General features: G+C 47.8%; 7 protein-coding genes, 2 non-coding genes and 2 pseudogenes across 9 annotated transcripts; 3 read left to right on the plus strand and 8 right to left on the minus strand.

The window, feature by feature from the left end:
• Positions 1-4,939: 4,939 nt before the first annotated feature.
• LOC112879962 lies at positions 4,940-6,125 on the minus strand. Its single transcript, XM_025944409.1, has 2 exons — positions 5,790-6,125; positions 4,940-5,679 (listed from the first exon to the last, which is right to left on the minus strand). The coding sequence occupies exons 1-2, from the start codon at positions 5,793-5,795 to the stop codon at positions 5,218-5,220; spliced, it is 468 nt and encodes a 155-aa protein (XP_025800194.1). The 5' UTR covers positions 5,796-6,125; the 3' UTR covers positions 4,940-5,217.
• Positions 6,126-6,856: 731 nt separating this feature from the next.
• LOC112879973 lies at positions 6,857-8,191 on the minus strand. Its single transcript, XM_025944419.1, has 3 exons — positions 8,060-8,191; positions 7,726-7,939; positions 6,857-7,624 (listed from the first exon to the last, which is right to left on the minus strand). Exons 2-3 carry the CDS (start codon positions 7,729-7,731, stop codon positions 7,217-7,219), a joined length of 414 nt encoding a protein of 137 aa, XP_025800204.1. The 5' UTR covers positions 7,732-7,939; positions 8,060-8,191; the 3' UTR covers positions 6,857-7,216.
• Positions 8,192-8,670: 479 nt separating this feature from the next.
• Positions 8,671-9,536, minus strand: LOC112873085 (heavy metal-associated isoprenylated plant protein 47-like). Its single transcript, XM_025936114.1, has 2 exons — positions 9,366-9,536; positions 8,671-9,238 (listed from the first exon to the last, which is right to left on the minus strand). The coding sequence occupies exons 1-2, from the start codon at positions 9,369-9,371 to the stop codon at positions 8,870-8,872; spliced, it is 375 nt and encodes a 124-aa protein (XP_025791899.1). The 5' UTR covers positions 9,372-9,536; the 3' UTR covers positions 8,671-8,869.
• Positions 9,537-11,086: 1,550 nt separating this feature from the next.
• Positions 11,087-11,977, minus strand: LOC112900512 (heavy metal-associated isoprenylated plant protein 47-like). Its single transcript, XM_025969371.1, has 2 exons — positions 11,766-11,977; positions 11,087-11,656 (listed from the first exon to the last, which is right to left on the minus strand). The coding sequence occupies exons 1-2, from the start codon at positions 11,772-11,774 to the stop codon at positions 11,261-11,263; spliced, it is 405 nt and encodes a 134-aa protein (XP_025825156.1). The 5' UTR covers positions 11,775-11,977; the 3' UTR covers positions 11,087-11,260.
• A 2,449-nt stretch (positions 11,978-14,426) lies between these two features.
• TRNAI-AAU lies at positions 14,427-14,500 on the plus strand. The gene has a single exon. It is a non-coding gene; the product is annotated as a tRNA-Ile (tRNA).
• A 517-nt stretch (positions 14,501-15,017) lies between these two features.
• On the minus strand, positions 15,018-16,023 carry LOC112876570 (late embryogenesis abundant protein D-34-like). The gene is made up of 2 exons (XM_025940709.1): positions 15,720-16,023; positions 15,018-15,624 (listed from the first exon to the last, which is right to left on the minus strand). Exons 1-2 carry the CDS (start codon positions 15,912-15,914, stop codon positions 15,139-15,141), a joined length of 681 nt encoding a protein of 226 aa, XP_025796494.1. The 5' UTR covers positions 15,915-16,023; the 3' UTR covers positions 15,018-15,138.
• Positions 16,024-18,783: 2,760 nt separating this feature from the next.
• LOC112879951 lies at positions 18,784-25,341 on the plus strand (annotated as a pseudogene).
• A 932-nt stretch (positions 25,342-26,273) lies between these two features.
• LOC112897827 (late embryogenesis abundant protein 3-like) lies at positions 26,274-26,735 on the minus strand. Its single transcript, XM_025966219.1, has one exon. The coding sequence runs from the start codon at positions 26,733-26,735 to the stop codon at positions 26,274-26,276; it is 462 nt and encodes a 153-aa protein (XP_025822004.1).
• A 10,744-nt stretch (positions 26,736-37,479) lies between these two features.
• LOC112897832 lies at positions 37,480-38,553 on the minus strand (annotated as a pseudogene).
• A 1,367-nt stretch (positions 38,554-39,920) lies between these two features.
• On the plus strand, positions 39,921-39,994 carry TRNAI-AAU. The gene has a single exon. It is a non-coding gene; the product is annotated as a tRNA-Ile (tRNA).
• Positions 39,995-40,703: 709 nt separating this feature from the next.
• On the minus strand, positions 40,704-44,000 carry LOC112897841 (nitrate reductase [NADH]-like). Its single transcript, XM_025966236.1, has 4 exons — positions 42,950-44,000; positions 42,579-42,719; positions 42,270-42,502; positions 40,704-42,140 (listed from the first exon to the last, which is right to left on the minus strand). The coding sequence occupies exons 1-4, from the start codon at positions 43,998-44,000 to the stop codon at positions 40,788-40,790; spliced, it is 2,778 nt and encodes a 925-aa protein (XP_025822021.1). The 3' UTR covers positions 40,704-40,787.
• Between the last annotated feature and the right edge of the window lie 25,762 nt (positions 44,001-69,762).

A 69,762-nucleotide genomic window follows, 5' to 3' on the forward strand; every position in this document is an offset into this window, starting at 1 on the left:
GTCAAAGATGGAAACAGCAAGTTAGGAGTCAAAACGTTCTCGACTACTAATTCAAGTCTCACTACTTGGGAAACCAGGAGACTTTCACCGGTTAGCTGTAAATCAAAATGAATGTTCTCTTGATACAGACTGAAATGAAAATCACACAATGCAAGTTGTTTTTGTTTACGGTCATTTTAATTTTACAGTCATCACACAAGTTGTCAGGTATATTCAGGTAGCTAATCGATCGGTGAAACGTTCTTTGGACAGCGACTCGAAAATTTGCATGCTACTACTCAACTTGTCATTAGTAGTGGCGCTGCTCAGTGTTACATGCCATGCATGAACCAGTCAAAACGTGCTAATGATCCTGCAGGTATCAACCCACGTTCGAAACAGAGTTTAAGATGAGATGGAAGTGTTCAGAGTTGACAACGACCATGCAAATTACTACTAAAAGATAGCGAAGTGTGGCCGGCCACACGTCCGGCCCCAGGTATACTTGCATTGACTCGCTCCCCACGGCACATGTATAGTAGAATTAGATCTTACTACTCCGGAAAAATTGCATTTTGCATCGTTGCTGTTTTGAGTTCCAGTGTGGTCGTGCAGTAGGTGTGTACGAACTCTCAGCTGCCCCCAGCTGAGCCGAGCAGCACTTTGGATTAGGCAAGCAGCTGTGTAGTATGACGTGAGGCGAGAGGTGGACGGGTGCAATGTTTGGGTCAAGAAATTGCGTGAAAATGACCGGAGAAACCTCACGTGGGAATTGAAGAATGCTAGATAGTATTAAGCAAGCAGTAATACTGAATTACTGATGCAGCGGGTGAGGCAAGAGGTGGCTGCTGTACAACCCAACTTTAGTGCCATCGACTTGTATTGAAAACAAAGCACTTTTACATAGTGGTAGACACAGGTAGCTAGAAAAGCAGAGGTATTCATCATTCAGGTAGCACTCTGGTTCGTGGCGATTGCCTGAAGATGGGGAGGCACACGCCTTTTGCAGAGCGTCCGAGGTTGGTCGTTCCTGCCGGCCCCCGGGCGCGGGCGGGCGTCTATCTTTCGGGAGCTGGAAATTAACTAAACGGCAGGACGCGCCGCCCGCTTGCTGCTTTAGCTCTTCCTCCAGGGTTTGCCAAGGATCGCAAGTGTGGTGGCCGGCGTTGGTCGGGAAGGGGAAGCCGGTGCTCATCGATCAAGGATTCCCTTGCCCCAGCGACATTTGAAATTTGCCAAATTTCTCCCCACATATGGTTTTGAAGTATAGGATGTTCAGGAAAAGATAATTTGCAAAACACATACCGAGTGGCTTTCCCTAAACATTATATATTTAAAAAACTTAAGGGGCACGGCGTTTGCAGAGCGTCCGAGGTTCGTTCCTACCTGTCCACGTCGTCCTCCTGCGCTGGGCATCGCCAAGCGGATGCAAGATCGTGTTTGGCACAGCTGAAACTTGTTCAGAAGTCAGCTGGTGGCTAGCTGGCCAGAGAAGCAGCTGGTCACAGGCTCTGTTTGGCACAGCTGAAACTTATTCATAAATTATTAACAATTAATATATCATACAATTAATCATAAATTACTCTTAAATAAGATAATGCTAACTTAATTATAAATTAGATAACATAACATAGTGTCATTACACAAATAAATTAGGCCGGCGCGGTGTGCGGGGGGGGGGGGGGGGCGGGGCGGCGCCGGGCGCGGGGGCGGAGGCCGGCGCGGGGAGCGGAGGCAGGCGCGGGGAGCGGAGGCCGGCGCCGGGGGCGGGGGGCGGGGGCCAGCGCAGGGCGCGGGGGCGGAGGCAGAGGCCGGCGCGGGGAGCGGAGGCAGGCGCGGGGGGCGGGGGCCGGGGGCGGGGGCAGGGGCCGGCGCAGGGCGTGGGGGCGGAGGCCGAGGAGGGCGCGGGGGGCAGGGGCCGGCGCGGGGGCGGAGGCCGAGGAGGGCGCGGGAGGCGGGGGCCGGCGCCGGGGGCGGGGGTGGAGGCCGGCGCGTGGGGCCGGAGGCTGAGGGCGCGGGGGCGGAAGCTGCAGAAGGTGGTCCGCTCCCGCTGCTCACCGACGCGCGTTTTGTGAAGGAGGTGGGTAAGCGTTGCCGGAGGAAGCGGTGAAGAAGCCTAGTGTTTTGCCAGCCCACAGCTTAAAATTGATGAGAAGCTGGTTCAAAGGCTGTGCCAAACAGGGCTTTGGTCAGAGCTGAAAACTAAGCAGCACGCACCGTCCGTTCGCTGTTTTTTTTTTTGTACTTTTTTTTTAGTTTGCCTCCATGGTCTTGACAAGGATTTGCATCCCACACACAGGGCACGGCAAACCGTGCGCGCTGGTGGGCGTTGGTTGGGATTTGGGAGAAGCTCTGCTACGTGCCTGCCAGTGGTCAATGTCATCGACCCTTGCCGGCGTGGTGGGCGCAGCAGCAGCAACAGCGCGCGTCACAGGAGCACCGTGATTATCTTAACGAGTCGGTCAGTTCACTAACACAAAGCTATGAGTCGAGCCCCACCAGTTCTGAGGTGGTGAAGTGTGAAGTTAACGAGCCTATGAACTAGCCCATCAACCCGCGCGGAACTAATTAGAATTAATATAAAAATATAATTTATAGCTAATAATTATAATTATCTATCTCACGTCCTCTTTCATCTATTAAATCTAACGCATACTCTAAAATACATATTTATCATTATCTAGTATTTCATTTTGCATCATACCTCCATGTGTATTTAATTAAACTATCTGTCTGTGAATTGGTATTCTTATCTCTTCCATCATACATGAATACATGGTGACCCATGATATATCATGAGTAGTATTTTTTATAAACAATAACATAAATAATATATTAATGATGTTAGAAATAGTAATTTAGAATTTCTATATTGGTGCACTTTAATATTTTGTTAGAATTATATAATTTAGATTCAGATTTAAGGGTTACTTTAATTTTTAATAATAAAATAATTGGATAATTGATACATCTTTATGGAGTTATTTTAGTCTATTTTTATAATGGTAGATGCGGATAATTTATTAGAAAAGGTAATAGGTCTAATGACTATTATGATGATTAGATTATGATGATTAAAGTTGTTAGATTGATGGCTAGATTTTTTGATTTTTGTAAGAATTTGTTGGATTTCTCTATTTTTTTAGAACGTACACCTAGTATCTTAGGTGGCTTCATCTGGAGACTTTAAAAAGAACCTCTAATGGTAAGTTTGGCACGGATATTTTTTTTTGTTAATTTCTCATAGTGGCAGCTGTAGGTATTTCATAAGTAAGTAAAGAGGTACCTTGAGTCAATCTTTTAATGCTAACAGTTGTTGGTCGCAAAGTAGTTAGATAGCTTTTGAACACTTTGTGAGCTAAAAATGGAAAAATTCGAGTTGTTTTTGCGAGGAAAAAAATTCATGAAGTTCGAGGTTATCAAAGCTTCAATAATTATCAAGCTACTTACTATGGATCTAACAACCGAGCGTCCAAATTAACGACCCAAGAGCTCAAAATTTCAAAAGTTTAACAAAAACGTTCTTGACTGCTGTTTCAGTACTAGGGAGACCGATGCTCGGCGGTAACCTATCAACGAGCACCGGCCCTTTCGATAGAGACGGTCAAGAAATTTCGCAAACCGCCATGCACGCAACTGGTTACCGCAGTTTGAGCATGACTGCGACTGCGACGTGGCCACACCCTGCGCAAACTACGGTCAAGAAACAGCCATGCACGCCGTGGAAGGAAGCTCCTTGGACAACGACTCGTAGATTTACACGCGGCTGCACAAGTTGTCAGTGGTTGTGGCGCTGCCGCTCAGTGCTACTACATCTACATGAACGGCAAAGTCAGATGTGGCAATGATCGATCATGATAGGCATCAGCACAACACACGCTTAAACTAAGCGGCAGCAGTTTAACGAGGACGGAGGAGTTGACCGTGCAAATTAAGATGATAGAGAGAAGCAGGGTGTGGCCACCTCGCAGGCCTATCCGATCCCGGCCGGCTCCGACGGCACAAATTATATATATTTAGATTATTGGGTCAATCTAAAAAACTAATAAAATAAATTAGAATAGCAATATGCGTAAATAATTTGGAAGAAGAAATGAATTAGAATGGCATTCCTCGCACTAATCTTTTATACATTATAATAAAATTTATATATACGAACTACCTTTCGTTCTTAAATAAATCAGGTCTCCAAATTATACAGGACGCGCACCGTCCATCCGCTGCTTTGGTTCACCTCCTTGGTTGGCCAAGGATCCGCCCGCCGTGCAACCCACACAGGGCACGGCAAGTGTGCTGCTGGTCGGCTGGGAACTAGCGGGGGCGGGAGCGCAACGTGTACGTGCGTGGACGCCGGTGGTCGTCGGTCATTGGCCGAACAGTCTGGCGTGGCGGACGCACACGCGGCGGCGCGCGTCGCGGGAGCAACGCGGTTTATCCATCGTTTCCGCGCGCGTTACGCCGTTGCGATCCCTCCACGCCCTTCGGTGGGTTTTGTTTTTCAAGAATGAAGAACCTCCAGATTCTTTGGAAATCAGCCTGCAGGCCACCGGCCACAAGCACCTCGACCCCACGATACGGTAAAGCATTTACCACTCCTTTTTTTTTTCCTCGCGCGCACACTGTCCGACCCAACCGGATCGAGTTAGTGCGGTTGATGGTTCAACGACCGGAGCTCCGTCGGTCTCCACGCCTGCTTTTGCTCTGTCTCCGTGGGTACCTGAGCATCTTGCGGCCCCGTCCTTTCCTTTCCTTTCCTTTCTTTCTCCTGGAAACGGGAAGTTCCAAGAAGAACATGTGCGTGCACAATTCGCAGCAGGAGCACTGATTCAGCGGCGCATGTATGTGGGAAACAGGCACGAGAGACGGCAGCATCCAGTACGAGAGATCGTGGCGGCAGCTGCAGCTAAGCAATCGATTCAGCGACAAGAGCACACATCCAAGACCAAGACAAGCGGCTCTCGACAGGAACTCACGTCTGCTGATTTATTTGTATTTTTGGCGAGAAAACTCGCGTTTACATCCCACTAGCTTCACAAATCCACAAAGCATGTGGCTACACAAATGAATGAAACGGTGCAGGGGCACAACTAAAACAAGCCCCTGCTTCGAGTAAGAAACTGCAGGACACAGAAGAAAACAGTCGCACACTCGCATCATCATCACCATCTACATACAGAGAGAAGACAAGCACATCCTGATCCTACACACTATAAACGCTACCGTATTGATTCCTAGCTACTACATGATGGAGCAGCCGGCGTTGGGGTCGGTCGAGGGCGGGTAGTACTCATGGTGCACCACGGTGGGCGCCGCGGCGTACGCCGCCGGCGGGTAGTACCCGTACGACGCCGGCTGGTGGTGGCCGTAGTACTCCGGCGCGTAGCTGGTCGTCGCGGGATAGGAGCCGCCGCCGCCGTAGCTGCTGCTCCCCCCGTACCCGGAGTCGACGCGCGAGAGGCCGCTCCCGGCGCGGGACCCGTAGAGGGTGCGGAGTTCGACGAGGTCGGCGCGTCCCACCTTGCGTCGCAGGCGCGTGGTGAGGTCGTTGCAGTCGACGCCGTCGCCGACCACCCGCAGCAGGCTCTTGTCCTTGCCCGCCAGCGCCACCGACTCCACCCCAGCCACCGCCGCCGCCACCTTCATCGCCCTGGCGCCCTGGCCCTTGTCCGAGCCGCCCTGCATCCGGATCACCATCTCCGTCTGTATGTAGCACCAAACAACAACAGGAAGAAGAAGAATGCTCAGGCCTTTATCAAATCGAAGCCTAGCTCGCAGATGATGGAACTGCCAGCAGGATCTGCGTATAGTACCCTCATGCTGTGTTGCTGCTGTTGTTGCCGAGTGTCCAGTGATGAGCGAATTGAACGATCAATGATGTGCGCACGCGATCGTTGCTATTGCTGTCAGGTGTCGAGCCGGTTTGTTGAGAGCGGAGGAGGGCGCCTGTCCCGCCTTATATACGCATGCCGCCAGTGGGGTTAGTTTCAGGGCAATTGCCTCCGCAGCGCGTGCCGCCGCCTCCTGCACCGGATGCTTTCCCTTTGCGCCGAAGCAGAGTGCCGCCCACGAATCCAATTGAAGAAAAAAAGCACGGCGTTTCAGACCGGCCGTGAACGGGAGCATGGAATCTTGGGTACGAGGAGGTAGGAAGGCTTGGAGGTTTTTACCAGCCGGTACGCGGCGTTGCGGGAATATTATTATACGCGCGCTCGTATACGCAGTTACGCATACGCCACCGGCCGTATGCGTTGCCTGCCGATGGACAGCTCGGTGGCATGGAATCCAGAGGGACCGTGTCTTGTGGCTTGCAGGCTGCGGCTACCGTGTGGAGCGTTCACGGCCACGCGATGCCGGAGGTCGGTTTGGTGGACGCCCGGGATCGAGCGAGGGACCGGGCAGGGCAAGTCAAGGGTGTTGGTGAGACCAGCTGGCCGAGTAGTTCAACAAAGCCGGTGGCGGTTGGAAACGGTCGCCAGGGTGCCTGCAGGTCAAGCCAGCTTCACCGGTCATCAGATAAGAATTCGCCAATCATCGAGGTGATGTGTTGGTGGTGTCCGGTAGGTTCTTTCGCTCTCATTTTCTGAAGAACAATATGAAGCTGCATTTGTTCCTCTTTTCTTCACGAGGAGAGGCGTTTGTTCCTGGTGCGGAGCAAACCCGGAGCTCTGAATTTCTTTTGTTGTCTGCTGCTGAACCACGGCAATCTTTTTGGCAGCTCCTTTTTGGAACCGACGCAGTACCGCTTCCTCGAAATTTACCAAAACTATCGGAAGAAGCGTCGGTCTGACTCGGTAGCGCTCTGCGATCTTCGACTCTGTCCTCGTTACACCGAAACTTTTTCACACACTCTTTCATGATTCTCGTGAAATTGCTGCAGTTGAATCTGTCTCCAATGCGAAAATTTTATTCTCTAGGAAAACTGTACAGAGAGGGTCTTGGCCCATCAAGTCCCTTCCCAGAAACAGAATCAAGCCCATGAAAAGGAGGAGTTTCATGGGCATCACAGATGGATCAATCCATTCAAAGAACTCTACACCTTTCATGTAAAAAAAAAACTCTACACCTTTTCGGGGTTTTTTTTCCAGAAAGAAAACTCTACCCTCTAGTCATTTCTTCGAAAAAAGGAAGTACTATTTCGATAAAAAGAAAAAGAAAAGAAGGAAGTACTACCCGTCGGCCGTCGCCGCATGCGCCGCCGCGCACCGCTTGAAAGCCGAGGAATCCGTACTTGCGCTCCCTACATTACGGAGCAGCTTTCGTCGGCCCGCGCCTCGTACCCATACGCGTACCCGGCGGCGGGGGGTTCGCGCACGACGCTCGCCGGCGGCGGGTACTGGTAGTACCACGCGGTCGGCGCGTACTGGGCCGGCACGCCGGGGGCGGGGGCGGAGGCGGCGGGGGCCTTGTTGCCGCCGCCCTCGTCCTTGGCCTGGGAGGCGAGCTGCACGATCTCCGCCGGCCCGACCTTCCTGCGCAGCGCGCTGGCGAGCCTGACGGAGTCGACGCCGTCGCCGACGACGACGACCTGGTCCCGGGCGTCGCCGGCAATCGCCACGGAGTGGACCCCGCCCGTTGCCGCCACCAGGGCCAGCGCCTTGGAGCGGCACCGGTCGCACGGCATCTCCACCTTGATCACGATCTTTTGCTGCGGCGGGAGGAGGAGGAATGTGATCAGTTATTCGCAGAGCAGCAAAACGACGACGAAGAACAAACTAATTTCGGGAACGGGAAGTGGCTCGTGCGCACCTTCATTGCTGATTCTTCCGGAGGCGTGGCGCTCAACAAGCTTTCAGAATCGAAATGCCGGCTCGATGGGGTGGACGGAGCAAGGATGCGAAGTGGAAGACTGGAAGGAAGCAGGGATCGGGATGCAGTGGTGAGAGGAGCTATATAGAGCAAGCAGACTGCGGAGGTGGTGGGTGTAGGTGCAGAGCTGGAGCAGCAGCTGCATGTGCACGAACTGCAGTCGGAGTCATGGCGAAGACTCGGGGTTGTTAGCGCGCGATTAGAAAAGAGATTAAAGAAAACAGAGCTAGATCGCTTTGCGACGGGAGATGAGTGAGTGAGGTCCTTAGTTTACCGGCTTGGCCTTGGGTCGCTTTGCCTACTTGCCGCCAACGCGCAGCGGCGTGGGGGAAGCCGCGTTCCAGTGTCAGGGCACACCACCCCCACCCCTCGGTGGCCAGTGGCCAGTGGCCAGCTTACGGTTGTCCTTCCCGATCCCATCTGACGCAAGACCACCCATTTCTTGAGCCATGTGATATGTATGTCGCCTCCGCTGTGCACTCTCGAGGGGATGCTGACGTACGGGACCCCGCGTCACTCTTCTGTTCTAGAACACTGCACAAGCATTGATGGACTGCATCAACAGCTAACAAGACGGTGAGCGAGCTTGACTTCCAAGTCGTCAGCGGTTTGAATGCTGAGATGTACTGCAGCCCACTCGAAAGCGAGTGATGTGCGTTTTTTTATTATTAAGCTGGGCTCCACTTGTCAGTAATCAGGAAATTTGGGTACCACTCTGAAGAGGAGCGTTTGACTACTCAACCTTTCTCCAGTTGTTGCCATGCCACCCTGATTTCCAATCACACACGGATCAACTGCGAATTAGCAGCCTTGTTAGAACGCGCGATTTGTTTTTCCGATCCCCCTAATAGAAGATGAACTGCCTCTGGTAAAATTTCAAGAAAATTCATACGAGACATATGCTCCATTTCCAATCCAGTGCGAGAAAATCCGAGAGTTTGACAGTGTAGCCGTGTACAAAATAGAGTACCGCTAGAAAAGAAAAGAAAAGAAAACTACAATCTTTGTATCAACAATATAATAGCCCGTCCGTACGTATGCATGGTTTATTCTCTCTACAAGTACAATTATACAAATGAACAATCTACATTATGGAGCAGCCGCTGCTCTCTGTCCGCGTGTAGCCGTAGGGGTCGCAGAGGAAGCCGGCCGGCTGCGCCGGCGGCGGCGGGTAGCACCACGGGTAGTAGTCGGGCAGAGGGTGCGCCGCCGGCGGCTTCTTGTCCGCCTCCTTCGTGTTCTCGCCGACCTGCAGGATGTGCGCGGGCCCGACCTTCCTGCGCAGCGCGGTGGTGAGGTGGATGGAGTCGACGCCCTCGCCCACGACGACGACCTGGTCCCTGTCGGCGCCGGCGATCGCCACGGAGTCGACGCCGCCCGCCGCCGCCACCAGCGCCAGCGCCTTGGACCGGCACTTGTCGCAGCTCATCTGCACCTTGATCACGATCTTTTGCTGCACAGTAGTACCACCGACGAGACCGCGTTATTGAGCTTCATTCTCAGCCGAAATTACAGACTATGATGCTGCAATAAACGAATCACGAGAAGGCCGCCAGGCCATGGTCGACCGATGCGCGTACCTTCATTTCTGAAACCGTTGGGGGTCACCGGCCGCGACAGTTTTCGTGCTTCAGAGCTTGGAAACTTCTTCAGTGCCTCGGATCGAGCTGTTCCGAGGTCGGTGAAAGAAGAGTTGCCGTGGATCTCGCCTTGCTGAGTTGCCGTGGTGGTGGCTGGAGCAGAGAGCTCCGTGCGGCGCTGGTGTTATATAGCAGTGGCCACGGGTGACCGGGTCGGCCGGGTGGAAAGAGTGCAAGGACCACTTGCGGGCGTCCACTCCAACTAGCGTCAAGTTTCCAGACCTGAGACGGACGGACGAAGCGTTTGCTTACGACCTGGCCTTGCAAAGAGATGAGTCGTTGAAAACTCCCAACGCTTGGAAGAAGCCGCGTTTGGGAAGCACGCCCCTTTTGGGGGCACTGCGCCCACGAGTCAGCGGCTTCCTTCCTTGCTCGCCAAGGTGCTGTGCCCCACCTCCTGAATCTGGAGGAATTTTTTCAAAGTTTCTGCGGTGGTTGGTGAACAAGCGTTTGCCTAACCGCTCCTCTACACTGCTAGTCCAAGTGAATTGTAATTTAGGACGGAGCGAGTAGTATTCTGCCTGATCAAAACAGTTACAACACTGCACTTTTTCCATCAAAAATACTGTAGTGATCATCGTTTGCAAATGTCACAGTACAAAAGAACCGAGAAAGCTGCCGTTTCCAAACAAGAGTTTGATTAAGCACGCTTGCTCATGACTTGGCATGGCCTTGCAGAACCACATCGGCTCGCTTGCTCGCCAAGGTTCCGCGCTCCGTTTTGGGCGAAAAAGAAACGAAGGTTCTGTCCTTCCGTACGTCCGGATGATTTTGTCAAACAAAAAACAAAAGGCAGGAACTTGGCGGTTGGTGGCCGACCTTTGTCTGACGCTCAAACAACCTGTACTTTGCTCCGAATATATGATGAATCAGCATTCGGAGAAAACGATCAGGCATTTGCAGAGAAGATATAAAGTGCTCACACCTCGGCTCGTCCCTGCACTTTCACACCCAGCAGAAAACGATCCAGCCAGCCGGAGCGCTGATTCCGCCATATATTCTCTGCCTCCCAAAAACTAACAATCTTCACGTGGTGCAGTGCAACTAGTACTTTGTTGTGCCCAGGCCTCAAGGCCGGGAGTGTCACTGTGTCAGCAGTGTAGTGTCAGTCTGGAGAATCGGAACCGAGTTTACAAAGGTTACAGAATTTTGTATTTTTTTTCTCTTTTTGTTTGAAAGGATCAGATACGTCGTTAACAAAACGGCCATTGACCTGGATCGAGAATTTGGCGAGCACTGTCGGAACGGCCAGACAACTGCGGCTCAAGCCTCCGGGGAGGAGTTCCAGGCTCTCATTCCCCGCGCACGTCGTCGTATTGGCTCTTCGCCGTGCTTTTGTTCGGCAGGGCACCCGAAGTCAAATGCCATCTGCATTCGTGTTGGCTGCTACTAGCTAGCCGAGCTCCATCGCCTTGTCTGACGATTCAAGCTGAACACAGCCACAGCGAGTGGTGGCATGTCAGCGTCGAAACTCGCAGTTAGTCCAGAGATCGGACTTGTGTGTTTGTTTTCCTCTGAATGGCTAACAGAACGTGGACATCGGTTGACCTACAAGTCAACGATTGGAGCGCTGACATTTTTTTTTTTAAAAAAGAGCGCTGGCATTTAGCGTGTGACAGGAGTGGGGGTGTGCATCTTCTGGATAGTCCGTGTCGGGGTCGTCCTGAAATATTCACATGCACTTTTCCTGATTATAATCGAGATTTTCCCGGCATCGCCATTTTTTGTACAAGTGGAATTCGTGTGAAAGAAAAGGAAATACTAAGCCGTACTGAACCACATACGAGTACCTCTTAAACAAAAAAAAACAGAGTCGGGAATCCAAGCCCCTCTGTTTACATTATGGAGCAGGTGTCCGACCGCGGGTAGTAGCCGTACCCGGCGGCGTGGTGGTCGTAGACGGCGCCGGCCAGGTGCGGTGGCGGCGGCGGAGGGTAGGGGTGGTAGTACCACTGGCTGTAGTACTCGGGCGCGGCGACGGTGGGAGCCGGCGCCGGCTTCTTCTCCTCCTTCTTGTCCTCGCCGACCTGCACCAGCTCCGCGCCGCCCACCTTCTTGCGCAGCGCGCTGGTGAGCTTGATGGAGTCGACGCCCTCGCCCACCACGACGACCTGGTCCTTGCCGTCGCCGGCGAGCGCCACGGAGTCCACCCCGCCCGTGGCCGCCACCAGCGCCAGCGCCCGGGACCGGCACCGGTCGCTCGCCATCTGCACCTTGATCACGATCTTTTGCTGCGAACGAACGAGGCGGAGGTCAGTCGAGGTCAGCCGGAGCAGAGTGCAGAGAATGAAGAAGCTGCTGCGGTTGAGATGGCCAGGAGGAGACGTCGACGGTGGTTACCTTAGCCATGGGTGATTTCTCGAGGCTGCGCCGTGCTCCAAAAATAACTTGAAGATTCGAACGTCTCGCGGCTACCGAGACCGGGACAGGAGGTTGAGGCGAGGATTTCTCGAGCTCGATGGTGTGGAGAGTGGAGAGAGACAGAGGAGGAGTGGAGAGAAGCGAAGAGGCAGGCCTGTGCCGCGCAACTGCTTGCTGAGTGGTGTGGGAGCAGAGCAGCGGCTCCGAGCTGGTATATATAGAATATATAGCCCGCCGTGCACGCGGCTAGTGGCGGCTTGTGTGCTGAGCTGAGCGCGTGGCGTTTCATGGGGCTGTCGTTGTTAGGAACTTGATTAGGATGCGGTTAGAAGAAGGGAGGGTTCCTCGACGCCGACGGGAGATGATGAGCGATTGTTTACGACTTGGGCCGCTGGGGCCACTCACTGAAGCGAAGACCTGGTTGGCCTTGGAGAGCACGACGAACGAGCCGGTCGTCGCCGTACTTGTCTAACGATCTGAATCCAATGGGTCCCCCCTAGCTAACGCGCCGCACAAGCGGAAACCGTGTTGCGAGCACACTAGCGGCACATGCGGCTAGTGGTCAGCTCCTCCGGGATGGAGCCGAGTCGCTGTCAGAACTTGGCTACCACTACGAGCCTACCTATCTTCTACTTCTGCTGATAGAAATGGTTAGCGGTATCATCGTTAGCACTTAGCAGTTTGCTGCCGGCCAAGCAGGAACGTCGTCGTCCGAAGAGCGTCGTGCTCTCTTGCTGAACCAACGGATCGGAACAGGGCCTGTCTGCTCTCTTGCTGGCTGCGGAGCAGCTTGAAGCGCATCGCTTCCAAGTGTTTGCAATCGACGATGGCGATCGGTGCGCCGAGGCGGAGGAGGCACGGAGCGGGACCGGAGGGAGGCTCCGCGAACGCCGCAACAAGGACAACGCCGGTCGGTTCCACTCGGAAGACGGACGGACTTTCGGTCGACGTCCGGCGTCCGGTGTCCCGACCGGAGAACAATCGATCGCCGGCGATGTCTGTTCCAAACTGAATCGTAATCGCGGTGTCTTTAATTTGGACGCGCGTGGCTCAGCTCAGTGTCACTGCGCTACCGATCGACGGACGGCAGCAGCAGCAGCACGGTCCGCGCAGCGCAACGATCGGTATTCCTCTGCGACGTGGTTGACGGGGGGTTTCCGTCGCAGGTCAGGCGCCCGTCTCGCCGGCAGGGCAGCCGGATCCGGCTCACCAACCAGCGCTGTCAGCGACATGGACAGAGTACAGTGTCAGATCGCTGGTCGCTCCGTCCCATGTGATGCGTAATCCACCTGCTCCGTCCGTCATCGACTGGCTTTTGAAGATTAACCAATTCCTCTGGACGCGACGTAACTCTCGATGGTCGCGCCCAGTGGCACGTCAGCATGATGGGAGGCGATCTTCTTCGATCTCGATCGTCTCAGAAAAAGTAATTACCGAGAGGGCGATCGGAGCTTGACCTCGAGTCGCCAGCGATGGCAATGTGAGTGTGGGTTAACGACTCGTGAGGTGTACGGGGTTATTTTTTGTTTTCTTTCAAGATGGCTAGCTCTAACAGCCGATGCAGCGCGCATCGCGGGCTAGGATAAACTAGACCGGAGCCCTGGACGACTTGACCTGGGGCGACGACTCACCGGAGACGAACCAACCGGTCCACACCATGCACCCCACACGGCGGGGCGCGCACGCGGAACCATCGCGGGATCCGGGGGTCCCGGCACGGCCGTCGGGTGGGTTGCGTTGTATCGGGACCGCCACGCGGTGCACGGGGAGTAGGTACGTACGCGCGAGAACGCTGGCAAAGGTCGCAGCTTGTACGTACGCCTTCATGCGCGACCTTTTTGGTTTTGTTTCTGGTTTTTTTTTAACCACTCTATGCTTTCGCGTGATATATAGGAGTAGCTGCTCAGGGGTTTCCATCGGCTTGCGTAACGACAACCTTCGGTTTGGCAGTCTCGTGCCCAAACCTATTTTAGGTGCATCATGAGCGCATCCGAAGCAAAGAAAATTGAGGTGTGCCACAATATTAATTCAAAGGGTTCTAAAGGAGCCCGTCATAGAAAAAGAGGAGTTTGTAGGGAGTACAGCGCATCTAACATGATGACCATCCGCTTCCACCGAAGGGGGCGACGTGCCCTACCTATTTGCATCTAGCAAGTGAACCTCAAGAGACCCAACAGTTTGGGCTTGCATCCTAGTGAGCAATGCTAGTGTGCAGCACATTTTTTATAAAGTGTGAACATGAAAGACTAGAGCACATCCTTACAAACTCCTTATCCTCGATGCCTAGAGTTATGGGCCCGCGCCACCGGACCCGGCGGGATCGAAACTATTTCTTAGGGAGGGCTAGCGCTCTAAAGATTTTCCATGCGGGGCTAAATCTGCCTCACGGATTAGCCGGGAAAAAAAAAGGTAAATCCGGTGTTCCGGGACGGACTCAGAAGGGGCTCTGTAACGTCACGGCTCAGGAACTCTCTGCGTGTGGCCTCCGAACTCTGAAGCAATGTGAGCAAGAACTCGCTGCTGATGGCTCGGGTCATCGGCGGGGCAGTCACGCCCTCGTTTCCTCTACACCCGCAGGGGAGAAAAAAAGGATCTGGGAAAACGGATAAATTATTTCTCGAGGGAACGATACCAAGAGTCGGCCTATTAGCTCAGTTGGTTAGAGCGTCGTGCTAATAACGCGAAGGTCGCAGGTTCGAGACCTGCATGGGCCATATATTTTTCTAGATGCCTTATTTTTAATTTCTGGGCTTGGCCCAGACCACGACGCCGAGGCAATCCCTCTCCCCGCCGAGATCCACCACGGTTCCAAAACTGGGCGTCACCGTCACCGCCGGCGGAATGGCACCCACAATTAGCTATTGCCATGCCTTTCTCCACTCATTCATGGCTTAGGAGACGCCTTCTACTGCCACGCGTGGTCTAATTTTTTTCTTCTTTTAGATGATGATGCTCGATTTTAGGCTTGTTTAGATCGCAACTTTTTATAACATTTGGAACTTTTTGCTACTGTAGCAACTTTTTATAACATTTGGAACTTTTTGCTACTGTAGCGTTTTCGTTTGTATTTGACAAATTTTATCTAATCATGGTCTAACTAGGCTTAAAAGATTCGTCTCGTGATGTACAATTAAACTGTACAATTAGTTATTTTTTTACATACATTTACTGCTCCATGCATGTGTCCCAAAATTAATGTGACGGAGAGAGTGTAAAAATTTGGAATTTTGAAGTGATCTAAACGGGGCCTTATTCTAGAAAGAAACGCGCGTACTAGCTCGAGGTAGCCAGCAGGCTAGCTGCCTGTCGTGGCCCGTGACAATATTACAGAGGTGTATTATCCAGTACGCGATTACATCATCCGCCCCTCGTTCATGTCCGCGGCCGCCGCCACCGCGTCGACGACGCCACCCTTCTTTCCTCCGGCGGCACCGCCGGCGCCTGCCCCCGCCTTCCCCTCGTTGCGCGCCGCGGTGGCCGCCACCTTCTCTGCGTCCTCCCTCGTGGCCACCTTGTTGGCCGGCAGCGCCTCCGCGGCGGCGCCCACCACGTCCCTCAGCGTCACCGCCTCTGCTCCGCGGCCACCCCCCGCCGCTGACCTCGCCGCGTTCGCCTCCGCGGCCCGCTGCGCCGCGGCCGCCACGCCGCCGGGGAGGTTGCCGCCCAGCCCCGTCGCGCGCATCTCCGCGGCCTGCACCGCCGCCGCGTCGGCGGGGCCCACCGGCCTGCCCCCCGCCGACGTCTGCGCCGCCGCCTGGAGGGCCTCACCCACGGTGACCGCGTCCGTGGCCTCCGCGACGTTCCGGTCCGCCACCGGCACGGTGAACTGCGCCATCACCTGCAAAGAGAGAGTGGCGTCCCAAGGACCAAAACAAACGTCAAGATCGACCACCAGTATGCAACAGCAAATGGTGTAATGGTATAGTAACGTACCTGGCCGCCGGCGCTGGCGGTGACCATGCGCTTGCCGGCGGGGAGGTCGGTCTCGGTGACGTGCAGGCCGCCGCCGCCGCCGCGCTGCTCCTCCTGGCCTTGCCCTATGACCTTGTCCCGCTCGCGGCGCGCCTCGTGGTGGTCGGCGGACGCCGGGTACACGTCGCCGGCGCGGACGGGCTGGGGCTGGCTCATGGTGCCGATGGATCAGATGTGGACTCGAGCGTTAGCTAGTTACACGAGCGCGACGGCAGAGCAAGGAGCTCGCAGTTGGTTCGGCTATGCTATGCTAGTTCCCACGCAAAGGCCTAGATCGAGATGCTTATAAATTCTTGGTGCTGGTTGGTGTTGCGGTGCTACACGTTCACTTGCTGCGGTGACACGTCTGGGCGCCTAGAACGAGGGTGCGGGCGTGGTTCGGCTGAGAACGTACCAGAGAGCGGCAAAGGTTTGGCACTCTTTGCGGGTCGGCAGGCATGTCATGACACTGTGCGCTCGGTCGCCATGACACCTGCAACCGCGGATGCTGGCCCGATGTAGATGTAGGTACACGCTGAAATGTTTAAACGGCAGAGGCGTTTTTTCTTTGCAGGCTCTCGGCACCGAAGGCTTCATGGTTTGCGAGCGCAAATACACTGATGTGTGCGCTTTTGACAAGGTCGGTAGTTTTTTTTTTGGCTGAGATGTATCTTCTTGCAAGCCCGCACGGTCGTGCCCTCGGCACAGGCGCACTGCAGGAGTCGTCGAGGATCCACACCATGACCCACATGACAGTGAGACAAGATGAACCCACGTATCATTGAGGTAAGGGTTGGGTTCCTGGTGCGCTCATGTCAGAATCGACGGGAGGCGAACCTGAATTTTTTGTATTTTAATTTTTTTAAAGACTTTCACATTTCATATTTGGATATCTAAGCAATATAAATTCATCTTTATAGGGTCGGCGCCAGTCTTGATACCGTGACTCGTAGCGTCGAGGTGCCTACTTCCCTGCTGTTGGCGCCAACTCAGTTACCTCATGCTAGGGGGTGTCCTGAATCACGGCGACGGGACGTATTAGTTCGGCGCGCGGTGAGTCGTGACGCCGATCTCACGGTGCAGAGTAGAGTTTAGGTCGTCTAGCCTCCGAATGTGAAATTTATTCAGAAAAGGATCACATTGCGAAAAGTACGGGAAGACGAACAGCGAGCGGCGGCAGCGGGAATGCGGCGCTCGGGCGGGTCCTCGCCTCGCGGCGGCGGCTGCCGATCCGGTGAGCCGGAAGCCCAGCGGAGGAGGGAACCCGGCCGTCCAGTCGCGCGGCGGCGGCGGCTTCGTCTGTTCCGGCGAGCGCAAGTCACGCGATGCGGAGGGTCGAGTGACGCGGCGGCATCGAGCGGCTCGATCCGGAGTGGGCGGGGAGGATGAGGAGCCCCCGCCCCTCATGCGCCTGGGCTTGGCGCCTCTCGGCGGGGAGGCTCCATTTTAGGTAATTAAATCTTTCCGCTGTGAGCGAGGCAATATTACCAAATCATCCGTCGATATTTCCACCAGTGTTTTCACATTTTTTCAACACGCGTATTCGTCATCGATCAACGGATACTAGTCTGCGATGCTCTAGCTGTTTCAGCAGGATTTCAGATTTTGTTTTCTAGAAATCGCATGGCTAAGCAACCACCTTTCGAAAATCCACACCCTGGCCTCAGCTGTGATTCGTGAGCGAGTTAAACGATATGAGGGGAGAACCATTGAGCTGTAATCTTGCTGCCAGCTCGAAATGTGGGTGTGGACGTTACCAACAGCTTAGGCTGGTGCTATTACCCGCACATAGTATTATGGTATGGAGTTATGAAAAATAAGCAAACAGCCATATACGACGACAGCTCGTTGTCCACACGTAATGATAGAGGTATGACATATAAAAGACAGGTAAGAGTGATACTTATCCACTGAATGACTCATGGCTGAATACGGTGGGCGGGATTTAGATGGCTGGGCATCCTTTTGCGAGATTTGGGGTTTTTTTGGTTTTCTTTACAGCTAATACAATGTGTACACATCTCAGAAAAGTGGAAGTCGACCGGGATAAAAGCACTGGGGATTGATAGGGTCCATAGGCTGTTTTGGATTCCAGTGAAAAAACACGTGAAGTTCTCTAGTGCTTATTTCGTGCACGCCATCTATTGCCACAGCTGTATAAAACCCATCACCCATTGATGCTGCATTTCATAATTGTAGAAGAAATGTAGGATTGTTGAAAATGTTCTCTCTTGAAAATGTCAACAGCCGAGGTTCCTAATCCCAAAGGCACAGAAATTGTTGATTCTCTTCTCCTTGATCTGTTAGATCCAGAAAATAAAGCGTATGCCCTTTCCATGTTACCTAAGGTAATTTTGTTTCTCCTCTATATTTTCTGTTCCATCCCCCTCCTATTCTTGGCATAATATGTCAATGGTAATCGGCACTGAGTTGTTTCAAGCTCAGATTGCTTATGATGGCATGATTCTGTCGGAAACTGTCTGTTGCCAATTTTGATGAGGTTCTCTCTAATATTTCTATTATAGATTGCGATGTAATTCTATATCTTTCGTCTTAGATTAACTAGTAAATGATCAACTCATTCGATAATATTAGTGCTTGCCACTTAATATAATGTGGAAATCGTGAGGTAGACATGCTTACTGAATGATTATAAAATGAATAGATCTACTTGTTTTTTTTCCTCCTTTTTTGGGTAGAGACTTGATTCTCTAACTCTGCTATAAATACTATTTTACTAACCCATAAGCACCTGTTTATTTCTAATATCTTAACATTTGGAATTATATAAAGTTCTTCTAGATATAAATAAAATTTATCCCCATCGCTGACCAATTTAGTTTGTGCATCCCTAACAAACTAGCAATTTCCCCATTAGCACCACCTTTCTTCTCCACATGTAATCTGTTGTTGCTTATTGATCCTAAAACATATCAAATCCATTTTTTGTTGTGTCATAAAACTTACTGATGATACACGTTGCTAGTATATCATTCTCCTCTCTCCTTTGATTTGACAATGTAAACACCATTCCCTTTCAATTTCATCATGTAATGCGAAGCATTTTGTATTTAGTAGCTTCTAGGGATAAGGCAACAGGTGCTAGAGTCCTGATCTTTCTAATGCACTCATAGATAATGTGATGGTACTTCTACTCCAGTAAAGACATTATCATAATGTAAACTTGATTGCATCCAAAATCATAGAGACATATTTCGTTCCGCCTATTTCTTAAACCAAAGAGAATCCTAAATACTCAAAACATTATACCATCCAAAAAGGCTGTGCACAGAGAAACAAACGTACAGAACCTATTAAAGAAACAAACCCAAAAGCGAAGGGTAAATATAAGGATGTATTTATGTTTTACCTGATAAGAAGAAAGGAAAAGGGTAGAAGGGTCTTTAAATAGAACGCCAAGACCTTCTTTTATTTTCTGCGCCTCTTTGAAACGGAAAATCTGCTGTCTTCCTTGCACACAACCCGCTCCTCCCCAAAGCATTGCCTCTGTCTCCCCAAGTGGCAAGAGGCAGCAACTCCATGGCGCAGGCGGTGAAGGACACTAAGATGACGCTGGAGCAGCAGCTTGTGCTCAACCTCTGCAACCCTGAGTTGCGTGGAAATGCCCTTGTTGAGCTCTCCAAGGTCCCTCTTGCGCCTTTGCTTATTTGCAGATTATACATCCCCGCGATGAAAGATTTAGCCTTTTTATTTAATCTCTAGAGAGGATTCTTGCCTGGAAGTCTTTTTGGTGAATGTCTGCATCTTGTGGTGCTATGTGGCTTTCTGGGATTAGGATGGTTCATTTTTAATAATGGGTATGGGAGTTGGCATATAACTGAGGAAACTTAACAGCATTTCTTTGCCATCGATTCTTGGTGCGCAAAGGATGTACTATTCAACCTCTTGCGGATTTTAACATGAGGATCCATGGTTATATTGTGTGATTTAGATCCATCTATTAATTGTTTCTGCTTCTCCATTTGGGAATTGTGGGAATTTAGGGATTGTTATGTGCGACATTTTAATTTTGTTCCGTAGTTGGAGTTCTGGTGCATGTAGGACTTCATCAGGAGATTTGGTTTAGATCTAGTTTTGAGTTTAGGATTGCTGTATTCACACTAATTTTTTAAGTTTCATATGATACATCTTGATTCAACAGATTGTGCCCATTTGATCTTTGTAAATTGTCTTCTGGTGTAGTATCTTTCACCATGTTTGATTGGGCTGAAAAAGTGTTCATCTTTTATTTATCTGTTTGTCTAAGAAGTAGTAGAGTGAGTTGCCATATTCAAATGTACTGGTTGAAGCATATTTATGTATGGTAAATTGTTTATCTGTACTTTTGAAAAGTGTTGCTGTGTTTGCAAGTAGAAACTTTAAGAGTATTATTTGATATCTCTTTGTTCAGATGTTGTCTGTTGTAGCTTATTGCAAATAATAATGATAGCAAATTTTGAAGTGCTGGTGACCCATCTCATCTACTGGACAGCTTTTCAGATGCAATTAAGAGTTTGTTTGCAGACTGGGCATGTTTATTATGAAATGCCTTTATAACTAATTATAAATTTGATAGCTGATTGCCCATCCATTTGTATGAGCTACAGTAGTCCTTTTACTGTTTATTAGCACTCCAGTTCTGTATTTGAGCTGCTTATTTGTCAAACAAACTATTATTGCCCTATACGGTGTATTAACATGCTGATCGCCCGAGTTACATACTGTTATTGTTTTTCTAACGATGTTGAAGCATGTTCGGTCATTAACATGCCACATCATTGATGAAAGCAACAAATTTGGTATATAATGTTCGTTTTGCAACTATTTCAGAAAAGGGAGACGCTTAATAATTTGGCTCCACTGCTGTGGTACTCTTTTGGCACATAGCTGCACTGCTCCAGGTATGCAGTAACCCTTGCCCTCTTCTTTGCTTGCTTATAGTATGAGCAAGCTTGAATAGTAGCTTTGAGCTTACTCTGTCGTTTTGTCATTGTTGATCCAATCCTTGAGTTCATGGCTGTCAGTTTTGTTAATATATGTTCTTTCACTTTAAGTAAATATTCTATTGATCTGTCGGTCAGCCTTTTGGCCTCACTTTGTATGCTTGTCTACTTGGAAAAATAGGAAATTGTGTCAGTCTACCCTGCACTTTCACCCACAACATTATTGGCAAGTGTAGCGAACCGAGCCTGCAATGCACTTGCACTTCTTCAGGTATGGTTTTAGTTTTAGGGTAAAATGGGAATAATATCAGAAAGCTGGCTGCTGGTTGCAACCATCCCATGACATACTGTACAGCATAGTGGACTTTTCTTCTGTTTGTTGTTAATCATTTTAAGCTTCCAGCTTTACATTTTGTATCATATGTTTTGTTCACACCTGCCAAAAATTGTTGCAGACTGTTGCAGCACACCCTGAGACCAGGACCCCCTTTTTAGAAGGTAATGACTATAAGAGCATGACTCTTTATGTCAAAGCTGTAATGCATTTAAGGCGCGCTTTGTTAGCCATCCTATGTTCTCTCAAGGTTTTGTCACAGGGACACTATTATGCAGTGGTTGACAATTACACATTTGGGTTATTTTTAACTTGCTATAGTAAAATTCTTAAGTACTATTTCCATCCATCGACAATGTATTGCAATATATTGCCAATTGCTACACAATAAACGCAATGTTTAAAATAGCGGGCTATAGTGGTGCTATAGCGGTGCTATAGCGGTTTCGCGGAGCTGCCGCTATGCCTACTGCAGTAGAAAAAGCATGCTATAGCGGAGCTAATAGCATTTTTTGGACCCTGCCGCTAAATCCTATAGTCCGCTATTTAAAAACGTCATCTTAAATCTAATTTGAATACGAATGTATTGATGCAACTTTTTCTGCACTAAACATGCATATTATTTGACTACCTGTTGGTTAAATTTGCAAAAGCTTGACCTTTTCGAATCTTAATATACATTATATTGCTGGGTGGAGGGAGTACTATGGATATATTTTTTTTACATGTTTAGTACTTGTATACTTTGTAATTTCTGGATCTTGATATTAGTTACTCACTTTGTCCTGTCCTTTCATCCTTTTTTTTTTTTGCAGCTGAAATTCCCTTGTACTTGTTCCCATTCTTGAAGACTACCAGCGAGGCCAAATCTTTCGAGTACCTGCGTGTTACTAGCCTTGGTGTTCTTGGTGCTCTTGCTAAGGTAATTTATTGTTGGGATTACACACAGCTGAGAAGATTAATCACAATGCCTCATTAAGGAAGTAAATAACCTGGATCTGCTTCACTAAACATGCTATGCAATCATCAATTAAGATTCACGTTCATATTCCTCAGCTTCTTTGGCTGGCTATAAAATTTAGACGCATCTTTGTTCTCTGTGGAATTAACAGATAACTATTAACTTTAAAAATCAGGTTTACTGTAAATCGCTATGAAATTGAGACACATCTTTGTTCTATGTGGAATTGAAAGATAACTGTAAATCTTTAATGTCCCCTCTGCTCAATTTCTTGAATGATTTATAATGTTTTGAGCAGAATGTTCTGGACTTCCGAACCCATCTAGTTTACCATGAAATCAGCTGGTAATGATTCAGTGCCAGTATAAACCTTTCACCACAAGATTAGTTCTGATTTTTCATTCATTAGCATCTCCACCACCTTTACCCATTCTATAGTGCAATGCCAGAAAACTGGATAACTCAGCAAGACTAAGAAACATGAATTTAGTGATTGAAGGTTTGATGGTACGATTATGGAGCTGTTGATCTAGGCATTGAAGAAACAAGCATTGAAAAGAATATAGAGTAAAATGCACGGGCAGCATTTAAACTTGCTGTGGAGTGTCATCTAGGTCCATGAACTTAGAAACTGCACACAAGGGTCCATAAACTTGTTAAAGTGTGTCATTTAGGTCCTTGGGCAGTTGCGCTAGAACCATTCCTGGTGATATTAGTAGTGTTCAGTTTGGGCATCCAGATTAATTCCAAGCAAATGGAAAATGAGACCTTTTGTGCCTCTTCAACAGCAACAAAGTCCTGTGTGGCTCTTGAAAACATGACTATCCTACATTTCATAATAATTAATATTTTATTACTGTGTTCTAGAAAATAATTTTAATTTTAAGTCCATCAAAGAATGATCAATTTTAATGTTCTAGCAATTTCATACTTTTGCAGTGCTGTAGAACCAATTGTGCCTAAATTTATTATTAAATGACTCATGGGAAAAAACAATTCTACTACTAGCAATGAATGCATCCATTTTGTTCAGATGTGGAATATTTCAAAATCCTAGAAAAAAATTGTAGATGTTAAATTATGCTCATCTGCAAAAGTATACAAAGATGAGGCAAATGTAAAAAAGTGCCCTGTATCTACAGTCTCTTTGTTGCTCCATAGAAATCCGTGTAAATTGTGATATTCAGAAGGTGCACATGGCAACATGCTTCATATGTGAGAATGCTTATGGATTTCTGGAACATTTGTTATGTTTCTTTCAGTGGGAACATTTCTCATGTTCAGTTCCTACTGGTAAAACAGGACTTGTTACCGTAACAATGATAAATTCACTTCCAAGATCCATCTGTTGTTTTCAACAAATACTATTTCTGCAAATGAGAAAGAAACTTCCCTGTCTTGTGATACATGCAGGTAGATGATACTGAAGCTGTCAAATTCCTGCTGAAAAATGAAGTCATTCCTCTGTGCTTGCGAATCATGGGGACAGGCAGTGAGCTTTCAAAAACAGTATGTCATTCATCTTTTGCATTTGCTCAGCCATGTCACATAATGCTATCCTATCGTATTCTTCAGCACGCTTGGCATTCTGAAGTTTGTGTGGATTTTGGCACGCTATATATAATTAAGGATTTGTTAATTGGGATGATTGGTCATCTACTGTCGTTTTGTTATCAACCGCATGCTATCCAGATCTTGAGTAGCCTATTTGGCATGATATGGCATGCTAGTCTCTTTCAATATGTCATGTAGTTTACAACTTTACATGGTGTCTATGTGACGCAGACTACTGGTCATTCTATGTTATAGGATGTAGCCAATAAGGTCATCAATCGCCATCACGATCATTGATCCAGGCTAGGTTTCTCTCAGGTAACCCTAAAATTGCCTTACAACTTCTAATCACAAAATGGGACTTATGAAAGGAACTTCTGAATCTATTCAGTAATGTAGTTTCAGCAACTGTCTTCTGCTGCTAATTTCAGTAGCAAATATACATGTCACCGGTGTTATGTATATTTCTCTTCATTGAGGTTGAGGAGAACAGTAGGAGAGGACTGATAAATGTTGCGAACCTCTTTATGACATCTCACCTGCATAAACCACAAGTAGTTTAGAGGATCCTAGGTCTCCCTTTGCAGGTGGAATGAAGTAAATCCAGTAGTAAGCCCCATCAGCAAGGCTTGGCAAATGGGCATTTACACTACTAATTTAATAACCATTGCTTGGATTCACTAACGAGCTAGATGCATATGCAGGTGGCCACTTTCATTATCCAAAAGATTATGTTAGATGAAGTGGGGCTACAGCACATCTGTGCCACCCCGGAATGTTTCTTTGAGGCAGCCAATGTTTTAGCAAACATGGTGGTTGCATTAGCTGAACAGCCCTCCACCAGGTTGCTGAAGCATGTTATCCACTGCTACATCAGGCTGATGGATGATCCCAGGTATGTGCTGTCATTTGCATAGTAGCAACTTAATAGATAGCATGTACGTTTCTTCCCACATGATGACGTATATCTCTTCCCCTCTTGATTGCAGGGCATATGCTGGGCTGCGAACTCACCTTCCTGAGGCTCTGAGAAACGGAACATTTGATAACTGCCTCAGGGTGAGTTTTGCTCCCAATTCATCACCTGTCTCTTATCAACAGTTGCTCCAGTTACACCAGATTGACAGTTGCAACTGAATACTAACTGTATGTCTGTAATACTGCAAATACAGGACGACCCTGCTGCAAAGCATGTGCTCCAAAAATTGTTGGATAAGCTGGCTGGTCCCACCGGCGGAGCACCTCATCCATGCCCAGGTCCTGCGGCAGGCAGGAGCCATGGAGGACCCGCTCAGGCTGGCCCAAGTCACACGCCATGATGTACACCGATTTGGTTGCTGCAATCCAGAATTGGCTACAGCGATGCAATTATCTTTCAGCGAATTGCAGCTAGTGGAAGATGGTGCACGGCTCTCGAACAAAGCGTTATGCTGCGGTTTATTACCGTTTCAATAAGAAACGAGCCAGTCCAGTGTGCCGTTGTAGTAATAGGCGCTGCAAACATTGCAGTGCCTGCAGTAATACTGCTTTATGCATTCTTGATATTTTTGGACACCAAAATTGAACAAAATCAGTGTTTGAAATAGCAAGCTGTATGATTTAGCAGTAGCCTTCTCTAGAGTAGCTATAACACTGTTATAGTCCGCTATTTAAAATACCGAGCAAAATAAAATAGGGAAAGTACCCTTTTATAGCTCCCCTTCTGATGTGGTCGCAGTGCTTTTGGATATTTTAATTGACTAGATGAGAGGCACACTGGAGGGTTTGTCTATTTTGGCAGGACTATGTTGAGCTGTGGTAAGATGTGTGGGTTCAGGAATTCTTGCTTTGCCTGAGAATCTGGTGGTGATCTGCTGCTGACCGGCTGTACAAGCCGGCTAATGAATAAAATGAACAGCACCGTGCTGTTTGGACTTGATTGTTGGGTTTGAGCTCTGTGACGAATCCTGCCAGGGAGCGAAGAGGGGGCTCATCTCCCTTCTCTTCGTCTTCCTTCCCCTTCTTCATTCTTTCTTCCTTAAAAAAAAGAGGATTTAGAGGGGTATCCATCAATCTTGGGGGCTCGAGCCCCGTAGCTTCCCCTTAGATCCGTCCCTGTTTATGCTCTTTGGTGAGAAAACTGGAGAGCCGATTACTCACGCCGCACACCACGAAATCTGCTAGGCGTCTTGTGTTGTCGCGTGGTATGAATGTATGATGTGTGGTGACAATCACAAGAATTGTGAGGTAAAGTTTGAATCATATAATGGCTTTTTTTCTAAGGGACGAATGAGAGTAGATGTCAATCTGACGGGCTAATAACATGTTTGCAGAATAGACTAATAAGATTCTAAAACTTGGCCCTAGGGAGAAAGATCGTATCCCCACGGTATTGCTTTAAGAAGAGAAATCTCAAGAAAGGCCACGGGAAGCTATTGTGCGGATAACAGAAGGTAGTTTGCACAATGAGGAGCAGGAGAGTAGTTTCAGATTTCGTTTATTACTACCGCTGCACACACTCTCAAGACCCAGACTGAAGTAACACAGGACTGTGAGGGTGGCATTGAGAGAACTGGACTTGGTTGCCTATAGAAGTCTCTTTTCAAGATATATTCGCTTACGGCCACTATCTGGGGATGACGAACGTGATGAGTTTGGCTTGCTTGATGATCACAGATCATGTTTACATTTCACTACTGTTTTATTTTAGTCCACATATGCTAGAAAGCTAGCAGCTTCGGGGTAGTTCCTTGCGCCGCCCAGCACTACAGCTCCAGCGTCGATCCCTGGTTGATCTGCGCGGCCGCCGCCACCGCGTCGGCGACCTCGCCCATTCCGCCGCCTCCCCTCCCCGTGGCGGCCGCGACCTTCTCGGCGTCCACCCACGTGGCCGCCCTGTCGCCCGGCGTCACGGCCGCAGCGTCGCCCAGCACGTCCCTGACCGTCGTCACGGCATCTCCGTGTTCGTTCGCCTCCTTGGCCCGCTGTGCCGCGGCCGCGACGCCGCCGGGGACGGCGCGGCCCAGCCCCGTCGCGCTCCTCTCCGCGGCCTCCACCGCCGACGCGTCGGCGCGGTCCACCGGCCGGCCTCCGGCCGGGCTCAGCGCCACAGCCTGCAGAGCCTGCCCGACCGTAACCGTCTCCGTGGCCGCTGGTTCCTCCCTCTCCTCCCTGCAGGCGTCGTCGTCGACGTCGTCGCTGGGGCGGCCACGCTTGGCATGGCTCATGCTGCCGATCAGTGCACGCTACCTGGGTGTACTGTGGCAATGCACGGCTTCAGAGCAGGGCAACCAACAATATCAGTCCGCGGCGTCTTACACCGGCACGTGTAGGCGTGGGCCCGGAGGACGAACCAAAGATGGGAGCTAGCGGCAAGGTTTGGCACCCTGCAGCTCTGCTCGACACGGCAACCTGGGCAGCTGCGCTGCAGTGAGCCAGTGACACACCTGCATATACTGGACGCTGAGGTGCAGGAACGATGACAACGCTATGTTTTTTTTTGGGTCGCGGGGCGACGGGCAACTTCTCCGATAGCAGCTCATTAGCAACCTCGTAATGGAGCTCATTAGCAACCTGGACGGCGAGCTCGTCGGGGTGGGCAGAGGAGGCCCGAGAACCCAGCAGGAGGCCAGAGGGGGCCGGGCTGAGCTCAGGCGAGAGGGGCGGTGAGACTCTCTCGTTCTGCACGTATAGTTGAGACTCGAAACTCAAAAGGCAATTGATGCATTGTTCCATGCATGCCATTGTTGGCACAGTAGTCACATGTGGTTGATACGAGAAAGATATATATGGTAGCTTGAATTGCTCGCCTATTATGATCTAAGCACACGCCAAGATCCACAACTTAGTACTCGAGCGAAATTGAAGGATCTACGAGAAACACAAACACAACTGCTGTTTGTTAGAATGCTGTGAGAGGAGAGAAAAAAATACAACGTACGTATGGTAGCTCATCTCTTATCGTCTAAGACCTAACATAATTTCTTTTTTCATGTAACACATGTATAAGCCCGAAACAATCTTTGTTACAATACTGATGAAAAGAGGAAATACAAACACAACTGCTGTTTGTTAGAATGCTGTGAGAGGAGAGAAACAAAAAAATACAACGTATGGTAGCTCATCTCTTGTTGTCTAGGACCTAACATAATTTTTTTTTTCATGTAACACATGTATAAGTCCGGAAAAATCTTTGTTACAATGCTGAAGAGAGGGGAAATTTATTTTTGATAATAATTGGAATTACTAAAAAAAGAAGGGGTTGGTAGGAGGAACCGAACCTCGCGAGAGAGCTCCTCAGGACCTTGAGGAGCTCCTCAGAGCTCCTCATTTCATAACCTCGGATTAGGGCTCGAGGAGGGCAACTTCGTACCCCCCACATTCTTTGTTGTGGTTGAGCAACAAGCACGCGCGCGGCCTCTGCTAGTCCACGCCGCCGGGTCGATCCAGGGTGTGTGTGAGACGCCCCCCAGCTGCCTGCATCGACGGTCTGCTGCCCTCGGGCTACCCTAGCCCTCAAGTGCGTACGTCACTGCAGCTGTGAGAGAGCTCATCATCGCATCGGGAAGGTCCCCTGCCAACCCCTGCCCCCCACGAAGGCTAGGGTTACAAGCCTGCGCTACCAGACCCGGCGTGGGAGGGGTCAGGGCGTCTCTTTTTATGCTGGCCTCGTGCGGTTCAGATCATCCTTTCGGTACTAATAACACACTGTCATGTGCAAATAAACACAGGTGAGCGAAGAGTTGAAATTAAAAGGTCTACGATGCAGGAGGGAGCAACAAAATTGTTAAAACATCTGGCACCTGCGCCACGGGCTCGTTCAGCCCTTTGACCGATTTGGTCAGTAGGCCGGCCTGCTAGGTTTCATATGCTTGAGCAAGGCCCATGCACACAAGTATTTAGGCTTATGACAGAATAGTTGAGATGCCTGTACTCTGTCTGATCCAAAGTGGGTTACGCTGGAAGTTCCTCACGTCAAGGGTAGTTTTGCTGGTTTCCGGCACAGCAATCACCATCAGATCAGCTAGTTCCAGACACGCAATCAATCAATAAAGCTCACATTTGCCCTAGATGAAACAAGACGTATACGTACGTTAGAGAGGAACTCTAGATGAATATTGCTGCAGGTATCTCGATCGGTAAGAGATGAAGATGAGGCAATGGCGGGTTATTTTTTTTTTCATTGTACACACAAACAGTCGTTGATGAATAAAATTGGGAGTTGCTGGTGTTTCTTTATCTTCATGTTTCATAACGGATCGCCAAGGTGTAAAAGATTTAACAGAGTTGAAAATTTTTAGAAAAAAATAAAAAAGGGAGTTGACAGGGCGCAGTTTCCGGTTAGCTCTCAGAGATCCAGATATGCTGATGGCATCACCGGACAATGAGAGAGCAAACCTGAACCATTCCCCCCGTCCAGCCAACCCTACCCCCCGAAGCGTGGGGTAACAGGCCTGCACCACTGGACCCGGCGTGAGAAGGGACAGCACGTCCTCTTTCATCCAGGTCTCGACGTGGAAGAATTTTCGGTTTGGCACTAAAATACGTCTAGGAAGTACGTACGTTACGCTTGTACCTGTACTAGTCCTGTACGTGACTACAGGTAATCCGGAAGGCCGCCGGCCATGCGCGGAAAGCCGGCCCGGCCCGTCGTCGCTGCTAGAGCCTCTCCAAGAAGAGTACCTAAAATATACCCCAAAAACTAGGTTTAGGAATAAAAAATCAACTCCAACAGTTGCCCAAAACAATACCCAATATTCCGGCGCACCCAATCTCGGCGGTCAGCTGAGCCATATTTGCGCCCCTCCGTGGTTCTCCCAATCCCCCAAAACCAGTTGATATTCACCAAAACATTTTTCCTCCCGCGTGATTTGGTCCTCTTTCTGGTAGCGCAGTCGACCGCGAGCTCCTCTGCTCCGACGAGCAGGCTTGCTGCGCCCCACTCCGGCAAGCCGAGATGTGCCTTTTCCCTTTAGTCGCCCCTCATGGTGTGACACGGGGAGCCCAATCGGATTGAGATCAGGAAGATAGTCAACGCAAAACTCAATGACCTCCTCGGTTCCATAGCCCTTAGCAATGCATCCTTCTGGGCGAGAATGTTTACGCACGTACTTCTTCAATACTGCCATGAACCTTTCGAAAGGGAACATATTGTGTAGAAAAATAGGACCCAGAATAGTTATTTCTGTCACAATATGAACTAGAAGGTGTGTCATAATATTGAAGAAAGAAGGTGGGAAGACCATCTCAAAGCTGACAAGACATTCGACAATGTCTTTCTGCAGCTTTATTAGATTATTTGAATTAATTGCTTTCTGTGAAATTTCATTCATGAATGCACAAAGCTTTACAACTGCCAATCTCACATTTTCCGGTAGAACACCCCTCAGTATAACCGGAAGTAATTGTGTCATCAGAACGTGGCAGTCATGGGACTTCAAGTTTTGGATTTTCTTCTCTTTCACATTTATTATGCCCTCTATATTTGAGGAGTACCCAGACGGGACCTTGATACTGTTCAAGCAATCGAACATGCTTTTCTTCTCCTCTTTACTCAGATTATAGCTGGCAGGTTTTAAATAGTGGCATCCTTTGTCTCTCTTCTCGGGTTGCAAGCCTTGTCATCCAGCTAGCATCCACATGTCGCGCCTTGCTTCCAATGTATCTTTTGACTTACCATACACTCCTAGAAAGCCTAGTAGGTTGACGTAAAGATTCTTCGACAGATGCATCACATCAATTGCGTTGCGAACCTGTAAGACTTGCCAATAAGGTAGGTTCCACAATATAGACTTCTTCTTCCACATTGGAACATGTCCCTGGTCATCCTTCGGAACAGGTTGGCTACCGGGACCCTTTCCAAATACTACCTTCACATCCTTGATCATCGAGAACACACGCTTTCCATTACGGAACAGAGGCTTACGACTAGTTTCGGGCTCTCCTTTGAAATGCTTCCCTTCGGTTCTTAGGGGGTGATTGGTAGGAAGGAATCGGCGATGGCCCATGTATACGCACTTCTTACAGTGTTTCAAATAAATACTATCGGTTTCATCATAACAGTGGGTGCAGGCCATGTATCCCATGTTCGACTGTCCCGAAAATTTTGCAAGTGCAGACCAATCATTGATGCATACAAAAAGCAAAGCTCGGAGGTTGAAAGACTCCTATTTATACTCATCCCACACATGTACACCTTCTTCTTTCCAGAGCAGTAAGAGATCATCCATCAAGTGTTGCAGGAACACATCAATATCGTTGCCAGGTTCTTTTGGCCCTTCTATAAGCACCGGCATCATGATGAACTTACGTTTCAGGCATAACCAAGGAGGAAGGTTGAACATACATAGGGTCACGGGCCATGTACTATGAGCGCTGCCAAACTCACTGTACGGATTCATTCCATCCGCACTTAGAGCAAATCTTATATTCCTTGGGTCGTTGTCAAATTGAGGATACTCTCGGTTAAGGTTTCTCCACTGGGACCCATCTGCTGGGTGTCTGATCATGTGATCCTCCTTACGGTCTTCTTTGTGCCACCATATCAACTTAGTGTTGTCCTTGTTTTTGAAAAAACGCTTCAGATGTGGTATTATAGGGAAGTACCACACCAACTTTGCGGGAACTCTCTTCTTTACCGGCTCCCCATCAACATCACCTGGATCATCTCGCCTGATCTTATACCGCAATGCGCTACAAACAGGACAAGCTTCCAAGTTCTCGTATTCGCCGCGATACAGGATGCAGTCGTTAAGATGCAGTTCATTACCCTCAGGAAGCATGTTCTTTACAATCTTTAATAGCTCACCAAATCCCTTATCGGTGACACCATTAGTTGCCTTCCATTTCAGCATCTCTAGCGTGGTACCCAACTTCTTCTGCTCCGGTTTGCAACTAGGGAACAACGGCCTTTTGTGATCCTCCAACATCTTCTCAAACTTTAATGCCTCCTTCACAGTGTCACTGTCTTTCTGTGCATCAAGCAACGCCTGGCCTAGCTCGTCAGGTGGCTCCTCTTGTGCAACATTTGCTTCACCCTCGTCCATTGGTTCATCTTGAAAGCCACCTGCTTCATGAACCCATGCCCAATCTGGAAGATTGTTATCACTATCGTCATCTTCTTCATTATCTTCCATCATAACTCCAACTTCGCCGTGCTTAGTCCAAAGGCTATAGTTACTCATGAAACCATTCAAGGCCAGGTGATTCCATAGAGTTTCTCTTTTCCGGAATTCCTTTTTATTTTCGCAAACACTGCATGGACAACACATTAAACCCTTTGGCGACCTATTTGCCATTGCTGCCTTGAGAAAAGAATATAAACCCTGAATCCACGCCGAGGTGCTCCGGCTTCCGTGCATCCATTGCCGGTCCATCTGTGCAAATTAAAAAAAAATCATGCTCATTATCCCTAAAAACAGGTTACTATGAAGTAATTCAAAAAAAATATAAATGTGTCATAGGCCACCTATCTAGTAAATTTAAACTAAATAGCAAAATAAATTGGCACAATAACATATACACATGTCACCATGAAATAATTCAAAAAAATTATTCTAAATGTGTGATGGTCAAACTATGTAGTAATCATTCTCTAAAAAGCAACTAATCAATTCTACCTTGCTCAAATTAATGAACAAATTAATGAATCATGCTCATTGTCCCTCATCCTTAAAATCGCTAAAATTTTGCACAATAACATATACACATGTCCCCGTGAAATAATTCAAAAAAATCATTCTAAATGTGTGATGGTCAAACTATCTAGAAAACCTTCTCTAAAAAGTAACAAATCGATTCTATTTTGCTCAAATTAATGAACAAATCGGAAAATTATGCTCATTTTTCCTCAACCTTAAAATTACTATTTTCTTTATCTAGAAAGCATGAAACAAAGAATAAACACCGTGAAAGAAGAGTGGAAGAAGCTACTAACCTTTGGTGCACTTGGATGGGTGAAATCCTCACAAATTAGGGGAAAAAATGGGCAGCACCTCCCCTGTAACACGCCATGAGAGTGAGGAAGAGCTCGGTTGGAGGCTCGGGAAGAAGGAGAGTGGCAAATGAAATGGAGGGCTGGGATGTAGTGGCCGGTATATACGGGGCAAGTTAGTGCCGGCTGGTGGCTGTAGCCGGCACTAACTGTGTACGTTTAGTGCCGGCTAGAGCAGACAACCGGCACTAACTTGTAATTGACCAAGTTAGTGCCGGCTAGATATGCCGACCGGCACAAACGTGCGTTTTGACCGTTGTAGCAGCCGTCTGACTGTTGGGGGGATGGTACGTTAGTGCCGGCTCGTTTTTAACCGGCACTAACGTGCTGGTACCGATAGACCGTTCTCTAGTAGCGACGGCAACCTGGGCAGCTGCGCTGCAGTGAGCTAGTGACACACCTGCATATACTGGACGCTCAGGTGCAGGAACGATGACAACGCTATGTTTTTTTTTTGGGTCGCGGGGCGACGGGCAACTTCTCTGATAGCAGCTCATTAGCAACCTCGTAATGGAGCTCATTAGCAACCTGGACGGCGAGCTCGTCGGGGTGGGCAGAGGAGGCCCGAGAACCCAGCAGGAGGCCAGAGGGGGCCGGGCTGAGCTCAGGCGAGAGGGGCGGTGAGACTCTCTCGTTCTGCACGTATAGTTGAGACTCGAAACTCAAAAGGCAATTGATGCATTGTTCCATGCATGCCATTGTTGGCACAGTAGTCACATGTGGTTGATACGAGGAAGATATATATGGTAGCTTGAATTGCTCGCCTATTATGATCTAAGCACACGCCAAGATCCACAACTTAGTACTCGAGCGAAATTGAAGGGTCTACGAGAAACACAAACACAACCGCTGTTTGTTAGAATGCTGTGAGAGGAGAGAAAAAAATACAACGTACGTATGGTAGCTCATCTCTTGTCGTCTAAGACCTAACATAATTTCTTTTTTCATGTAACACATGTATAAGCCCGAAACAATCTTTGTTACAATGCTAATGAAAAGAGGAAATACAAACACAACTGCTGTTTGTTAGAATGCTGTGAGAGGAGAGAAAACAAAAAAATACAACGTATGGTAGCTCATCTCTTGTTGTCTAGGACCTAACATAATCTTTTTTTTTCATGTAACACATAATAAGCCCGGAAAAATCTTTGTTACAATGCTGAAGAGAGGGGAAATTTATTTTTGATAATAATTGGAATTACTAAAAAAAGAAAGAGTTGGCAGGAGGAACCGAACCTCGCGAGAGAGCTCCTCAGACCTTGAACCTCCGATTAGGGCTCGAGGAGGGCAACTTCGTACCCTCCACATTCTCCATTGTGGTTGAGCACAAGCACGCGCGGCCTCTGCTAGTCCACGCCGCCGGGTCGATCCAGGGTGTGTGTGAGACGCCCCCAGCTGCATCGACGGTCTGCTGCTGGCTACCCTAGCCCTCAAGTGCGTACGTCACTGCAGCTGTGAGAGAGCTCATCATCGCATCGGGAAGGTCCCTGCCAACCCCTGCCCCCACGAAGGCTAGGGTTACAAGCCTGCGCTACCAGACCCGGCGTGGGAGGGGTCAGGGCGTCTCTTTTTATGCTGGCCTCGTGTGGTTCAGATCATCCTTTCGGTACTAATAACACATTGTCATGTGCAAATAAACACAGGTGAGCGAAGAGTTGAAATTAAAAGGTTTACGATGCAGGAGGGAGCAACAAAATTGTTAAAACATCTGGCACCTGCGCCACGGGCTCGTTCAGCCCTTTGACCGATTTGGTCAGTAGGCCGGCCTGCTAGGTTTCATATGCTTGAGCAAGGCCCATGCACACAAGTATTTAGGCTTATGACAGAATAGTTGAGATGCCTGTACTCTGTCTGATCCAAAGTGGGTTACGCTGGAAGTTCCTCACGTCAAGGGTAGTTTTGCTGGTTTCCGGCACAGCAATCACCATCAGATCAGCTAGTTCCAGACACGCAATCAATCAATAAAGCTCACATTTGCCCTAGATGAAACAAGACGTATACGTACGTTAGAGAGGAACTCTAGATGAATATTGCTGCAGGTATCTCGATCGGTAAGAGATGAAGATGAGGCAATGGCGGGTTATTTTTTTTTTCATTGTACACACAAACAGTCGTTGATGAATAAAATTGGGAGTTGCTGGTGTTTCTTTATCTTCATGTTTCATAACGGATCGCCAAGGTGTAAAAGATTTAACAGAGTTGAACTTTTTTAGAAAAAAAATAAAAAAGGGAGTTGACAGGGCACAGTTTCCGGTTAGCTCTCAGAGATCCAGATGTGCTGATGGCATCACCGGACAATGAGAGAGCAAACCTGAACCATTCCCCCCGTCCAGCCAACCCTACCCCCCGAAGCGTGGGGTAACAGGCCTGCACCACTAGACCCGGCGTGAGAAGGGACAGCACGTCCTCTTTCATCCAGGTCTCGACGTGGAAGAATTTTCGGTTTGGCACTAAAATACGTCTAGGAAGTACGTACGTTACGCCTGTACCTGTACTAGTCCTGTACGTGACTACAGGTAATCCGGAAGGCCGCCGGCCATGCGCGGAAAGCCGGCCCGGCCCGTCGTCGCTGCTAGAGCCTCTCCAAGAAGAGTACCTAAAATATACCCCAAAAACTAGGTTTAGGAATAAAAAATCAACTCCAACAGTTGCCCAAAACAATACCCAATATTCCGGCGCACCCAATCTCGGCGGTCAGCTGAGCCATATTTGCGCCCCTCCGTGGTTCTCCCAATCCCCCAAAACCAGTTGATATTCACCAAAACATTTTTCCTCCCACGTGATTTGGTCCTCTTTCTGGTAGCGCAGTCGACCGCGAGCTCCTCTGCTCCGACGAGCAGGCTTGCTGCGCCCCACTCCGGCAAGCCGAGATGTGCCACAGCAGCGACCTCGCGAGTCGCGACTCGCATCTCCTCCTGCAAATGTGGCGGCGCTCTGCCCTTGAATCCTCGTCTCCTGCAGCGAGCAGGGCTGTGCCGGTGGCACGACCTTGTCTCCTCCGGCGAGTTGGGCTGCCTCTTTCGGGAAGCGGGGCGGCAACGACCGCAGTAAGCTTGCTCACGAGCGTGATGGGCCGGCAACGCCAGAGCTGGAGCCTTATCCAGAGAGGGAAGAAACGAGAGGAATTTTTTGAAAAGAAGAAACGAGAGGAATGGATGGTCGTGGACTCACGTGAAAGGACGACAGTGAACCTGCTTTTGGCCATTGTAGGCGGAGCGGCAAGTACTAATCAAGATCAGTGAGCACTGAGCAGAAGCAGATCGAGCAGGCCATGCCAAATATGTCAAAACCTGAGCCCCCGGTTGATGCGGTAGTATTTAAATTTTGGGAGTAAATATTGGGAACGGTTGGTGTAGAGGTCTTCTTTTTGCCTCCCAATAATTTTTAGCAAGATCCTAAAATAAGTTTTCTAGGAGTCTATTTTTTTAGACACTCTTGGAGATGTGGTGTGTCCATGCATTGCAGCAAGACTCCTGGAGATGCTATGCAGGGTAGCTATGCACGAACTCCTGGAGTGTATGCGGGTCCATGTTTACAGCCGGTTGCTAGTTTTTTTAGTCGTGAAAAAAATACTCCGTTTACTAAGGATACATTATTTCTAACATAAACAACCATCAGCAATTCAAGCATGTCCCAATGTAAATTAATGTAAGTAATCATTACACCTCATTGCATGGTAGCTTTTAAAAAAATATTCCACCTAGAAAACTGAAAGGATCAAGATGTTTAAGAGGGGTGAATTAGGCTCTAACTAAATTTTCTTTCGAAAAATAAAAACTACAACTAATCCTAATCACCGCATGTGCCTAAACCTTACAAAGTATAACTATTCTAAGTCGTTCCAAAGATTTGCAATCTAGTTCCAACCCTATACTAGCATAGCAACTATAGGAATTGAAATTACGGAAAGTAGATTGCGGAAAGTAAAGAGAGGGTCAGAACGCTGATTTGGTCATTATCATTTCACTGAGCACTGAATTAATCCGTCATTCCAGTACCATACTGAGTTAGAGCTAGGCCCACCAATTGATTCAGTCAATGTCACTTCACTAACCATAGTATTAATCTGTCATTGAGTTAGAGCCATACCCACAGATTGATTTGGTCACTGTCACTTCACTGAGCATAGTATTAATCAGTCATTCCAGTACCATACTAAGTTAGAGCCAGGCCCATAGGTTGATTCGGTCATTGTCACTTCACTGAGCACAGTATTAATCTGTCAGTTAAAATTAGCTGTCCTGAGTTGATTGAACTTGTCCAATTCAATTTCTTTGAGTTTCTAACTCGTATCTTTGCTTCGCATAACCTTTTGAGCTACCTAGCACTAGACTTTCAAAAGTGTGCACCACACCTAACTCTAGGTTTATCTAGATCAAGCTACTACTCCTTGCCCCCTTTATAGCATGGCCAAAGGAAAAACAAAGTCGCAAGCTACTCTAAGTGTCTCTCAACGCCAAACAATACTTAGAACTAGCTTATTCTTAATCTTTGCGCATATCCTTTGCACTGCTACAATGAGAACCACAAAGATGGGGCTCTAAGAAAACTATAAAAGCCCATCATTGTACTAACTTAAGATTGCCGCTACAAAATACACGTTAGTCGCAACGATCGTGTTGTCATTAATCGCCAAAATCAAATTAAGAGCCTATATGCTCTTTCGAAAACTACAGATTTTTTTATTTTGATCATTTTCTTCACTTGCAATTCTATGTACGAATTCTCACCCGTACAAGTTCTCATCTGCAGGAGCGCTCCTCTTGTACATGGACTGGCGACAAAAAATATTAATGTCACTTCTGCGACGACTCGGATGGCAGTCGCGCGTGTGGCCTATAATAGCCCCCTCCACGCATCGCATCATTACATGGTAGAGAATCGAAGCATCAGCCACGACTACTATACCGACTCTTTCAAGTATAGTTTTAGCCAACTACTCGTACTCGTTGGAGGAAACACACCACTACTCGTAGGCGTTAAAAAAGCGACCAGGCAACCGATACTACCTGGCAGAAGCCGACGTCAAGAGTGTCGCTGCTCCTGCCGGCCTTTCTTGCCTTGAACCCCATCTCTCCATGCGCAACGACCTCACCACCCTGCAACGCCCTGATAGACGATCAGCTCTCCGCTCACCTCAACGGACGCTACTCGGCGATCAAGCGCGATGGCGCCATCGCCATCAGGAGGCAGCTCACCGTCCCCGGAATCAAGCAAGATGACCCTCCTCGCAACCTAAACTGGCCGTGCTGGCGGCGAACTGGGCGTGGAGACCGTCCGGCCAGGACCCGCCGCTAACGCGCGCACTGATCGTGGCCTCCACCGAGGAAATGATGATCCCGAGGGTAAACTTGAGCGTGCTAAGCTTGCTGGTGTAGGCTCTTCTACGCAGGCACGAGTCAGCCGGTTGCATGCTCAAGAATGGCGCCGCTAGGAAGCTCAGGTGCTCATCCTCAGGTTCAGTACGGCCCCTCACTTTCAGATCGACCTTGAAGGTCACGGGATCCAGCAGCAGAACGGCGGGGCTGGAGCCTGTCAGCCTCAGATCCGGAGCCTCCCGGGTGAGGATCTGGCAGTCGTCTCTCGCGCGGTCGAAGGCCATGTTGCGGTTGTGATCGACCCGAGTCGCGCAGGGCGACCTTCCCGAACACGTGGAGCGGCCACTGCAAACCCCCCGTTACCGCTGTGACTCTGACGGAAAAGACCTGCAGGGTCTCGGACGGGTACGCGGAGCGGCGGCGCTCGCCTGGCGGCTCGTCCGTGAAACGCGCGGGATGGATCCTCGTGGAGTCCTCGAAGCGACCGAAGTAGCCGAAGTAGAGGCAGTTCCAGGTGTTGCGGAACTGCCTGGTCTCGTAGGCGTGGTAGACCGAGAGCATCTCGGGATCCTCCTCGTCGTCCGACTCCTCCCCCTTCGCCTTCCGCTCCCACGACGCCCTTGCCTCCGCCACCAGGCGCGCTTCCTCCTCGTAGCCGAGCCCGTTCCCGCCGCTCACCGCCGCAGCTTTGGCCGGGAGATCGTCCTCGCTCGCCCCCTGCATCTCGGACTCCATCGCCGCCGCCGGTTCTGTTGTTCTGGTCTCTGCCTGCAGCCGGTCGCTACTCAGTCCAGTCCATATATATGAAGGTGGCCAACTCTGAATCCATCCGTAACTCTATTCCATTGGCGGGCCAAACCGAATCGGCAACGGTGCGATGCAGACATGCAGTCGACGCCGATCTCTTCCGTTTACTGACTGGATCAGCAAGGTTTCTTTCGCTTGATATATGATGGCCGCAGCTAATTCTTTTTTATCTGTAACGGACGCATTTATAGCTGCATTAGTCTTGTAGATTTCACTAGATCTCTCAGGTTCACCGTTCACGGAGCGTTCGGTACGGGGCCATCTAATTTACGGGTCTGTCCTTCATTCCTAAAAAGATATCCGCAAAGTAATCCAGCTAATCACCAGTCCACGTGCTCGCCAAAACGTCCGTATTATTTTCCACGTATCCCTTTTCTCTTTGTGTTCTCTTTCTATTTTGATAAGAAACTATACACACAAAAATTACGTACAAACATTTATATACACAAAGTTTGATCAAATCGCAAAGACAAAAATTGTACAAAGTGAAATTTATAAAAGGTAAGAAACAAAATCATGACAAAAAAATTGGAAAGAAAAAGTTTGGGAAAAAATTGAAACAAACTTACGGTGAAACTTCAAAAAAAAATTGGAGCAAAACTTCGGTAGAAAAAAGATTTGGAAAACAAAACGTAAGAACAAATTTGGAAGAAAAAATTCCAGGAACAAAAATTCAGAAGCAAAAATGTGGAAGCAAAAATTTAAGATCAAATTGAGAGACAAAGATTCTAAAAGTAATTTTTGGAGAACAAAAAATCAGAAGCAAAAATTTTGGAAGCAAAATTTAATACCTAGTTTGGGAGACAAATTTCAGGAACAAACTTTTGAAAAACAAAAATCGATGAAAAAGTTAGGCTAAATTTGGAGATAAACTTTCGAGAACAAAATAAAAGGAAAGATAGAAACAAAGAGAGACAAACTTTTTTCATTAAAAAAGCAAAAAGATTACGCGAGGAGGGCCGCCACCCCGCTATAGCGCGGACATATCCGTGAGCCGCATCCCCAGCAGCGCTCACCCACCTCGGGAAGCCGCCCTCCACAAGCTAGGGCGATGCTGCCCCCGCTCTTACCGAGTTACCGGCTGGACCTAGGCAAAGGAAGAGAAAAATAGAAAAAGGAAGGGAAAACGAAAAGGAGAAAACATAGCCAAATTATGATATGGAACGAACATCTGTTGTAGGCCTCCACGTGTTTCATGCAGCGCGTGGTCCGCTGCGAGCCCTCCGCGCGGTCGACCGCAGGACCAGTATTAGGTTCGCTAGCTAATTCTTGCTTTTGCCAAAGTTATCAAAACCGGCCTATTAGCTCAGTTGGTTAGAGCGTCGTGCTAATAACGCGAAGGTCGCAGGTTCGAGACCTGCATGGGCCATCCGTTTTATTTGTGTTCTCTATCGCGCTCTCTCTTTTTTCCCTCGAACTTTCTGCCTCCCAGTGAGCAGGACTGCAAATAGGCAGCATTTCTCCAACCAGCTTGGATCGGATACCCTGCCGATAAGTACGAGACGGCGTTTCTTTCAAACATCATCCCAGCATCTCATGTGCACATCTGTCTGCAGCAACGATCGATAACCAGGTGATGAGCACCGATCCCCTGTTCCCCACGGTCCTCCCTCTAAGCTAAGCATACCAGCAGTCAAGCTCATCTCAGGCAGCCCTACCCTAGCTAATTTGGGAACTCATCATGCTTGTTCGCACACATCTACTTGTGTTGCAACTTGGACCATTAATTTATATTTGTATTTGGGCAACAAAGTTATGGTCAATCTATATATGTTTACACACATCTACAAGATTATGAAAGTACTCTTTAAGACAAATCTACACATGAGTTTTGCGTTATCAAACAAAATATTTACAAAGCTATATCAACAGACAAAGATTTAAAATTTTATCAAATTTTGGTCAAATCATCAAGTTTTTACAATCCATGGTGATATATTATTACTTTGAGCACAATGCAGCACAATACTCCAAAAGCAACACTGTAATCCACACTTTATAACAAAATACAGTGTATAATATAATATCTACATTTACAAATGCACACACACATATAGACTAGCTCTACACCCAGTGGGTAATATATTTCCCTTCTTCACCATTTTGGATTTATTAGTAGATGGAGATCCTTTATCCGGCGGCATGGCACTTACTACACAAACTTAAAAGACGATGACGGAATTGGACAGGTCGTATCCCATCTTCTCAAGGTTCGGCGAGACGGCGAACTGGATCATCGGCGGCGGCCCGCAGGCGAGGGCCAGCGCGCCGTCGCCGCCCTCCGGCAGGTGTTCCCGCAGAATGTCCTCCGTCACGACCCCGACGCTGTACTCCCACCCCTCCTCCGGCCGCCTCACCCGGCCGATCACGTACCACACCTTGAGCCGGCCGGGGAACTCCGCCGCCCACCGGTCCAGCTCGCTGCGCAGGAGGATGTCGTCCTCCGTCCGGTTGGCGTACACGAGGTGCATCACCGTCTCGTCCTCCGGCTGCCCGCGCAGCACCGCCCGGATCACCTGGTATATCGGCGTGATCCCGCTCCCGCCGGCGACCATCGCGAGGCGGCTCGCCCTGCGCGGCTCGCCGCCGTTGATCGCGAAGCCGCCGCGGCCGAGGTACTCGACGCGGCCGAGAGGGCCCTTGACGTCGACGTAGGAGCCGACCGGGAGCGAGTCCAGGAACTGGGTCATGCGGCCCCCGCCGGGGAACTCGGGGTGCTCGTCCTTGAAGTACACCCTCACGAGGAGGTCGAAGTGGCCGACCTCGTCGACGGAGCTCGTCGGCGTGTACGCGCGCATGCACAGCTTCCCGTCGATGTTGGCGCACACGAAGAGGTGCTTGCCGACCGGGAGGCCGAGCACCTGGTCCGACGCCGGCAGCGCGAAGCGGAGCAGGCGGACGTCGCGGGACAGCTCCTTCCTGCCGACGAGGCGGCAGGGGACCTTCTTGCGCGGGTTGGAGAGCGCGACGGGCGCCGGCGGCGGGGACCTGATCACGGCGGCCTCCTGGTCCTTGATGGGGGTGTCCGGGCTGTCGCCGCCATCGCCGGCGGCGACGAGCTCGCCGACGCGGTAGGCGCCGAGGAGCGCCTTGGCCTTGTCGGAGTGGATGGCGTCGAACTCCTCGGTGCAGTCGGTGCCGGCGTTGATGAGGATGCTGTCGGCGCCGCCCGGGTGGTCCTTGAGGTACGCGGTGCAGTCGTAGACGTGGCCGTGGACGACGATCCACGCCGAGTCCCGCGACGCGTGCCCGCGCACCTCGGACATGGTGATGAACTTGCTGGCGGCATTGCTGGCGGTGGTGTCCGCCAACGTCACCGCGGACGTGGTCCAGTGGATCCCCGGCGCGGCGGCGGCGGCGGCGGCCTCCGCGAGCTCGAGGTGCTTCTGCCGCGCCATCCACCCGCCCGGCTGGTTGCCCGGCTGCACCGGGTGATCGAACACCATCCCGATCTCCCCCTTGCGAGGGCGGCACAAGCTGATCCTCACCCTGAACCAGCAGTTGGTCATCATTCCCTGCCAAATCGTACCGTAGGTGATTGTGGTCAGAGTCAGAGTGAGCATCGCAACACAGGAACAGAGAACGCCCATGTCCCCGCCATGGGAGTGGAACGCACGAAGATGGCCACGAGGCTAGCTGATTACCATGAGGTTCCAGGTGAGGTTCTCGGGCTGGGTGTTGAGCGATTGGTCCCAGGCGCGGACGGCGATCTCCTTGGAGGCGAGGAGGTCGGCGACCTCGACGTCAACGGACCAGAAGCACCAGCACCAGCACTTGCCGAACTTGGTGGGCTTCTCCGGGTGGTCGAGTGCGCAGAGGAGCCATGTCTCACCGCCGTCCAGCGTCACGTCCACCCGCGTCACCTTCTTGCCAGCACCTAGGCGTAAAGCTAAAGATGCACTTGATTCGAAAATTCGAAGATAATAAGGCAAGTCAGACGGTGTAAAGCTCACCCGAATAGGCGAATCCTCTGACGGTGTAGGCGCTCTGTGTGGTGGCGGCGTTGATGGGCAGGATGTCGCCGTGCCCCGGCGTCGTGATCACCGAGTTTACGTTCATCTCGTTGATGACGTACTCGGGCTTGTACCACCACCCTGCATCGTTGAAATAAACATCATTTAATATGCATGTTCATCTCAGCTAGCCATGTCTATAAATAAAATTAGTTAGATTCTGTTTGCATAGCTAAAGTTAAATGCTAAACTTTAGTATCTATTAGTACTCATATCTATGCTTAAAATTTTTGAGTCTTGACTAAATTTTAACATATCCCATTAGCACTCCTGTTCCTGGTGTATCCAAGTGTGTTCATGGTAATTCTGACCTTCGGCGTCGGCGAGCTTGACGTCGACGTGGGACGGCAGGAAGCGGTTGTCCCGGTAATGGTAGTAGTTGTCGGACTCGGCGGTGGTGATGACGATGCGGCGGAGCCACTTGACCATGCGGCCGGCCGTGCAACCGGGGACGATGAGTCGCACCGGGAAGCCGTGGTCCGGCAGCAGCGGCCCGCCGTTCTGCATGTAGGCGAGCATGACGTCCATGGTCGGGTCCATGGCCCGCTTGAGCGCGATGCTGGTGCCGTAGCTGCACCCCCCTCCGCCGCCGCCGCCGGGGAGGTCATCGGCGCCCTCGAAGCACACGTAGCGCGCCCCGCGCTCGACGCCGCCGCACCGGCGCAGCACGTCGCGGAGCGGCGCGCCGCGCCACACGGAGGTGGAGACGGCGCCGGGGCCCCAGTTGAAGCCCAGCGTCTGCCGCGCCATGTTCTGCTCCTTGCGCCGGCCGCTGGAGCAGGCGAGCGTGACGGGCAGCTCCAGCACGCGGAAGCTCCCGGCGAGCTCCTCCATGGTGAGCCGCGCGGGGCGCCGGACGAGCCCCGTCACCTCGACGGTCCACGTCGCCCAGTCGCCGCGCGGCACGGCGCCGTGGTTGCGCACGTAGTGCAGCGGGCCCGGGGTGACGAAGCCGTGCCCCGTGAGCAGCGGCAGCGGGGGCTCGGCGTTGAACGGGTGCCGCCCCGTGAGCCGGAGCAGCGACGGGCTGCGCTCGACCCACGCGTCCGCGGTGCCCTCGTCGCGGGGGTCGCGCGCCGGCGGCTCCTCCACCGCCCGGAGGTGGCGGAGGTAGTAGCGCGAGCCGGGCGGCCCGTGGCCATCCGGATCTTCGTCGCCGTCGTCCGCAGCCGCCTTCCGGGGCGGCGAGACGAGGGCGGCGAAGGCGCTGCGGCCACGCACGGGTGAGCCTCCGGCGGGGCGCAGGACGTGGCCCGGCAGAGGTGGGTACGCCATGGCGGCGTCGGTGTCTGTGGCAAGCAGAGGCTGCGGGGAGCCCAGGTCGAGGCTGGCGAAGCGCGTTGGCTCAACACAAGCTCCCATGATGGTGGATCGGCAGAAGTGATGCAGTTTGGTAATCCTTTTTGTGCTAGCTCTCCTAGCTCGGTGGTGAGGAACGAAATGAGCTACCAGATTACTCTTGCAGCTGCAGCTGTTGAGCGTTGTAACGGTGATGACAAGGGAAGGCCGTCGGTGTCGCGTCTATATATATATACACGCGCGCGCGCGCCCGGGCTCGATGGAGCTCCCGCAATCCGGCCAGCAGGTTGGGAGCCGCCATGGCAGGCTGACGTTGATCAGTTGGGGGACAGGCGGACAGCTAGCTTAGCTTAGCCAACCAAAACCGTGTCTGCTCAAGGTTACACAGCAACAAAAATGAGAGCAAGTGGGTGTATCTTGTAAACCAAGTACTATTACTACCGGATTTAATTTCGTGACGATCCGTTTGGACCAGCAAGTTTCCTTTGAACTCTTGAAGGGATCAACCAAGATCCTTACAAGTTTAGGGCAAGTATATTGCTACATGTCAGCGGTCTCATAAGTCATAAGTCTTCTCATGCAAGTTCATGTAGGATTTTTGATCAGGTGGCGGAAATAGAGGGAGGAGAGAGAACAAGGTGATTGTTTTGTTAAACAACCGTCTAATAGGCTAAAATGTAGAATTATGAGATCACTTTCTCACCGTTGTACGAGCTGTTGTTGCCATGCAACTCACAATATTTCCTTTTTCTATGCACAAATTATGAAATTATATATTTACTACGAGACAACTTATAACTTATAAGATAACCCATTTTATATATTATTTGTTACATCGTCTCAAAATGACGTGGCAATACATGAGATCGCCTATTAGACTAGACCAATGTACTTACCCTTACAGTATATATACTACTGTATGTAAATATATATGGATCATCTTTTAGTTTAAGTTTAGAGACGCAACCGTAGCTAAACTATGTAAGGAACCACAGTATATATAGATGAATTGACGGCGGCAAACATGTGGAGTCCCGGCCACATGTCTATGCTATAGGCAACAAGAAACCCATCGAACGGTGGTCATTGCTTGGACGAGACAAGAGAAGTCCACGTGATGGATCGGAGAGGCACAGTTGCACAGCAACGCGGGCTAGCTTTAGCTGTGGTTCCAGCTCGGATACGTACTCATATATACGGCACGATCTTCATACTCAACCAATTGGAAGGGCGAAAAAACGTAATATAGGTCCTATTCGTGCGTGGTGACGATCTGCCGGTGTACGCTGGCACAACGGAATGGGATCGATCGAGACTACAACAACGGAGTGTGGTAGAGGGGAATAGGCACTGTGCATAGCTAATTATTAATGAGGTGGGAACTAAGTTCTGTTAAAGCTAGTTCCTCCGCCTCCATCAGCAGCAAGGTTCAGCGATAGTCACCTACACTTCTTCCAGAATCTGTTTGGATAGGATAAAATTGAGTGCTAAATTTTAGCATATATTAAGTACTCGTGCATATGCTAAAACTTTTTGAGTTTTGGCCAAAGTCTAGCCCATCCTATTAGCACTCCCGTTTGGATAGATTAATACTAAAGTTTAACATTTTTATCTATTAGCACTTAATCCAAACATGACCTTAATTAGTTCAAATCTATTCACAATCGGCGATCGAAGCGGTCCTGGTTTTGAAACCGGAATTCATTAATCTCTTCACCTCTAGTCTACCCACAAACGACCGATAGTGAGACTATCAGCTCACTACAAGTTTGTACTTCTAGTAGAGACTAAATCACTTCTGACCCCGTGGCTCTCCACGGCATATATTAGGCTCACATCAATTTGCACTCCTAAAAGAGGAACGTGTAGAGGCACAGCATTGCATTGGAAAAGACAGCGCCAACAAAAAAGCAAAAGATACTTCGAGAACAGATCAAACGTACTGCCCACCTGGACATATCATTTGAATCCCACGAATGACGTGAGGATCCTTTGAACCATCATGCGTGATCCTTGCGATAAGATCTGCTGGAAAACAAAAGATGGTGTCGCGTAAAGATTAAAACTTTAAATTCTATGCTTCTTTATATTTATGCTATGTTCGTTAGGTTCCTTATGTGGTAATCTATCCGTCCAGGTTGAAGTCTCCAAATCTGAAAGGGTGCTCGCGTTCTTTCTATGATAGCTTGATACTGTCAGGCGATATAACAGTCAGACTTCGTCCTTCTCAAGACATGCACTGAAGGTGCATGTATTTGAGATTGTGCATATGTGTTTCACAAAAACACAAAAAAACATCCTCACATCATTATCACCATGAGGTTACCCACTTGCAACAGTTGGGATCAGAGGTTTTCTCTTGACTTTGCCCTTGTCAACAGAATTGAAAACTTCTCGACGCAGAATGGGTCCAAGTCCAACAGTAGCTTTGGATTAATTCTTTTTGTGTCACACTACTTGGGAAACTAACCTGATAAGAACCATTGGCTACATATGGCACGCATACTATTTAGTCAAAGCATCTGCACATAAATATAGCGGATGAGCACGTATAGGCTGGATACGAAGTTTGAAACTTGAATTCTACTAGATTTTTTTTTCTCGAATACGTAGGAAAGCTACGTATCTTTGTGTTAAGATATAGAAATAGAGTTTGATACACAACGAGCCGAGCTCATCAAGATCCATGCTTAGACAAGCCGGATCAAAAAAGGAGAAAGAGGGGACCCTATTGCACACACTAAATTAGTAACCTAAGTTTTACGCCCCGACGGCGATCCAAAACTCGCCTTCCTGCCGAATGGAGCTTGCCAAAGTGACCGGTTGTAGCTCAGCGCCTCTGAACATTGCACTCCTTCCGTAGATGCCAGGTCACCAAAGCGAAGAGGCGCGTGGCGATAGAGTAGTGACACAATAACGATAGCGTTTTTCTCTAGCTATCCAGATGTGAAATGCCAGTTTATTGGGCAGCGCGTGCCCGCCTTGTATTTGCTTTGTCCATGCCAACAAATAATTCAAAATACATTATTAGACTTTTCCCAACACAGCTCCAAGAAGTCTCCCAAGTCAGACAGCTGTAGTTCAAATATAATTTCAAAATTGTGAGGACCCGATCACTAATTCGTATGGATATTGCGATCGATGGATCCAAGAAGTTTTCACAAGCTGACCACACCATATTTATCCAGAGATCAATCCAGGAAATCTTTAGAGAAACAAAGGGCATGCATCCACCCAGCTAAGATCCAGAGATCCACGTTGACCACATACTTTGAAGTTGTATCATGCTATATTCATCACACCAACAACAGCACACATGTAGCGTTGACCGTGTTAACATTCCAATTATAATCCAACAAGATGTGTAACAACTAATGTTATGAGCGAGATGCAGTGAATCTGAAATACACCAACTCAAGCCGTGGTGCCGCCATTCTATAATCCTGCAAGAAGTACCTGTCCATGTTGTCATTTTGAGCTTTTTTTTTTAGGCCGCCAAACGTTTTTGCCTTATTATATATACGCTGCTGCTCTACGGCATGTCATTTAGGACATTGACACAGTCTAGAAGGTGATGTTTATTGATTAAAGGAAAAAATCTATTTTAGTCCCCTCAATAATTCACTTTGTCCACTTAATACCCTAAACAAAATTTAGGCTCAAGCTACTACCCCAAACTATTTCAATTGGTCCAATTTACCCCCTAATGATATTTCTCTTTTTTATTTCTCCACTTACAAGTGGAATTTGAACTTTAAAGTTTGAAATGTAACTTATAATATGATGCTCTATGCTAGAAAGATACATCATGATTTTTTATGAATACTTTTCATCCAAAATTGTATTTTTTGGATAAATTTCGTGTTAAATGTTTCCAAATTATGAAAATAAACATGAAAAATTCTTAATGTATTTTTTAACATATGACATCATGTTCTCTATCTACTCATAAAATTTGAACTTAAAATTTAATTCATACGCAGAGAAACAAAAAAGAGAAATATCATTAGAGGGTAGATAGGACTAGTTGGAATTGTTGGGAGAGTAAATTGAGTCTAAATTTTGCTCAGCGGGTTAAGCGGATAAAGTGAATTGTTGAAGGGAGTAAAATAGACTTTTTCCTTAATTAAAAAATTAGTCTATCAACCCGCGCTCCTGCACGGACTAGTTAGAATTAATATAAAAATAAGACTTATAGCTAATAATTATAATTATCTATCTCATACTCTCTTTCATCTATTAAATATTCTAAAAAATACTCTTAAAGATATATATTTATTATTATCTGGTTGCAATAGGTTTATTTAGTAATATTTTTTTATTTTGCATCACACCTTCATATGTGTTTAATATGTATTTAATTGAACTCTTTGTTTGAACTATATGAACAACATGAAAATTGGTATTCTTATCTCTTTCCTCATACATAAATACATAGTGACACACATCATGAATAGTAATTTTATATAAACAATAATATAAATAATATACTAATAATGATAGAATAGTAATTTAGAATTTTATATTGGTGCACTTTAATATTTTGTTATAATTATATAATTTAGATTCAGATTTATGAGTTACTATAACTTTTAATTATATGAAAATTTAGGAGGTTATTTCTATTATTCTTATAATGGTATAGGTGAGTAATTTACATGAAGATTAGGGGTTTACTTTAGATTATTTTTATAATGCTAGAGATGGGTAATTTAGATAAATGTTTAGAGAGTTACTTTAGATTATATTTTATAATAGTAGAGGTGGATAATTTAGATACATATTTAGGGGGTTAGTTTAGCCTATTTCTATAATGATAGAGGTGGGTAATTTAATGGAAAAGATGATAGAGCTAATGGCTACTATGATTCGATTTGTCGGATTGATGGCCAGATGTTTGTAATTTTTGTGAGGATTTCTCTAACTTTTTTAGAATGTCCACCTAGGATACTAAGAGGATTGACGTGGAGGCTTCAAAAGGAGTTTCCAATAAGTAATAGTAAGATATGACATTTCAAGTAGATAAATTAAATATTTTGAAAGGTGAAAGTACTTTTTGTGGTGACTCTTATGTTTAAAGGAAGTGGAAGTCTCTATTTCTCTCTCGCAAATCCTTTATAACATTGTATGGAGACATGCTAGCCATCTTATATCAAGAGCTAAAGATGATGGTCAGGCAAACGGGCTGTATCTGCAGTTTTATAATATACTGACTGTTTATTGTGACCAATATGCAGGGAGATGAGCCAACTACTGCCGCCAGCGATTAAACTTGCGTGCTGTTACTGTCACCGTAGTCACACACCTTATCGAAGGATTAATGTTGGTGCCGAACTTGAGTGTGCGCTGTGCTCCTACGGATCTGGTATATAGGGTTTGCACCAATAGATCAAGTTGGTCGACTAGGCCGGCGGTGACTATTACTTGAATAAATGGACCAAAGGCAGCAAGATCAACATCTATGTTTTGTTCATGGACGTCGAGTGAGCTCAATCCATACGGAAGAGATTGGTACATACATATTCTTTGATTCGAAAAGATCCAAGAGAGAGGACTGGTCGAGGTCTACAAACAATATACGCTAACTAAAGCCGGTCAGGGGTAGAGGCCCGATTCACCCTTCATTACGAGCAAACACTAGATTCAAGATTGACATTTTCGCCCCAACGATGCAGGAAGCAAAATTAACCCCGTGATTGTATGTAGAACAGTTCCCGTCAAGAAATTATATATAGAACAGAACCAGGTTTGTGCCAGACAAAACTCCTCTTTGATGTAAATATGCAGCTTTGTGAAAATCCCATCCCCGTGTATTGACTTTGCCAATCAGGCCTGGGTCAAATAGCTCTTATTTTTTAAACGACCTCCTAGTTAAACAATTCTAGAATTTTATAGGGATATTGCTTCCAAGAAGTTTTCGGAAACTGACCACACCATATCCAATCCATCCAGGGGTTGAGGACACTGATGACTACATTATTTTAGGCATCGGAGCTAGTAGAGTCATACACACGATACGAGTTTGACTAAACCAACTTTAGCAAATTATTTTTTGAATTTCCCACCTCCGTTGGTAACTGCACATGCATTCAAACATTCAAACCTGGCATAAATAAAAACATACTCCATCTATTCCAAAATAAGTGTTCTTTTAAGTTTATCTTAAGTCAAACCATTTTAAGTTTGAGCAAATTTATATAAACAAGTACAAAACTTATGATACTAAACAAGTATCACTTGATTCATCATAAGATATATTTTTCATGCTATATTAATTTTGTGTCATAAGTATCGATAATTTGTTTGTAAATTTGGTGAAACTTATTATAGTTTGACTTAGAACAAACCTCAAAACACTCTTTTATGGACGGAGGGTCTTGGTATTTGGGATGAATTCAACACTGAAAAAGATGCGAGACCCAAAATTGTTCATAAAGTCGACATGTTAGATTGCATACATCTAGTGAAAAATGGTGTTATGAAAAAAGTATCTTTACAATGCCACAATCCCCTCTATTTATAGGGGTCAAGCCCTTTTGAAATTACATTTAAGCGACTTCTACCTACTACATTCTATAAGTACATTTCAGGATATTGTGGTCTTTTCTTTGTTCAAGAGATCATGCCCTAGACATCTTCACCGCTAAGGCCGGGAGTTGGTTTTGTGCCCGTTCTTGCCCATCATGGGCCGTCGTCTTTAGCCCCATAATCTCTCTTGTGTCTATGCTTGGGTTGCGAAGGTGCTCAGGGCCCTCTGTGCCTCGTCTCTTGCGTCCAAAACTTCGCTACTAAACCTTTGCGCCTCTAAGGCGTTCAATGGTCAACCTGGCAGTTGTTCCCCAAATAGGGAGAGGAAGACATAATTGACCACTTTTCAGGATTGTTAATTTTCTTTGAGAATTTATACAACCAAATCCTAAAAATTGTATAACATGCCTATAAAAATTGTTCATTCATAGTCATTTCCCAGGAGAGATTGTACTACCATGACTCAAACACCACCCACACCAAAATGTAATTAATCACTTAGGAACTTCTCTTGAACTGCCATGACTCAGAGCACCACACCAAATGTGTGCTTATCACTTAGTAACTTCTCATCCACAATGGCCAGATCCAAGGTAGTTAACACATGTACTGCAATAAGAGAATTGGCAAGAAGAATTGCTTTTGCGCGAGCACTCCTACATATATCGCCATGATTTGGTCAAAAAAATCCAACCCTACCTTTACCCAGAGAAGCAATCTAGGGATAAGTTTGATCTCGACAGCAGGCGCTTGCTGAGCAATCATGTATGAATTCAAACCTTTTTCTCAAGGAATCAGACCTCTCATCTAATCAACTTCACTGTTCTTAGATTCCTGCTTCGTGTCTACAATTCCTTGCTTATTTCCTTTCTCTTTTACCCTTTTGCTAATAGCTGGTATCAGATTTACCGGTCCTTGCATTGGCTTGTTTCGAGTTTGAATCTAGATCCCATCGGTTGAGATTGAAACTAAATGAGTTGGGTCTGTAGTCTCGATTTCGATCCTGCTTGGGGATTGAAGTTGTGTTATGTAATTCACGTTCAACTTACTCGACTTGTGGAGCTCTCTATATAACACCCTACTCTAAAACCTACTTATAACCTAGCTCATCATACGAAATGCGCCAGTGCATGCATAACACCTCTCTTACACTTTCGTTCTCACTTCGTGTAAAAGGGTTAACCCTTAGGTGCAATGTTTGGAATGGCACAGATTATAAGCTATCAAGAATTAATCTCATATTATACTCTGGACCATAAGAAATACACACATGGTCCATTGAGTCCTTGGCCAAGCTTGACACAATTCCAGACGCAGAGCTTTACAAATGAGTGTCTATATAAAATGAGCTATGTTATAGTGATTGGAAAGTACTCATGTGTAACACCCTAAGGTAATTTTCTTAAATTTTAATGAATTTATTTGGGCTTAAATAAATTTTCCAGGGTTTTCCCTAATTTATCTCGCATTTAAAGTAATTTATAACGCAAGTAATTAAAATTCATTATAGGATCAACTTGCTTGTGCATTCATGCTGGAGCATTGTTTTATTTGTGTTGAGTTGTAGGGTTTGAATTCAAATTTATTTGAATCCAACTAGATTTGTTTGAATGGTTAGAGTATAAAAAAAAAAGAAAAGGAAGGAAACAGGAAGGTAGGTCAGTTATTCCTTCTATTCTCAGCCATTCCTTCTATTCTCAGTTATTCTTTCTATTCTCAGTCATTCCTTCAATTCTCGGTCATTCCCTCAGCCGGCCCCATCTGTCGGCCCCTTCTTCCTCCTCCCTCTACCGGCCGCACAACGACCGCCCGAAATCTCCGGCGAGCCCTCGTGCCGAGCCCGCACGCCGAGGTTGCCCCATCGCCCCACAAATAGGATCCCCAACTCCCTGCATCTCATCCCCTACCCTATAGCCGCCCCAAAACCCTAGCGCTGCTGCCCTTCTCCTCCGCCGCGCTGCATCCTCGGCCTTGCCGTGGGCACGCCGCTCCACCGCTCCACGGGCCGCAAGAGCTTGCGCATTAGCATCGCCCCACCACCCAGAAGCTCCAGCGCCCTTCACCCGCAATCTCGGCCCGCTCCTCGGTCCGAATTTCCTCCCGAAGGCCGCCACCGGTGAGCACGGCCGCCGCCGCAATTCCTTGACGCCGGTGAACCGCGGGCTCCCTTAACCCCCTGATTACCTCCACAGGAGTCCCCGGAGCCGATCTACGCCAGCCAAGGACCCCGGCCACCTCGGCATCACCCATCCCCGCGGGAGCCCGATCCTCTACGCCGCCGGACGTCGTCGTCTTCCTCACTCCGTCGTGTCTCCAGCCTCCACAGCCCTCGGTGAGCCTCGCCTCCTACCCCTGGTCCTTTTGCACCAGAAGTCGTAGGCATTAGCTAACCGTAGCGCCCAGAACGCCGCTCGCCGGCGTTGCCCTTTGCCCGAGCCGCCGTGCATAACCGCCGTCCCCGCGAGCCCAATCAGATCGGACCGGTCCGATCCAGATCGGACCGTCCGGACCCCGCTGTTCAGATCGGACCGTCCGAACCGGAATGCGTCCGAACCGTTCGATTTAGATCCAACCGCCCAGATTAGAAGCCGCGTACCCCCCTTTCAGCCATGGCGATTTTGTTAAAGAGCCCCTGCCCTTTTGAGGAATTAACCCGCCGTCCATCTCTAGTTCAAAAGTATTCGCAGACAGGTCCTTTTCTTCTCGTTTAGACCCTTGAGCTTTCCGGTTTTTGAACCCGCCGTCCAAGCCTTGGATTTTCACGTGCTAGCTCCTGTGTCTACCCTTTATTTGCATTTAGATCCTCAGTTTTTGCGCAAAACCCCTTGGAACCTCCAGTTTTCTTACAAATAGGTCCCTGTATCTTGTTTCAAGCGTGGTTTTCGCGTCTTAGCTCCGTTTTAGGTGTTCTTTACGTCCACGCGATCGTTGTAACGTGTAGAATAGTTCTAGGCCAGTTTTGTGTGTTGTTCTATTGTATTGGTGTACTATTTTCCTTATAGTTTGCTATTGGTTGTGCATGTGTGTATGTGTGAACCATGCTTGATTATCGTGAGTAGACGTCGAGCCTTCGGAGCAGTACCAGGAGCAGCCATCTTCCGAGCAGTTCGAGCAGCAGCTGGGAGAGTACGAGGAAGGCAAGTATAACATGAACCTCCTATCACTTTTAAATACAATTTCATACTGCATTTTAATACTGTATGCCTATAAGGACTTTCCTAGCCACTTTATATCCTATGTATATATCCTTTGGGTTACATTTTGGTTAGTTGTGCTAGGTTGCTGCGCTATAACACACCTGGTCCTTTTTAATTAATTTGTTAATGATCTTATACAACTTAATTCTGGAGCCGACCCTCTGTGCTGTGTGCTTGAGTGGTTTGTGCATCTTTAAAAGTATGTTTTTGTAGAAACATGGTTTAGGGGGCCAGCACGGTGCTTAGTGCTTGGTTGGCCACTCTCCATAAGGACCGGTTCATAGAGCGACAATCTGGGACAACCGCGCAACCACAAGACTGGAATGGGACGGTCTTGACTTACTAATTAGGTTGTGTTGGTTCGGGAGTAACTTACCTGCGTGGGCAAGAGGGGTGGTAAGCTTCAATGGTCCCTGCTCCTCCGGCTTGGTCTGTGCTGTGTGTCTTGTACCCCCGGAGGTGGGCCCCCTGCTGATCCAGAATCCTTAGCGGTTACACCTTACCAATGTGATCCTTTGTAACGGTCTCGTAGTGTGCTTGCTAGCCATCTCACCTAAGGAAGTGTGATGAACAACTAGCGTAGCTCACGACTTGTGGGTAAAGTTGTGCAACCTCTGCAGAGTGAAAACTGATATATCAGCTGTGCTCACAGTCATGAGCGGCCCAGATCCTCCTTTTGATTAGTGGGGTTATCAACCTTTGATTAGGGAGATTCCCCGGGTGGTTGTGGTTTGGTTGGTTCTCAGTAGTTCTTAATTAATATTGATTAAATTCTTATGCAATTGGGTTATGGTAATTCATCCACTTGTAGTAATTAGCTTTAATAAAATTCGCCAAGACTAAAAGCTAATGCAGTTGAGTCAGCTAGCCTAGAGCCTCATAGTTTGTGTTATACTTGTTGAGTACTAGTTTGTACTCACACTTGCCTCTCTACTTTCCTGTTCTATTTCGGATATCTTCGACTGCTGCTCAGTGCCCGGCAACGTGGAGGACTACGTCAGCGGCTTCGACGATTTCTAGGCGTTTGTCTCCCAGTCGACGTCCCTGTGGCGCCCAGCTCTTCATGTATTCATTTTACGCTTCCGCATTCCTGGAACTGATTCTTGATTCAGTGGTAATAAAGACATTCATTTTATAATTTATACGCTTTTATTCGTGGCATGTGTTGTGATATCTTGATAATCTGTTGTATATATGCGTGACTTGATCCTGGCGCATATATGATTGCTCGATTTATGTTCTTATAAATCGGGTGTGACAGATTGGTATCAGAGCCGTGTCGACTGTAGGACGAAGCCTAGATAGAAATGGTCGAGTTTAGGGATTTTCTTCCGCTTGCTCTGCTTCCGCAAAACCCAAACATTCGTTTCTACTTTTACTCCTTGAGTCTTAAGTCCTTGATATGCTATCTCTCTCCGGTCCTTTCTAAGAAATAGCTTGAGTTTTCCGTAGACGTTGGCCTGAGTCACCTAATATTGTAATCTATAAGCTTAGGTTGTCCCGATAAAAAATATACGCTAGAACGAGTGTGTTAGTCGAGTGGTGTGATAAACTCGACTAAGTTGTGAACATTGATTGGTTGTTATTGTGCAAATGTATGATTTGGATCTTTGGTTGATTGCATAGTTTAGTAGTTAAATTTGTTCATGCAAATCGACCCTAACCCAACTTGAACTAAATAATAAAAAAAATTGAGTTAGAACGTTGGGGGTAAAACCTTTATTCCTTTCTTTCTGTCATATCCTTCCGAAGTTTCATTTCCGCAGCTGCACAATATTTCTTTCTCAAAAAAATTTCATTTGTTGCAATCAGATGGTGAACACCAGGCGCACCGGTTCCAGTCCTGACCAGCAGGAGCAGAACAACCAGAGTACTGGTCAGCCGTTGCCGATGCCGCCACCACTGACCCCGGAGCAGTTTTTCCAGCTCCAGATGCAGATGATGGCGACCCTGAACAATACCGTTCAGGCCCTGCAGCATATCCATGCCCAGCCGCTGCCTCCTCCGCCACCTCAGCCTCGTGATCGGCGTGTGGATTTCCTGAGAGGTCACCCTCCGACCTTCTCTCACGCCACGGACCCACTCCAGGCGGACGACTGGCTCCGTTCGGTGGAGCGCCAGTTGGTTGTTGCGCAGTGCGACGACCGTGAGCGAGTCCTTTACGCAGTAGGGCAGCTGCGAGGCTCCGCTCTCGACTGGTGGGAGTCCTACCCGGCTCAGGACCACGACTCTCTCACCTGGGTCCAGTTCCGTGAGCGCTTCAGGAACCATCACATTCCTGAGGGGATTATGAAGATGAAGCAGAAGGAGTTCCGCGCCCTTAAGCAGGTAAAAAAAATTGAAGGGAATTCTCTGCAATTTCTTTTGAGCTTGATCTATCCTTGATCTCCTTCGTAATCCTGACAAATTGAGCGATTTCTACCCTTGTTATCTGTGTTCGTTATTTCAGGGATCTATGACGGTGACGGAGTACCGTGACCGTTTCCTTCAGCTTGCCCGCTATGCCCCTGCTGACATTGCCCTTGATAGCGACAAGCAGGAGTACTTCAAGGAGGGACTGGATGATCACATCCAGTATGCGCTGCTGAACCACCGCTTCGACAACTTCAACCAGCTGGTTGATGCTGCCCTCAACACCGAGCGTAAGCGCCGGGAGATTGAGGATAAGAAGAGGAAGATGGCTCCATCCTCTTCAGGCAGCAACACTCGTCTCCGCTATCAGCATCCACCACAGCAGCGCCAGAGGCAGGTCCAGCCGTACCAGCAGCGGCAGCAGTACCCGCCTCGTCCTCAGCAGCAGCAGCAGGCGGGACAGGGTCAGAGGCTTCCAGCGCCTCCGGCTCCACCAGCTACGAGGCAGGGAGTGCCTACTCCTCCTGCCGGGCAGCAGGCCGCTGCATTTCCGCGAGTGTGCTTCCACTGCGGCGAGCCGGGGCACTACGCCAACGTCTGTCCTCGAAAGGCGCAGGCAGGACAGCAGGGCCGTGCAGCACCGCCCAAGGCCCCAGCTCAGGGCAGGGTGAACCACGTGACAGCCGAGTTAGCGGCCGAGGCTCCTAACGTGGTTATTGGTACGTTCATGGTCAACACCCATCCTGCTACAGTGCTTTTTGATACTGGTGCTACACATTCTTTCAGCACCCAGTCTTTTGTTGAGCATCATGGTATTCCTACTAGCACATTAAAGAGGTGCATGTTAGTATCTTCACCGGGAGGGCAGTTGAGGTCTCATATCTTCTGTCCCAGAGTCAGTGTGGCCATAAGGGGGGTAGATTTCAATGCAAATCTGATGGTGCTAGACACCAAGGGCATTGATGTGATTCTCGGGATGGAGACTCTTGCTAAGTGGGGAGTCCGGATAGATTGTGCTCAGAGGACGGTTCTTCTGTCAGCACCGGATGGTCAGGAGGTCACTGTTGGAGCTACAGAGCTTTCTGGATTTCTTCATCAGATGGAGGCTAGACCCACGGATGGTATTCGCGTGGTGTCTGAATTTCCGGATGTCTTTCCGGATGATTTACCAGGTATGCCGCCTGATCGCGACATTGAGTTTTCTATTGATCTCTTGCCTGGCACAGCTCCTATTGCTAAGCGGCCCTATCATATGGCACCTGTTGAGCATGAGGAAGTTAAGAAGACCATCGACGAGTTGCTAGCCAAGGGCTATATCCGTCGCAGTTTCTCTCCTTGGGCTTTTCCTGTATTGCTTGTAGAGAAGAAGGATGGTGCGAAGAGGATGTGCGTCGATTATCGGGATCTGAATGCAGTCACCATCAAGAACAAGCATCCATTGCCCCGTATTGAGGATCTTTTCGATCAGCTCCAGGGTGCTTGTGTATTCTCGAAGATTGACTTGCGTTCGGGTTATCATCAGCTGAAGATTCGTTCTGAGAATATTCCGAAGACGGCATTCACTTGCAAGTATGGGCTATACGAGTATACGGTCATGTCCTTTGGCTTGACTAATGCTCCAGCTTTCTTCATGCATCTGATGAATAAGGTTTTCATGGATTATCTGGACACCTTTGTGGTGATATTCATTGATGATATCCTGATATATTCCAAGTCAGAAGCAGAGCATGAGAAACATCTAAGGCTTGTGTTGCAGAGGCTCAGAGAGCACAAGCTGTATGCCAAGCTCAGCAAGTGCGAATTCTGGATTGATGAGGTTCCTTTCCTCGGTCATGTGATCTCCAAGGGAGGTATTGCTGTGGTCCCGGGGAAGGTGAAGGATGTGCTTGACTGGGTTGTACCGCAGACAGTGAAGGAAGTCCGCTCTTTTCTGGGCTTAGCTGGATATTATCGGAGGTTCATTGAGAATTTCTCCAAGATTGCGAAGCCTTTGACTTCCTTGCTAGAGAAGGGTGTGGATTTCTATTGGACTGATGAGCGTCAGAGTGCCTTCGAGGAGCTGAAGAAAAGGTTGACTACGGCGCCAGTCCTTACTCTGCCAGACCAGAGCAAGAGGTTCACAGTGTGTTGTGATGCTTCGAGGGATGGTCTTGGTTGCGTCCTGATACAGGAAGGCAGAGTGATAGCTTATGCTTCGCGGCAATTGCGCCGGCACGAGCTGAATTATCCCACTCATGATCTGGAGTTAGCTGCAGTTGTGCATGCTCTGAAGATATGGAGGCATTACTTGTTTGGGCAGAGGTGTGATATTTACACTGATCCCAAGAGCCTCAAGTATATTTTCACTCAGAGTGAGCTGAACATGCGGCAGAGAAGATGGCTAGAGTTGGTCAAGGATTACGACCTGGAGATTCACTATCATCCGGGCAAGGCTAATGTTGTAGCAGATGCTCTGAGCAGGAAGAGCTATGTTAACATGGCCGTGGTTTTCCAGATGCCTCAGGAGTTATGTGAGGAGTTTGAGCAGTTGAGCCTGGGTTTCTTGCATCACACCTCGAGTGCATCATTCGAGGCAGAACCCACTCTAGAGGCAGAGATCAGGCAGCATCAGAAGGAAGATAAGAAGCTGCAGGAGATTCGTGAGTTGCTCAAGATTGGCAAAGCACCTCATTTCAGAGAGGATGATCAGGGTACCTTGTGGTACAAGGGTCGTATATGTGTGCCGGATGTGAATGACCTCAGAAAGTTGATTCTGAGTGAGGCTCATGATACAGCGTATTCTATCCATCCTGGCAGCACGAAGATGTATTACGATCTGAAGGAACGATTCTGGTGGTATGGAATGAAGCATTCTGTTGCGGAGTACGTGGCTATCTGCGACACTTGTCAGCGTGTCAAGGCAGAGCATCAGAGGCCAGCAGGGTTATTGCAGCCGTTGAAGATTCCAGAGTGGAAATGGGAGGAAATCACTATGGATTTCATCGTTGGTTTGCCTCATACTCAGAAAGGGTACAACTCCATATGGGTAGTAGTGGATCGGTTGACGAAGGTTGCTCACTTCATTCTTGTGAACACCACCTACTTCGGTGCTAGACTCGCAGAGTTGTACATCTCCAGGATCGTCTGTCTGCATGGTGTTCCAAAGAAGATCATATCTGATCGAGGATCTCAGTTCACTTCACGGTTCTGGGAGCAGTTGCATGATTCGTTGGATACGAAGCTGCGCTTCAGTACCGCGTATCATCCTCAGACAGATGGGCAGACAGAGAGAACCAACCAAGTGTTGGAGGATATGCTTCGAGCCTGTGCTATTCAGTATGGTACCAGCTGGGATAAATACCTGCCATATGCAGAGTTTTCATATAACAACAGTTATCAGGCCAGTCTGAAGAAATCCCCTTTTGAGGCCCTGTATGGTCGGAAGTGCAGGACTCCGCTGTATTGGGATCAGATTGGTGAGAGGCAGGTATTTGGTCCGGATGTTGTGAAGGAAGCAGAACAGCTGGTGCAGCAGGTGCGAGAGAATCTGAGGGTCGCTCAGACTCGTCAGAAGAGCTACGCGGATGTTCGTCGTCGAGATCTGACCTTTGCAGTGGGTGATCATGTGTACCTGAAGGTCTCGCCGATGAGAGGAATCCGCAGGTTTAATGTGAGAGGGAAGCTAGCCCCTCGATACATTGGTCCGTTCAAGGTGTTGGAACGGAAAGGTGAGGTGGCATATCGTTTGGAGTTGCCTCTCAGTCTCACGGGAGTGCACGATGTGTTCCACGTATCTCAGCTGAAGAAGTGCTTGAGGGTGCCAGAAGAGCAAGCACCGATAGAAGGGTTAGATGTGCAGGAGGATCTGACTTACGTCGAGCATCCGGTAAAGATTCTCGAGATATCTGAGAGAGTTACCAGGAATAAGAAAATCAAGATGTGCCGTGTTCAGTGGAGTCATCACACGGAGGATGAGGCTACTTGGGAGCGAGAAGATGAGCTAAGGAAGACATATCCCGATCTCTTTGCTAGCTAGCCTATCCGAATCTCGGGACGAGATTCCTGTAAGGGGGTAGGTTTGTAACACCCTAAGGTAATTTTCTTAAATTTTAATGAATTTATTTGGGCTTAAATAAGTTTTCCAGGGTTTTCCCTAATTTATCCCGCATTTAAAGTAATTTTATAACGCAAGTAATTAAAATTCATTATAGGATCAACTTGCTTGTGCATTCATGCTGGAGCATTGTTTTATTTGTGTTGAGTTGTAGGGTTTGAATTCAAATTTATTTGAATCCAACTAGATTTGTTTGAATGGTTAGAGTATAAAAAAAAGAAAAGGAAGGAAACAGGAAGGTAGGTCAGTCATTCCTTCTATTCTCAGCCATTCCTTCTATTCTCAGTTATTCTTTCTATTCTCAGTCATTCCTTCAATTCTCGGTCATTCCCTCAGCCGGCCCCATCTGTCGGCCCCTTCTTCCTCCTCCCTCTACCGGCCGCACAACGACCGCCCGAAATCTCCGGCGAGCCCTCGTGCCGGGCCCGCACGCCGAGGTTGCCCCATCGCCCCACAAATAGGATCCCCAACTCCCTGCATCTCATCCCCTACCCCGTAGCCGCCCCAAAACCCTAGCGCTGCTGCCCTTCTCCTCCGCCGCGCTGCATCCTCGGCCTTGCCGTGGGCACGCCGCTCCACCGCGCCACGGGCCGCAAGAGCTTGCGCATTAGCATCGCCCCACCACCCAGAAGCTCCAGCGCCCTTCACCCGCAATCTCGGCCCGCTCCTCGGTCCGAATTTCCTCCCGAAGGCCGCCACCGGTGAGCACGGCCGCCGCCGCAATTCCTTGACGCCGGTGAACCGCGGGCTCCCTTAACCCCCTGATTACCTCCACAGGAGTCCCCGGAGCCGATCTACGCCAGCCAAGGACCCCGGCCATCTCGGCATCACCCATCCCCGCGGGAGCCCGATCCTCTCCGCCGCCGGACGTCGTCGTCTTCCTCACTCCGTCGTGTCTCCGGCCTCCACAGCCCTCGGTGAGCCTCGCCTCCTACCCCTGGTCCTTTTGCACCAGAAGTCGTAGGCATTAGCTAACCGTAGCGCCCAGAACGCCGCTCGCCGGCGTTTCCCTTTGCCCGAGCCGCCGTGCATAACCGCCGTCCCCGCGAGCCCAATCAGATCGGACCGGTCCGATCCAAATCGGACCGTCCGGACCCCGCTGTTCAGATCGGACCGTCCGAACCGGAATGCGTCCGAACCGTTCGATTTAGATCCAACCACCCAGATTAGAAGCCGCGTACCCCCCCTTTCAGCCATGGCGATTTTGTTAAAGAGCCCCTGCCCATTTGAGGAATTAACCCGCCGTCCATCTCTAGTTCAAAAGTATTCGCAGACAGGTCCTTTTCTTCTCGTTTAGACCCCTGAGCTTTCCGGTTTTTGAACCCGCCGTCCAAGCCTTGGATTTTCACGTGCTAGCTCCTGTGTCTACCCTTTATTTGCATTTAGATCCTCGGTTTTTGCGCAGAACCCCTTGGAACCTCCAGTTTTCTTACAAATAGGTCCCTGTATCTTGTTTCAAGCGTGGTTTTCGCGTCTTAGCTCCGTTTTAGGTGTTCTTTACGTCCACGCGATCGTTGTAACGTGTAGAATAGTTCTAGGCCAGTTTTGTGTGCTGTTCTATTGTATTGGTGTACTATTTTCCTTATAGTTTGCTATTGGTTGTGCATGTGTGTATGTGTGAACCATGCTTGATTATCGTGAGTAGACGTCGAGCCTTCGGAGCAGTACCAGGAGCAGCCATCTTCCGAGCAGTTCGAGCAGCAGCCGGGAGAGTACGAGGAAGGCAAGTATAACATGAACCTCCTATCACTTTTAAATACAATTTCATACTGCATTTTAATATTGTATGCCTATAAGGACTTTTCTAGCCACTTTATATCCTATGTATATATCCTTTGGGTTGCATTTTGGTTAGTTGTGCTAGGTTGCTGCGTTATAACACACCTGGTCCTTTTTAATTAATTTGTTAATGATCTTATGCAACTTAATTCTGGAGCCGACCCTCTGTGCTGTGTGCTTGAGTGGTTTGTGCATCCTTAAAAGTATGTTTTTGTAGAAACATGGTTTAGGGGGCCAGCACGGTGCTTAGTGCTTGGTTGGCCACTCTCCGTAAGGACCGGTTCATAGAGCGACAACCTGGGACAACCGCGCAACCACAAGACTGGAATGGGACGGTCTTGACTTACTAATTAGGTTGTGTTGGTTCGGGAGTAACTTACCTGCGTGGGCAAGAGGGGTGGTAAGCTTCAATGATCCCTGCTCCTCCGGCTTGGTCTGTGCTGTGTGTCTTGTACCCCCGGAGGTGGGCCCCATCGTCGCTGATCCAGAATCCTTAGCGGTTACACCTTACCAATGTGATCCTTTGTAACGGTCTCGTAGTGTGCTTGCTAGCCATCTCACCTAAGGAAGTGTGATGAACAACTAGCGTAGCTCACGACTTGTGGGTAAAGTTGTGCAACCTCTGCAGAGTGAAAACTGATATATCAGCTGTGCTCACAGTCATGAGCGGCCCAGATCCTCCTTTTGATTAGTGGGGTTATCAACCTTTGATTAGGGAGATTCCCTGGGTGGTTGTGGTTTGGTTGGTTCTCAGTAGTTCTTAATTAAGGGCCTGTTTAGTTCCACCAAAACGCAAAAACGCAAAATGCAAACTTTTACTGTAGCAAAGGAATCTTGCTAATTTGAAGTACTAAATGAAGTCTACTTGCAAAACTTTTTGCATGGATGGATTGTAAATCACGAGACGAATCTAATGATGCTAATTAATCCACAATTAAGCAATAATTAGCGGATGGTTACTGTAGCATCACTGTTGCAAAACATGGATTAAGTAGGCTCATTAGATTCGTCTCGCGATTTACAACCCATCCATGCAAAAAGTTTTGCAAATAGACTTCATTTAGTACTTCAAATTAGCAAGATTCCTTTGCTACAGTAAAAGTTTGCATTTTGCGTTTTTGCGTTTTGGTGGAACTAAACAGGCCCTAATATTGATTAAATTCTTATGCAATTGGGTTATGGTAATTCATCCACTTGTAGTAATTAGCTTTAATAAAATTCGCCAAGACTAAAAGCTAATGCAGTTGAGTCAGCTAGCCTAGAGCCTCATAGTTTGTGTTATACTTGTTGAGTACTAGTTTGTACTCACACTTGCCTCTCTACTTTCCTGTTCTATTTCGGATATCTTCGACTGCTGCTCAGTGCCCGGCAACGTGGAGGACTACGTCAGCGGCTTCGACGATTTCTAGGCGTTTGTCTCCCAGTCGACGTCCCTGTGGCGCCCAGCTCTTCATGTATTCATTTTACGCTTCCGCATTCCTGGAACTGATTCTTGATTCAGTGGTAATAAAGACATTCATTTTATAATTTATACGCTTTTATTCGTGGCATGTGTTGTGATATCTTGATAATCTGTTGTATATATGCGTGACTTGATCCTGGCGCATATATGATTGCTCGATTTATGTTCTTATAAATCGGGTGTGACAGATTGGTATCAGAGCCGTGTCGACTGTAGGACGAAGCCTAGATAGAAATGGTCGAGTTTAGGGATTTTCTTCCGCTTGCTCTGCTTCCGCAAAACCCAAACATTCGTTTCTACTTCTACTCCTTGAGTCTTAAGTCCTTGATATGCTATCTCTCTCCGGTCCTCTCTAAGAAATAGCTTGAGTTTTCCGTAGACGTTGGCCTGAGTCACCTAATATTGTAATCTATAAGCTTAGGTTGTCCCGATAAAAAATATACGCTAGAACGAGTATGTTAGTCGAGTGGTAATAAAGACATTCATTTTATAATTTATACGCTTTTATTCGTGGCATGTGTTGTGATATCTTGATAATCTGTTGTATATATGCGTGACTTGATCCTGGCGCATATATGATTGCTCGATTTATGTTCTTATAAATCGGGTGTGACATCATGGTACTTGCATGTACTTTTTCCTCTTAATTATCCTTGACCGTTGATCTAGGAAAGTGAATTAGAATGGCAGCATTGCAATTGTAAATATTTTTCCGTCTGTGTGCATCCTCCCGATCCCTCCCGCCGTCCCCTCCCCATTCGGCTCGTCCAGCTCCCGCCGTCGATCCAATCCGATGGGGTTGCTTCCGCCGCCCAGATCAGACAACGTCAAGCAGGGGTGGAGACTTCCCGCACTCTCACTGCACGCTCAGGGACCGGAGACTGGGTTCCCTACCGCCGCTGGTTGTCATCAAACGCCAGAGGTCAGTGCGCGCGTCGCCTTCTACCAGCTCACGCCTCCGGCACTCCTCACCGCCCTCCTTGTCAGGTCAACTCGTGCTCTTCTCATGGACATTCTATCGTTGTACTATCCCATGCTGTAACCTCAAAATCTATGTGAATCGCTCAGGTGAACAGATGACTGAAATTATTTTATATAGTGCCTTATCTCAAGGCATTGGGTTTAACTCTTTTAAATATCGAGATCAAATGCAAATAGCTTAGTCCACACCCTTAGCTCAGTCCACACCCTTCGGTGATTGTAGTTCATTTATAAGGAGTAAAAAGTTAGGCTCTTTGACTGCATTGGAATACCTATCAAAGAGGTGTGTCTATGATGGCCCCTGAATTGTTCTAATTATGTTGGTCTTATTTAAGTTTATTGTTTGGGTTAGAGTTCACACGGTTTATGTTACAATCAATGCTTTTAATATGGGAGTCCAATATTATTAAGGTTCTATCATTTGTTAACACATTCATCTTCGTGGAGCTGATTCTCTTCTCATCAGCTATGAGTAGCATTGAAGGTTCATTGAGCATTGTTGATGTTTATATCTGTTCTACTGATGATTAGGCTTATATAGAACTATGGGAGGAAACTAAAGTATGAAAATAAACTCTGCAGTGATATTGTGAAAGGAGTTGCCATAATTTTTGGTATTTTCTGACCTCCCCCCACGATACACTATCTGAATCTGAGTTAGCTACAACCTTTAGTTATTCCTGGTACTTCTTGAATAACTGTGATATGAAGGGCATTGATTTTGATATGAATCTTAGATGTTAGCTGTTGATTCTTGAAAACGTTCATGAAAAGGATGTAACGGGTGGTGTTAGAAGTCATATATTTTGCAACATTTGCAACATTTTATCTAAAACTTTTGTGTTTTTGTCACACCACGAACAAGAGATCGTACAAGGACCCCACCTATGAAAAGACATTGTTGCTTCCTGGGACGTGTCATGAGATTACCAGGAGTGATGTAGTACTACAAGCATGGGCGGAGGGCCCAATGTGGCCCGGTATTGCCTGGGCAATACCTTGGCCCAGCCCAAGAAGAGTAGCAATTAGGTTTTACCTGCTCCGCTGCTCGCACTGTCGCACACTCGCATCGCACGCCGCCCCCGTTGACGCCCGCTCGCCCGCCCGCCAGGCCGCCGCCCGCCCGCCCGGCGCCACGCCCACGCGCCAGGCCGCCGCCGCCCGCCCCTCCCTGCGCCACGCGCCAGGCCGCCGCCGCCGCTGCGGCCTGCGCCACGCACGGACGCGCGGCGGGAGACCGGGGAGCGGCGACGGTCCACCTCGTCCACGCCGTCTCCAGACTCCAGTTGAGCCCCTTCCTCTTCCCCGCCGCCCGCCATCCATCCTTCGAGACCCTACCTTGCGTCCTTGCCTGCATACTCCATCTATCTAGCTATCCTGATTCCTAAAGCATTAGTTAACTTCGAGGCAGTTTAGATTATGCCGTAGGCCGTAGCCCGTAGGTTGGTGAACATACGACATATAAGCAGGAAGCGACGTAGTTAAGCCTTCGTTTCAGTTTCTTTATTTTACTCTGCTGCTGAATGCTGGTAGCTTTGTAGCAAAGCATTTCTTAGCGGGCCTGTGTGCTGCAAAAACTAAATGAATCCAAAATTGCATTCAGATAACAGATAGATGAAGGATGGCAGAAAACGCTCATATGTAGTTGTTGCAACTTTGTTAAATTGCAATTAGAAGCCCCCTTTAGCAAAGTTTGGGTGTTCAGAGTTAACTGGTCAGAACTCTGAAACTCTGGTAATGGGTGTTCACAAATTGACGGTAGCTGATTTGCTTATGCAATCAATGTGCAATCAGGCACTTCATGTGCAATTGTGCACTTTGCACTCTTTTAAAAAATAAACGTTGTGTACACCTTTACACCTAATGATTGCACTGCTTTTTACAGCTATAGAAACCAGACACTTTGATTTTTGTCGCAGTGTTTCTTCTGCCTGAACATAATCATGTAATGTTTACACTGAATAAAAATTGAACATGGGAGAGGCAGAGGCTACATGATTTGGACACCTGACTCCGATTTGGCGGCTTCTTTGTGTATCCAGAGTTCTGGCTTAAATCAGTTACGTCTGGTTCTGATCATACGTGTTGAGCGAACCAATTATGTGTGTCCTGCTTACTGCTCCACGTCAGTAGTGGCGATTTGGTTGATATGTTAGCGTCCACAGCTAGCTAATACTTCACTACTTCAGGTTTACTTGACCTCTGAGAGGCGCCAGGCCGCCACCCGCCACCGCGCCAGGGCGCCAGGCCGCCGCCGCCAGTGGCAGGTTATTTCTCATTTCAGAAATGATTTTGGTTTCCAGAGGAAAACTTACTATATGCTCTGATATGCATTTTCTGGCTTTGGTTCTTGAATCCAGAAGTGACAGACTGACAGCAATCCCCCGTTTGGCCGTTCCCATGTCCGGAAACAACCAAAACCAGGGGAGGGGGAGGGGGAGGGGCAGGGGGAGGGGAATTGGGCAAAGAACCAGAGGTATATTTGCCATTTGACAGCAATTGTTGATTCCATGAGTTTGATTTCGGATTTGCTGTAATGTCTAATACATATTGTTGTTTGATTACAGGGATTTACAGCTATTTTACTTCCAGTAGTCAAGGTGGACCAAGCACCCATGCTAGTGGACCAAGCACTCATGGTAGTGGTGTTTATCACGAATCAGAAGAAGTGGAAGAAAATATTGCTCCTCCACTTGCACAAGTTGAAGAGGATGTACACGTTGATGTTGAAGAGGATAATGTCGAAGAAAATGCACATGATCAAGGCAATGATGAAGAAATTAATGGTGAAGAAGTGGAAGGTATAATTGAATTCAATCCGGATCACATTATTTCTGATCCGGGACTTTGTATTCCGATTGATCGTTTTGCACCTAATATTAGAGATGAAGTTAGAAGAGCTTTCATAGCTAAAGGTCCGACTCAACCAATTGGTCATATATTTCCACAGTCACATGATAAGAGGAGTTTTCAAAAACATTGGTTTAGAAATTATAGTTGGTTGGAATATAATTTGGAGAAGAATAAGGCTTATTACTTTTATTGTTATCTTTTCAAACATGATCGGATGGAGGAGAAGTTTTGTCACGATGCATTTACAAAAGTTGGCTTCTCACAGTGGAGGAATGTATACACGGCATTTCCAAAATATGTTGGTGGGCCTAATAGCATACATAATATTGCAACAACAGTATTCCATGATTTTTATAACCAAAGGTCAAGTATAAGTCATAGAATGTCAAGTTACAGTCAAGATGCATTGGTCAAATATGAGACCCGGTTGGAAACTTCCTTAGGTATTGTAAGTTATCTTGCATTGCAAGGTGAACCATTTCGGGGGCATGATGAGACTAGCACTTCCTTAAATAAGGGCAATTTTTTAGAATTTCTTGATTGGTACAAACAAAGAAATGAGGAGGTTAGAAAAGCTTTTGATGAGTTGTGTCCGAAAAATGCCAAAATGACTTCCGGAATGATTCAAAAAGAACTTGCAAACTGTTGTGCTGAAGCAGTCACACAGGCAATAAAAGAAGAAATGGGGGATTGTCTATTCTCCATTCTTGTTGATGAATCCCGTGATATATCAGTCAAAGAACAAATGGCTATAGTTGTGAGATTTGTCAACAAAAAAGGTGAAGTAATAGAAAGATTTTTGGGTATCAAGCATGTGAAGGACACAACATCAGAGTCATTGAAGAAAGCATTAGTTGAGATGTTAAGTGATCATGGATTAGTTGTTGCAAAACTTCGAGGGCAGAGGTATGATGGTGCTTCTAATATGAGAGGTGAATTTAATGGTCTTCAAAAATTAATTCGAGATGAGAACCCATATGCTTTCTATATCCATTGCTTTGCTCATCAATTGCAATTGGTAGTTGTTTCTGTCTCAAAATGTTGCTCATCACTTGAGGATTTCTTTGAGTATGTAACATTGATTGTGAATAGCACTAGTGCTTCTTGCAAAAGGAAGGATTTATTGTTGCATAAGCATCGCTTGAATCTTTTATCTAAGTTGGAGAGTGGAGAAATTTCATCAGGGAGAGGCCAACAACAAGCAACAACATTGTCAAGACCCGGAGATACAAGATGGGGATCTCATTATAAGACTTTGCTTCGTATTGAATCAATGTGGGATTCAGTAATAGAAGTCTTAGAAATTGTGCATCAAGATGAGCGCAATCCATCTGGTGCAGGTGGCTTTGTTGGAAAAATGGAGTGTTTCAGCTTTGTGTTTATGATGAAGATGATGTTGCAAATCCTCCGTATCACAAATGAGCTCTCTCTTCTCTTGCAGAGGAAGGATCAAAATGTTGTCCAAGCTATGTCATTGGTTGTGGATGTGAGAACACGTTTGATTAATTTGAGAAATAAGGGTTGGGAGCCATTGTTGGAAGAAACCAAAGCATTTTGCCTTGCAAATGATATCCCAATACCAAATATGTGTGATGCTGTGCCACGGTTTGGCCGATCAAGGAAAGGTGGGAGAAATAATATCACTCAAGAACATTTTTATCGTGTGGATACCTTCTATGCTGCTATAGATTCTATCACCACAGAGTTTGATCATCGCTTTAATGAGCTATCTTCAGAGTTGCTTGTGTGTTTTGCTTGCCTTGATCCAAAAAATTCATTCTCTAAGTTTGATGTGGAGAAGCTTGCTCGGATTGCAGATATCTATCATGAGGATTTCTCTTTTGATGACCGCAAGATTATAAAAGATCAACTAAGAACTTTCATTATTCATGTGCGAAGAGTTGAAAAATTCAAGGCTTGTCATGATCTTGCGAGTCTATCAAAAACAATGGTTCAACTTGAGAGACATATTGTGTTTCCATTGGTCTATCGTCTCATTGAGTTGGCATTGTTGTTACCAGTGGCAACCGCAACAGTTGAAAGGGCCTTCTCGGCTATGAAAATTATTAAGACTGAATTGCGCAACAAGATGGCCGATGGATGGTTGAATGACTTGATGGTGTGCTACATAGAAAGAGAAATATTCAAAGAACTTGATCTTCAACAAATTAAAAAGGCATTTCAAAATAAGAAAACTAGACAAATGCAATTGCCTAGGTCTCCTAGACCTAGACGTAACTAGAGGTACATTCTTATTTCACTTGTTTAACATTCTTTACTCAAATATGTCATTATTAAGTTTTTTTATTTTTTTCTTAGGTTTTAATCTATATATGATATTTGGCTCTCAAGTCTCAATGTATGGTGATCATGATGACTAATGATAAGGTATTTTCTATTTTTGTTGTACATGTTTCAACTTTCATGATATCATTTGCTATATATTGCGGTGTCAAATTTCTACCATAGCACTCAGCTATAAGTTGAGCCATACCTTAATTTTGCTGCGTCCTTCGCCACTGACTACAAGAAGTCTAAGGATTCTAGTTTGCTTGATGAATCACTTAAGGTTGATTTTTT

The sequence above is a fragment of the Panicum hallii genome, chromosome 1 (genome assembly GCF_002211085.1).
Source record: "Panicum hallii strain FIL2 chromosome 1, PHallii_v3.1, whole genome shotgun sequence".
Lineage (NCBI taxonomy): Eukaryota > Viridiplantae > Streptophyta > Magnoliopsida > Poales > Poaceae > Panicum > Panicum hallii.

What these genes read in the sequence shown, in the direction of transcription:
- LOC112876570 (XM_025940709.1), bottom strand. Translation starts at nt 15,914, where the DNA reads ATGAGCCAGCCCCAGCCCGTCCGCGCCGGCGACGTGTACCCGGCGTCC. An exon ending in CCGCCAGCGCCGGCGGCCAG is followed by an intron (nt 15,625 to 15,719) that starts GTACGTTACTAT and finishes CTCTCTTTGCAG; the next exon opens with GTGATGGCGCAGTTCACCGT.
- LOC112897841 (XM_025966236.1), bottom strand. Translation starts at nt 44,000, where the DNA reads ATGGGAGCTTGTGTTGAGCCAACGCGCTTCGCCAGCCTCGACCTGGGC. An exon ending in CAGAGGATTCGCCTATTCGG is followed by an intron (nt 42,503 to 42,578) that starts GTGAGCTTTACA and finishes CTTTACGCCTAG; the next exon opens with GTGCTGGCAAGAAGGTGACG. An exon ending in ACCTCACCTGGAACCTCATG is followed by an intron (nt 42,141 to 42,269) that starts GTAATCAGCTAG and finishes ACGATTTGGCAG; the next exon opens with GGAATGATGACCAACTGCTG.
- LOC112897827 (XM_025966219.1), bottom strand. Translation starts at nt 26,735, where the DNA reads ATGAGCCATGCCAAGCGTGGCCGCCCCAGCGACGACGTCGACGACGAC.